The sequence below is a fragment of the Oreochromis aureus genome, linkage group 3, assembly GCF_013358895.1.
Source record: "Oreochromis aureus strain Israel breed Guangdong linkage group 3, ZZ_aureus, whole genome shotgun sequence".
In the NCBI taxonomy this organism is placed as follows: Eukaryota; Metazoa; Chordata; class Actinopteri; order Cichliformes; family Cichlidae; genus Oreochromis; species Oreochromis aureus.
In genome coordinates, this window is record NC_052944.1 from 71,485,047 (window position 1) to 71,554,597 (window position 69,551).

A 69,551-nucleotide genomic window follows, 5' to 3' on the forward strand; every position below is an offset into this window, starting at 1 on the left:
TCATTTTGTGAATTAGTAAGAGAATCTTTTATATTGAATTATCCTGGGAAAAAACGAAAATGTTTGTATTTTTTTTTCTCATGCACTTTCTTTCATTTCCTTATCACGTTTAGATTCTTCAAGATCACAAGCACCATCTTTGACATGTAAGTAACTTTCATATTATTTGTATTACTTTTTGAAAAGTGATGGTCTTTGGGGCATCCTTGAAAGGAGTGCATTACTTCATTTTTATCAATTTTAAAATTTAACATTTATTTAAATTTCCATCTTTTATGCTAACAATAATGCCAACAGTGTTCTCTTCACTTGTCCCACAACTCTGACAGTTTTGGTCCTCTGCTCTCCCCACAATTGGCTGATTTCCATCTGAGCTGCTACTGTCAACTGCATTAAACTGATTTTACATTGCCTTGTTATTCTAATCTTTATCTGCGTTTTGGACTCCAAACATTCACACCTGCTTTTAGTAACTAGAGCTCACAAGAGCCAGAACAAAAGCCAGAACATCTTACTATTCGTCACTGATTGAAGAAAATAAGAACAACCCCAGGTTTCTCTTCAGCACTGTAGCCAGGCTGACAAAAAGTCAGAGCTCTACTGAGCCAACAATCCCTTTAACGTTAACTAGTAATGACTTCATGAACTTCTTCACAAATAAAATTTTTATCATTAGAGAAAAAATTACCAATAATCATCCCACAGATGTAATATTATCTACAGCTACTTTTAGTACCATCGATGTTAAGTTAAACTCTTTTCTCCAATTGATCTTTCTGAGTTAACTTCAATAATTAATTCCTCCAAACCATCAACGTGTCTTTTAGACCCCATTCCTACAAAACTGCTCAAAGAAGTCCTGCCATTAATTAATTCTTCGATCTTAAATATGATCAACCTATCTCTAATAATCGGCTATGTACCACAGGCCTTCAAGGTGGCTGTAGTTAAACCTTTACTTAAAAAGCCATCTCTAGACCCAGCTGTCTTAGCTAATTATAGGCCAATCTCCAACCTTCCTTTCATATCAAAAATCCTTGAAAGAGTAGTTGTCAAACAGCTAACAGATCATCTGCAGAGGAACGGCTTATTTGAAGAGTTTCAGTCAGGTTTCAGAGCTCATCACAGCACAGAAACAGCTTTAGTGAAGGTTACAAATGATCTTCTTATGGCCTCTGACAGTGGACTCATCTCTGTGCTTGTCCTGCTAGACCTCAGTGCTGCGTTCGATACTGTTGACCATAATATCCTATTAGAGCGATTAGAACATGCTGTAGGTATTACAGGTACTGCACTGCAGTGGTTTGTATCATATCTATCTAATAGACTCCAATTTGTTCAAGTAAATGGAGAGTCCTCTTCAGACACTAAGGTCAATTATGGTGTTCCACAGGGTTCAGTGCTAGGACCAATTCTGTTTACATTATACATGCTTCCCTTAGGCAGCATCATTAGAAGACATAGCATACATTTTCACTGCTATGCAGATGACACACAGCTCTATCTATCCATGAAGCCAGGTAACACACACCAATTAGTTAAACTGCAGGAATGTCTTAAAGACATAAAGACCTGGATGGCCGCTAACTTTCTGCTTCTTAATTCAGATAAAACTGAGGTTATTGTACTCGGCCCTGAAAATCTTAGAACTATGGTATCTAAGCAGATTCTTACTCTGGATGGCATTACCTTGGCCTCCAGTAATGCTGTGAGGAACCTTGGAGTCATTTTTGACCAGGACATGTCCTTCAACGCACATATTAAACAAATATGTAAGACTGCTTTCTTCCATTTGCGCAACATCTCTAAAATTAGAAATATCCTGTCTCAGAGTGACGCTGAAAAACTAGTTCATGCATTTATTACTTCCAGGCTGGACTACTGTAATTCATTATTATCAGGATGTCCTAAAAACTCACTGAAAAGCCTTCAGCTGATCCAAAATGCTGCAGCAAGGGTACTGACAGGGACTAGAAAGAGAGAGCATATTTCTCCTGTTTTGGCTTCCCTTCATTGGCTTCCTGTTAAATCCAGAATTGAATTCAAAATCCTGCTCCTCACATACAAGGTCTTAAATAATCAGGCCCCATCTTATCTTAATGACCTTGTAGTACCATATCACCCCATTAGAGCACTTCGCTCTCGCTCTGCAGGCTTACTTGTTGTTCCTAGAGTATTTAAAAGTAGAATGGGAGGCAGAGCCTTCAGTTTTCAGGCCCCTCTTCTGTGGAACCAGCTTCCAGTTTGGATTCGGGAGACAGACACTATCTCTACTTTTAAGATTAGGCTTAAAACTTTCCTTCTTGCTAAAGCATATAGTTAGGGCTGGACCAGGTGACCCTGAATCCTCCCTTAGTTATGCTGCAATAGACGAGGCTGCCGGGATTCCCATGATGCATTGAGTTTTTCCTTCCAGTCACCTTTCTCACTCACTATGTGTTAATAGACCCTCTGCATCGAATCATATCTGTTATTAATCTCTGTCTCTCTTCCACAGCATGTCTTTATCCTGTCTTCCTTCTCTCACCCCAACCAATCACAGCAGATGGCCCCGCCCCTCCCTGAGCCTGGTTCTGCCGGAGGTTTCTTCCTGTTAAAAGGGAGTTTTTCCTTCCCACTGTCGCCAAAGTGCTTGCTCATAGGGGGTCATATGATTGTTGGGTTTTTCTCTGTATTTATTATTGTGCTATCTACTGTACAATATAAAGCGCCTTGAGGCGACTTTTGTTGTGATTTGGCGCTATATAAATAAAATTGAATTGAATTGAATTGAAGAGTGTATGGCGTGTAGTTTAATAAAGTGATCGATGTGTTCACTAGCTGATTTCAATAAACCGGTAACTTATCAAATCTATATTTTATAGGAAGTACATTACTGATAGAAGTGGTAAAAAACACAGTAACCAATAAAAATTTAAATTTCCTGTTATTAAAAAAAAATACTGCTGTGAGCTCGGTTTTCTAACACCAGGTGTGAACATCTACAGTCTTTAAGCTCTGGTAAAGATTTAAAAATAAAAGCATTAAATAACATAACATTAAACACTAAACTAGTTTGATGGTGTTGACTGCAGCAGCTCAATGTTAATCAGCGGATGGTGATGGAAGCAGATGAGCGTTTTTCATCATGGTTGTTGGTGATGTGTTGGTCGAAACGAAACGGCTCTTAGAGCCGACTCTTTGAAGTGAACGACGCGAGCGTCTTTTTTTTTTTCTTTCTCTCACCCTCTCTCTCGCACTTTTTTTCCGCTTCACTCCGCACACAAGCCTTGTGCTTTGCACTGGGAAGAGGGGGGAGGGGTGGTAGTTAGACTCGCAGTAACACAGTAACAGAGCAGGAGGGAGAGAGAGAGAAAGAGAGCCAGGGACAACAACGTCACATTAGAAAGGTATAGTGATCATCCACAACTATTTTCAGTTAAAGGATTCAGAAAGTTTATTCATGCAGGCCCATATGACAGAGAATGTGCATCTTTTCTTTCTGTTTTCATATTTTAATTTATATTTGTGTTGTGGTTTGCAGCAAATTACGATAATCATCAAAGTAACATATTTTATTCTTAAAAAGCAATACAGTGGTTGTGAAGAGTACATTCTTTCTCAAGATGCCACCAAAAAAGACAAACCCGAAGCAAGTGGCGACTGAAACGACCGATCTTGGTGAGGCCTCGGCTGAAAATGACGGCACTAAAGCTAGCACTCCGGCTAGTTCTGTACACGAAGAGTATACACAAGGCAATAAACTAGTGCTGTCTGCGATTGCGTCTTTGGACGCCAAGATAACTCAAATGAAAGTGGACATTTGTGATACTCTGCGCGGGGAAATTGCAACGCTGAGGGCTGAAAATGATGAGGCCATTTCAGCTTTGAGAACTGTGATGGAAAACCACAACGTCCAGCTAAAGGATATATCAGAAGCGGCTACAAGCACGTCAAACTCCGTGGTGAAATTAGAAGAAAAAGTTAAACAACTTTCTAGTAAAGTGGAACAACTGACTGAAAAATGTATTGATCTGGAAGGGCATTCAAAGAGGAATAATATAAGGATAGCCGGGGTACCTGAAGGCAGAGAGAATGGTCAGCATGTCAGTGATTTTGTGGCAAAGCTGCTACGAGATCTATTGGACCTGGATGAAATTCCGCTGCTGGACCGAGCACACAGAGCCCTGCGAGTGACTCCAGAAGATGACGCCCCGCCACGACACTTGATTGCGAGGATACATTACTACCACACCATGGAAGAAATACTACGAAAGGTTTCTATCAGAAAGAATATGAAGCTTGGTGACATTCGCGTTCAGATTTTCCGCGATCTACCTCAGGCAGTGGTAAAACGACGTGCAGCGTTTACTCCAGTAAGGAATCTGCTTCGAGACCAACCTGGAGTTAAATATGGACTTCTATACCCTGCCAAACTCAGGGTGACATACAACAGTACAGAGTTGGTGTTTACGGATCCCAATGAAGCCTGCCGCTACGCACAAGAAAAATTTGTATCTTAAAAGGGACGACATAAGTAGACAAACTAAAGCTCAGCCTCTGGCCCAGTGACACTTATTTACTTTGATGGAAAGAGACTAAAACTTGTTATGGAGCTACGATGGATAGAGGAAGTTTTGAGATAAAGTATTTTGGTAAGCTTAGTTTTTGTTACCGCATCCCGTCAGATTTTTTGTTTTTATTTTTATTTTCAGTTGGGACTGTATGGGCGGGGATGCATTGCTTCCGAGTTTGTTTTGTTTTGTTATGGGTACACATGGGAGGGTGGTGGGCGGTGAGGGTTGGGGCCCACATCTTGACTGCATAAGTATGGAGAGTACCAGAATTAAGCCACCTTAATTTATTCAAATGCAAGACAATGGAAATGGAAATGAAAAGAATGTGGATCTGACCTTTTGTACATGGAATGTTAAAGGTGTAAATGAATCTGTTAAGAGAGGCAAAGTGTTATCACACTTGAAATCTCTTAAAGCGGATATTATCTTTTTACAAGAAACTCATCTGAAAAATGCTGCTCACAATAAACTTAGGTGTAGATGGATTAATCAGGTGTATTACTCAACATTTTCTGCTAAAACTAGAGGGGTAGCTATATTAATTAAGAAAGGTACTCCATTCAGGCATATCTCCACTATAGCTGATAAGAATGGTAGATATGTATTAGTGACCGGGGAGCTGCACGCTATTCCGATTATTCTACTGAACATTTATGGACCTAACCTTTTATAGAAAGGTTTTCAGTTTAATTCTGGATATACCGAATGGTAATTTAATAATTGGTGGCAATTTTAACTTAGTGTTAGACCCATACTTAGATAAATCCCTCTCTAAAAAAACCACAGTGTGTAAAGGTAGCAACTTTATTAAAACATATATGAACAATATGAATATTTGTGATGTGTGGAGAACTTTAAATCCATCAGGTAGAGAGTATTCTTTCCACTCTTCTGCACACAACGTTTATTCAAGGATTGACTATTTTTTAGGTAGATGGAAAAATGCTCTCCCTTTTTCGCAGCGTAACCTATCACAATATTATTATCTCTGATCATTGCCCTGTCACCTGCTCCTTCGCACTTAACAACTTCACTAAAGCATATAGGAATTGGAGATTTAACCCACAACTACTGAGCGATTTAAAATTTCAACAGTATATAAGTTCTCAGATCTCTTTATTTTTCGATAGAAACGATAATGCCGAAACCTCACCTGATATATTATGGGAAACGTTTAAAGCCTATATTAGGGGGTGCATAATATCATATCAGGCCTCACGGTATAAAAATAATAAATTAGAACAGTTAAAATTAGAAAAAATGATCCACGAGAGATGCAGGGAGACGACACAGACAAACCAGCGACAAACAGAACACACACTATTAGTGATGGCCCGCTTGAAGCTGACGCTCCGGAGCGTGTGTCGAAAAAACACAACACACTGGTTCAGAAGCACTGCGTCATCAATTATCTCCTTTAAGATGGAGAAAGCTACCGGCTCAAACTGCTGAAAAACAGTCAAACTTTAGAAGCAGGAACTTGGCCAGCCAATGTCAGCAAATATGGTCCCCTTAGGGCTGAGATTTTATCAGTGAAATAATTTAGGGAGTTAGTGACATCTGGGTTAATCACAGAGTTAAAGATTTTTAAAAAAGACTCAAGGCTTGTGACTGTTATTTGTAATTATACCAGAAAGGAAGGCAGACTTGGCAACTTTACCAGTATTTTGATATTTTGATATTCCATTTTCTCTCAGCGTGACAGCATTCACACCTGAAAGCGCAGGTAGTTTCGTTCAACCAGGGTTGACGTAAGAGTTTGGTGCTCTTATGCGAGAATAGAGGAGCATGTTGAGTTAAACAGATTAGTGAGCTCATCAACTAAAAGATCCTCATTACCGTTAGCATCATAAAGGATAGAGCTGGTAAAAGCAGTGGAGAAATGAGTCGTCTGGGAATTAATCGTGCGCAGTTGGGGCAGCGGACCCTCACTGCTCAGCTCCATATTACACACTGAAACATTGAACATGACCAGAAAATGATCTGAAATTCAAGAATCCTTGATATCCGTAATGGAAATATCCAACCCAAGAGACAGTACCAGAACAAGCATGTCCTTTTACGTGGGTTGGTTCTCTAACCCATTGAGTGAGATTGAAAGTGTCAATAAAGGTAAGGAAGTCCTTGACTAGTGGTCCAGTCTCACAGCAAACATGGATGTTGAAATCACCAACAATTAAAATACAGTCACCTCGTAAGAAAAGGCTCCCTAGTAAGTCAACAAATTTCACGTTAAAATCCTTATTGAATTTCGGAGGCCGGTACACCACAGCACAAAGAATTGAGGGGACAGAGTTCAGCTTCAATAGCTGCACCAGAGTAGAGACAGAAACAGGAGCGAGGCTACAGCTCTCTAACAACATCACAAACAAACTCTAGTACTTTAGCTCAGCTGGAGGATAAAAAAAACATGGATACAGCTAAACTTCTGACAGCAGGTGTGAATGTGCCCCCCTGTCCTATCCTGCGAAATTGCAACAAAAAATAGTTCTCTGAAATAAACTTCTTTGGTTTATATTTGGAGCATTGCAGCCTCAGAAATAAGTAAAATACTGTGACTATATTAGGAACAACATATGCTGTGATAATAATAATTACAGCAATAATAATAATTTTATTTATAACAAACTTTTGAGGCATCAGTGATGATCTGATGTATCCATGTTATTACTTAAAATCAAACATCTCCCTCTAGTGGCCATATATAAACATGCGTGAGGATGGTGTTAATGTAAAATGTGAATCATGGTGTTCCAGTCAGTCATCAGTGTGTCTCTGCACAGCTGTAATTAAAATGTGTTCAGAGGGCCTCAGTGTCTGAATGGTTCCAGTTCAGCTCCATAACAGCAGCGTCCCTGGTTTGATTCCTGTGTTTCAGCTCATATCTGCCTCTCTCACTGAGGGGGACGTCCACTACATGGACATGGATTTGTTCATCAACCAAACTACGGATCACTGAGAGCAGAGGACATTTGAGTTTGTTATGTGTGTGAATATATGACTGTCTAAAAGCATGTTGGATACATATTCTGTTATTACAGCTGTCTGTGTAAAACACTGATAGTTTATTTAAAGCACAGGTTTTTATGTATGGTGGTTTGTACATCTATCAGGTCTCAGTTATATGTATGTTTTTGGTTAAAAAAAAAACAACTGACAGGCAGACTTCCCTTTACATGAAAAGAAAGGTGAGTGTTCTACCACTGTGGGGGACTCAACATGTCTTGTACCAATATGAAACGCTGGTGCTCAGAGGAAGAGGGCGGGCTTTACTTGGTGTCAGTGAGAGAAATGAAAAGAAGCTGAAATGAGTGAGAAGGACGATGAAGGAAACATCTGTGCTGTGTCTGCTCTGTAAGTAGAATCTCTGTGTTTGTTTGAATTCTTGTACTTTGACTGTCTGCTCTCCTGATAACTGATGATGGAGGAGAAGACATGAAAAACAAATCAGGCTGAATTCAAGTTCAAAACACCACGAGGACCAACTGCAGGTCTGAACTGACTCTTTATCTTTGCTCAGGAGTCGAGGAAACACAGCAGGCAGTGAAAAGCTCAAATCATTCATTCATTATATCAACACAGCTGGTCATTTTACATATCCATAATAAGAATGATTGTTCTAAATGGTGAATTAAAATAATTTAACTGATCTTCAGTGAGTGGCATTTCTGCTAATGCTAACAAAAAATGTCAGAGGAGAATTACCAGCCTGCTTGGAACTGAATGGAAGGCAACAGTAACTCAAATAATCACCCATTACAACTGAAGTATGTAAGTAAGATCATCAATGACTGCACAGCATATCAAACCTTGAAGTAGTTATAGCTTTACAGCAGCAGAAGAGGACACCGGGCACCAATGCTGTCAGTTTAGAACAAGAAACTGAGACCACCAATTCACATTCTCACCCAAACTAGACAAATTAGGAAAACACTGTCTGGTCTGATGAGTCTCAGTTTTTGCAGATGTTGGTCAACATTAAAGCATGGATCCATCCTTCCTTGTATCAGTGATTCAGGCTGCTTATGTATATCGGGAATCAGTTCTTGGCTTATTTTACTTACATTAGTAGGAACTCAACCTTGTTTAAATTGAAAGTATAGCTCCTCACCATTTCTATCCCTTTGATTGCTTTTAGCAGGATCATGCTAAAATAAAAACTAAAAAAAAATCTCAATGTTGCTTCTTGAACATGACTATGAGCTCATTGTATTGTCTGTGAAAGTTCTCAGTCATCCAGGTCATCGTAGACTAAGGAGCTTGGAAAGAAAAGCGTCTGGACTTCTTGAGTTGCTTGAAGACGTTTCACCTCTCATCCGAGAGGTGAAACTCCAAAGTGTGGAGGCCTATCTCCCCTCACCACACTCCCTGCTGGTAACTGATGCCCTCAGGGGTTGGTGCATTGGTGGTTCTTGGTGTCCGGGGCTGGGCGCTCAGGTATGCACCAGCTCACTCCCGGTGGCTACTTGGCGGGGCCTGGTGCCTGTCGCTCGGTCAGGCCTCTTCCGGGGCAAAGGGGGCCCTCAGGCCTCCGGCCTCGGGGCCTGCAGCTCGGTTCACTCTGGCACAGCTGGCTGCCGGCAGAGCCGGCGGGCACGCGCGGTGCAGCCCCTCTGGCTTCTGCTCTGTGGCTACTGGGTGACCCCTCGTCTGGGGATCTCCTCAGCCCTTCCCAGGAGGGTGGCACGGATGCCCCTCCGGTGGTACTCCTTGGGCTCTCGCACTCTGGGGCCTCTGGATGTCTGGAGCCTGGATCTCTTCCATGCCTGCTTCATGCCCTGGGGGACGGGGCTATGGGCCTCCACACCCTCTAGCAGACCGTTACATGGGGAAACCTTTTGTATACAAGCGCGCTGATCCACACAGGTGTACACACGGGTGTTCACTGTTTGTAGACATAAACTACACCTTTCTTAGCTGCTACTTCAAAGCACATTGTGCGCTGTCTGTCCTGCGTGCTGCACAACAACTTTCAATATTTAGTATTTACTGCTGTTCACACTTAGCTAGATTAACGTGATGGTGTTGTGTTTAGTATGTTGCTTTGTTTTTTGGGGTTTTTTTTGCTTGTTTTCTCTTCTTTTTCTCTCAACAGGTGATTTTTTTCTCTTTGTCTTTGTAAGTGCCCTTTCTCACTGTCCCTTTTTCCTTCTGTTTTTCTTTTCCTTCCTCTCTTTCTTTCTCCCTTTCCTATCCCCCAGTCATGTCTGTCCCATCTGTAACAACTGAAAATAAAGTAAATAATAACAACAAAGTTTGATCAAATGGACCAATACGGCAATGCCATGATGATCCATTTGGCAGAATAAATCCATTTGGTATCCTTTTTGGTCTTCAGACAACAATTCTGACGGCTAAAGAACCAAATGGGACAGACAAAAAAAAAAAAAAGAAAAGAAAAAAAAAAGAAAGAAGGAAAAGCTTCTGGACTTCTTGAGTTGCTTGAAGACGTTTCACCTCTCATCCGAGAGGTGAAACTGAAGAAGCTTCTCGGATGAGAGGTGAAACATCTTCAAGCAACTCAAGAAGTCCAGACGCTTTTCTTTCCAAGCTCTTTAGCTCATTGTATTCAAATAATATCCCTTGAAAGGGATACATACATTTTTATGTTTGTCAGCTGTTTGTGTGGAGTTGTTCTTTATGTTCACCTCAAATCAACCTGAGTGTCATTTCTCTTTAGTTCTGATCTCACTGCTGAGCTGCACAACAAACCAAGGTCAGTAACCTTCTTCTGTCACAGTTTAAACCTGATAAATGCTCACTGATATGACCTGATTGGGTTCATGTAGTCATGATGTGTCAGGACCTGAGATGTGATGCAGAGGCAGTTTTTACAGAAGGCTATCACTTTACTGAGCTGAGAAAAACCACATGAGGCAAAACAAAAATCTATACCTAAGAACAAATGAAAAGAAATGAAACAGAGGGACTGGGGGACAAAGACCAAGAAACAAAATTAAAAAAATTCACTCTGATGAAGGATCAAACAAACGGAGACAATATACACACAGAAGGGTGATTAGTGGAAGTGGAAACACAGCAAAAGGAAATCATGAATACGAGACAAGAAAAGTTAGACTCAACACAAGACGAGACAAAAGACTAAAAAAGTAAATCAAAAAAACTTAACTAATACTGAGACTGAGACTTGACACAGGGATAGTAAAAAAACATGGAGATAAAACAGAGAGTACAAAAGCCCAAAATTTAGAAATTATAAATGCAAAACATGGGGTTCTCAGAATGGATTCAGATATAAAACTCATCATAAAATAATTCTGCAAAGTAACATTTTAACATTTGTAAAAGTTTAGACAAAATCAAACATATCATCATTTGGTCATTGTAACCCTCACAGCTCGTCTGACTGTGAGTCCCAGCAGCTCTCAGTTCTTTAAAGGAGACTTTGTGTCTCTGAGCTGTGAGGAGGACGACAGCTCTGCTGGATGGACTCTGAGGAGAAACACAAGCAAACAACAACAACTCAGTGTGGAGATGTGTGGGGAGAAACAGCTGGTTTTTCATGTAATATCACATTCATGATGCTTCATGACAGTGGAGTTTACTGGTGTGAGTCCAGAGAGGGTCCCATCAGTAACATGGTTAACCTGACAGTCACTGGTAAGCTGAGTGTGTGGAGTTAGTGTTGATGAAGCTGTGTGTAAATGGATGAAATGCTGTAGTTTGTCTCTGTGTTGAGGTGGATCAGTGATCCTGCAGAGTCCTGTCCTCCCTGTGATGGAGGGAGATGACGTCACTCTGCTCTGTAAAACAAAGACCACTCCCTCCAACCTCCCAGCTGCTTTCTATAAAGATGGCTCCCTCATCAGGAAGCAGCCTACAGGTCACATGACCATCCAGCATGTTTCCAGGTCTGATGAAGGCCTCTACAAGTGTGACATCAGCGGTCATGGAGAGTCTCCATCCAGCTGGATCACTGTCACAGGTGACACACTCACCTGTCTGTGTTTCTGCAGCTTTCAACATTCACAATGTGACGACAACTTAATGACTGTGTTTGCTTTATTTTAGACAAACACACCACCACACCTCCACCTACATCCACACCTCCACCTGCATCCTCCTCTCCCAGTTCCACCTCCATCATTCTTCCTCCATCACTCTCTCCTCTTGTTCTCTCTTTGTTGTCATGCGTTGGATCAGTCTTTGTTGTGGTTCTACTGGTGTTACTGGTTTTGCTGGTGAGACGATGTGTCCACAGGAAACCTGAAGGTGAGACTCAGACTTTCTGATCTTTCTATATCATATAGTTTGTTTGATGATTTTCCACATGTGATTTCATTTTGCTGAATAATCTATGCATTTATTATGGCTAAATATATTAATGTGCTTTAATGTCTAACAATAGGTAAATATTACAAATACAAAAACTTTTCAAAAGAGTTTTCTTCACCTACCATTCAATTTTGACTCTTTATCGTCAATTATAACAATTGCTCTGATTTTTTCAGTAGAGCAAGAGAAAAATTAGGAAAGGCAATGTCACAGAGGATATCACGTACAGCAACATATCAAATGGTGAAAAACAGCCATGTTTTTATGTTTTATGTGTTTTTATGAAACATGGGGTGGAGTTTGTACACGGTCTGATTTGTGTCCACTTTAATAAGAAAATTCATGTCATCTAAAATCAGAAAAACACCCAGAACCTTGAGAAACATAGACACTCCTCTCAGAGATCATAGCAACCCAACTAAGTAGCCACATAATTCTCTAGTAATTTTCAGTAACTCAATGAGACTGTGCAAAACAACACTGGAGGCTAACACTAAGGCAGAATGTACCAAGGCAGTGCACTGCCCTTGCTGCTGTTCTGCGTAGGGTTCAATACCTTAAGTCAGCTCATCACTGAGGCTGGACATGGATAAAAATGCAAGAGTAGAGAAACAATCTTAGAAGGTATGTTATTGGACATACACAATAGCTACACATAACTAGGTAACCCACAGCCCAATGGGAACCCCTGATAATGATGCAAGAAGGTCAGGCACAGTCAAATACCTCCAGAAAGGATGCAAAAATGTAACGCAATGCATGTGGAGGTCTCCACATGGAAGTCCACTACAGCATTTAGGACGCAAGTTGTAAACTTGTGTCCTTGAGACTATGCAGCACATAATCACAGAATACAACATGCAACCTGGGACCGCATTTACTGAACGGCACAATCAAGTGGCTGGGATAGTGTACAAGAACATCTGTGGTCCTGTACACTAAGGTCCTGAGGGACTTATGTAAACAAGTTGTTAGTAGGAATAATTTATTATCACTATGAAATGGAGAAAGACATAAACTGATCAGACTTAACCTAGTGAACCTAAGTCAATAAATTATTTTGACTTCTTTCTGCATATAAAAACCACAGAAGCAACTTCCTGTTGTTGACACCAGTTAACTGCAGTCCGAGGGTGATGAGACCTCTCACCTGTTTTGGCTAAGTAGTGTTTATATCGTGAGAAGACGTTTGCTTTGTGCTCTGTGGTGAAGTGTCTCAGTCTGGGTTTTCACAAAAACACCCACCAGTTCTATTTGCTCAAATGTTTTTCAGCAGAGGTGGAAAAAAGTGGAGAAAAGAACAGTGAAAATCTGCTGCTCTTCATAAAGTTCATAAAAGTTTTCATTTAATCTCTGCATAAACCAAAATAAAAATGTGCCGTCACAGCTGTAGTGTAATAAAACAATACTGTTACCACTGTGCATGCAATTATTTCTGTTTTTCATTGTGCAGAAAGTGATTCAACTGCAGTTTACTCAGCAGTGAGAACAGAAGTCATCACATCAAAGAGGACCAGAGGTACAGCTGCTCTTTTCATTAACCGGACACAGCCAACTGAGCTGCTCACCCTGTTTTAGTCTTAATCCTAAAGTAAACTAATCATGAATTGAGATCAGGATGTCACACTTCTAATCTTTATCAGAAAGAAACTTTCTCTGAAACATTAAACTATTCCTTTAAAGTTTATGAGCAAAAGGATGTAAGACAGATTATGTTGTGGAAACAGAACTGCAAGCTGTCAGTTCTCTATTCAAATGTAGGTAAATATAAAATAAAATAAAATACTGCTTGTGTGTGGAACCATTTTGCTTTTGCTTACTTCCTCTTCTAATGGTGGATGTTAAACTTTACTGTGTACCACAGAAAGCAGAAGACATCAACTTTATATGTAGAGATTGTGCATTTGTTATGTCCAGTGGTGTGGTCATTACTCAAAGAACGTAATATATTTACAATACTAATTACTTAAAATTCATGCAGTTGGTACTTGAAAACTTCACAGTGAGAGTAATTAGTTTCGGTATTCGTTACATTACTTTAGGGATTTTCCACAACATGACCATGAAATGTACTGTAATATAATAACCACTTAACTGAAAAAAAAAGAGTTACATCCAGGTTCTTATTCTGGGTTCTTGACCAGCTTTCTGTTAGCATGCTGTCTTTGCAGATGCTTGCAAAGAGACAATGTTGCAAACTTTAAACACCCACGTATCCTTTCACTGCTCACCCAGTGAACACAGCAGTGAGAGAGAGACTGACAGACAGCAAGTGGGAGAGAGAGAGGGAGAGAGAGTGAAGCTGGAAGCAGATATTTGGATTTTTAATGTAATTTAATGCAGTTGGTCATCAAACAGATCTGTGGTTTCAGGTTTGAGTTTTGATAATTTTATCTATGTTTTATGTGAGCAGTATGGAAGCTCTGTGATTTGTATCTGAACTGGTTCCCAGTAAAGTCTGAACTGGGGCTGTGTGTGATGCAGAGAGGTGAAGATTGGAGGTCTTGATTGAACTACAAAGCTTGTAATCATGTTTCCTGTTGTTTGAACTGTGTGTGTTTGTGTTCAGACTTTAAACCAGAGCCAGACGCCATCTACTCTTTACTGAAGTAGTCCACCAGTCCAACCACTGACGTCCAGCTGCTAGTCTCTAACTGGTCCCCCAGCACGAAAGACCAGAGGACATCCACATCCTGAAAGAATTTGTCCATGTTTTGTCTTTTTCAACCAAATTAGACAAACTATTAAAAAATCACATATTACTAGGTGAAGTTTTAAGAGTGTATTTTCCTGCCAGATCAACAAAGGTTGTATAAACATGTTAGAATATGTATGGTTGCAGTAACTTCAATGCCATTGATATTTTATTTGTGCTTATCAACTATTAACAACAACAACAGTATTAATAAACATCTGTTCGCAGTTTACTGTCATGTGGTTCTGTGGGTTTCACCAAGGTGTCAGTTTCCTTGTGGCTAACTGATACACATCTCTTTTCAGTGCAGGAAACAAACACTAAACTGAAATTGCAGATGTAACAACAGCAGATTTTATTTCTTTTTCTTTTATTTAAATTTTAGTTCATGTTAAGTGTGAGGTTTGGAGTCTTCCTACACCCCCGTTCTCTGCGGCCTGCTGGAGCGGGGGGGGCTGGGAGGAGGAGTTGGCCGTCCGACTGGGGTCTGGAATGTGGGGCCTCCCTGCTGCTGCGGAGTCGGGGCAGTCTGCTTCTCCCCACCGCAGGGAAAAGGGTAACATCACCTGGGTCTGGGCGCAGTTTCCCCCTCCAGGGGCAAGGGTACCTAGACCCGGGGCTTAGAGTACGCTTGGGGAGTGTGATTGTGTGTACAGCGTCTCTTTATGTCCGTCTCCACGTTGGGTGAGTGTTGAGTAATTGTATATGAGAGCATGAGGGTGGGAATAGATGTTTGTATCTGTGTGTGCCTGTTTGTCTGTGTCTTTATGTCAGGTTGGGTATCAGACGCCACCTCTCTGGGGACATCTCAGGCCCTCCAAGGTTTGAGGCCCATCTCCCCCACCACTTCCCCTGCCGGTGGCAGACGCCCTCAGACATCGGTGCGTTGGTGGTTCTTTGTGTCCGGGGGTGGGCGCCCAGGTACCCACCGGCTCACTCCTTGGCGGCTGCTTATCGGGGCCTGGAGCCTGGGGCTCGCTCGGGCCACTTCGGGGATGGGGTGCCCTCGGCCTCTCAGCCCGGGGCTCGGTCACTCAGGCACAGCTGGCTGCCGGCGGAGCTCACGGGCACGTCACTGCAACCCCCCCCGGCTTCTGCTCCGCGGCTGCTGAGTGACCCCTCATCTGGGACTCTCCTCAGCTCTTTCTGGGATAGTGGCACGGCTGCCCCTCTGTTGGTCTTCCTTGGTCTCTTGTGTTCTGGGGGCCTCTGGATGTCTGGAGTTTTGATCTCCTCCATACCTGCTTCATGCCCTGGAGGACGGGGCAGTGGCCCCCCACACCCTCTAGCAGATCATTACATGAAGGAACCTTTTAAAAACAAGCGTTCATGCTCACAGGTGCACACACGGGTGATCACACACACAAACTACACCCTTTTGGCTCCTACCTCAAAGCACACTGTGCGCTGTCGATCCCTCGTGCTGCACAATAATGTTTAATATTTAGTATTTACTGTCATATTCCCATATATCATTGTGATGTTGTTTATTACTCTCGTTTTCTTCTGCTTGCTTTCTTTTTTTTCTTTCTCAACAGGTGATCCAGGTGATCGATATATGTATTTTTGTCTGCTTATTCTGTTGGTTTTGGTTTTGCCCTTCTCCCCGTCCCTCTTCTCAGCTGTTTTTCTTTCCCTCTTTCTTTCTCCCCTTTCTTTCCACCAGTCAAGTCTGTCCCGTATTCAGCAAGTCAAAATAAAATAAACAATAAAAGGTGAATCAAATGGACCATTACGGCAAGGCTGGGATGGTCCATTTGGTAAAGTAAATCCGTTGGGCATCTTTCTTCGCCTTTAGACAATAATTCTGATGGCAAAAGAACCAAACGGGACAGGTTTAATAAAAAAAAAAAAAAAAAAAAAAAAAAAAAAGTTTCCTTGTGGCTAACTGATACACATCTCTTTTCAGTGCAGGAAACAAACACTAAACTGAAATTGCAGATGTAACAACAGCAGATTTTATTTCTTTTTCTTTTATTTAAATTTTAGTTCATGTTAAGTGTGAGATTTCTCAGGTAAGTTAAACATTTGCTTTATCAAAAAATTTTGAGCCGTAGAGGAAAGTAAACTTGGTGCTGTCAGCTGACCTTTTGAACTACTTGTACAGAGCATTTTAGTCATTGTTTTTCTTCTAGAAAGCAATCTAGAAAAACATTTACACACATCTTATGGACGCACACTCTCAAAGGAACCACACAAACTGTCCCTAAAGATAACTTCTGCTGATTCACACTGCTTCCATTAACACCATTTTACATCCCAACAGAACATTACTCATAAAATGACCGCAGCCTCTAGTGGCGATTATCATCTGATTATTACTTTGGAGTTGCTTTCTTTATCAGCTAAAGTATTGGCACCACTGAAGGACGCAGATGTAACTCCCAGTACATGACCTGGTATTGTGACTTGGTGACCCAGTGTTTTGAGTTTTGTATTATTATTGAACTTTGGTTTTGTCATTATTTATCATTTCTGGTCTTTTGGTTTCAATGTTAGAGTTCTCAGTCTTCTGGTTTCTGTTTCTGTGTTCCATGGTTGCTGTTTCCCCTGTCATCTGTATCTCCTAGTCAAGTCCACGTCTCTGTGTCATGTTTCCTGTTTCTAGTTTAGTTTCTAGCATTCCCCAGTTTATTTTCTCTATTGACTTATCCCAGCAATAAAGCTGAGTTTTTGAGTTAATTTTCTGCCTTCTAGAGTCTGCACTTGGGTCATTTTCTTGCCTCCCTGCACACAGTCCATGACAGGTACTGTGACGAGAGATGGAGATTTGATGTCTTGATATAACTGCAGAGCTTATAATCATGTTCCCTGTATTTATTAAACGTTTTTCAACATTTTAACAAGATTAAATTATAAACATTTTTTTTTGTTATGTATTGCTGTCAGTTACACTGAGGTCGAGATGGGAAATTTGGTTGTGGTTCACTGTCTAACCGTCTCTCTTCAGTCTAGGAAACAAACACTAAACTGCAGCTGCACTCTAACAACAGCAGTAAATGGTAAATGGTCTGTATTTGTATAGCGCTTTACTAGTCCCTAAGGACCCCAAAGCGCTTTACACATTCAGTCATCCACCCATTCACGCACACATTCACACACTGGTGATGGCAAGCTACGTTGTAGCCACAGCTGTGGCATTATTTAGTATTTATGAACTGCACAGAATGGTTTCAGTAAAGGATATGTGTGCTGTCGGAAACACTTTGTCCTTGGACACTCAGAAACCAAAACACAGCAGCTGACATTGTGAAAACCATTCCTTTGTTTACTCAGTGATTAATAAAGCTTAAATGTTAAAAATGTCCAGATGTTTAAACATGGATCTTTAGTTATTATAATGTCAGAATTTCTAAATGAATGTTTATCTTTTTTTTTCTTTTTTGTGTCTGTGTCTAAACTACAACCTCATGAACATTTGAGTCACTCTGATCAGATCTCATGAACCTTCACCTGAATGACTCACATTTCAAGTTCACCATCTAGTGGTAATTCTGGGTATTATGACAGAACAGTTTAACCGCTTGAAATCTATCAGTTGACCATTAAACCAATTTGGGTGAGCCATTTTGCATTTCAGCCACATGCTAACTAAGGCTATGTCCACACGTACACGGGTATTTTTGAAAACGGAGATTTTCCGTTTTCGTTTTAAAAAATAATCCCGTCCACACGTAAAGGCAGAAATGAAGGAAAACGCTGCTAGGAACATGCCAAAGCAGCAGGTGGCGCTATATTCCTAACCGTGTAGAAATGTTGGCCAATCAGAAGTCTAGAAGCCTCGGTGGGAAATAGTAAACAAAGCTGGGGCATAGAAGCAGAACCGAGTCGTATGTGTGGAGGGACAGTAACTGTGTGTATATGTAAGCATTTAAACACTGCAGAGGACAATTAACAGTAACAGTATTGTAGAAATTCATTTCATCGAAACAACAACGTGGCGCACACTGTGACGTCAAAAAAGGCGCACACCTTTGACGCTGCGTTTTCTCCGTTTTTCTCGTCCACACGTAAATGCAAAAACGGAGTTTTAGAAAATATCCACCCTGGCCGGAGTTTTTAGAAATCTCCGTTTTCACTGACCGAAAACGCCGTTTACGTGTGGACGAAAGGTGCAAACGCATAGAAAAATCTGCGTTTTCAAAAATACCCGGGTACGTGTGGACATAGCCTAAGACTATCCAAAACTGAGTAGAAACTCATGTCAATTCCTTTGCAAGTTTTTGCATTGAGGTATGATACATAATTGAAAATCGCATATAAAGTGATAAATGAGAACCAAAAACCAGTTTACTGATGATCTGAGGCCTGAAACAGGATTTTGTTTTATCCAGGTAACTTCAGGATTAATCCTGGATTCATGGTATGAGTAAGTCACTTTTTCTGGAAGATCCTTCAGACCTTTGTGTGCAGATATTAGCAAGGTCTAAAGGTCTGTGTGGCAGGGGCTGGGTCTGTGACCCAGTATTTTCAGTTTATGTTTTGAGTTCTTATGTTAATAATATGACAATATTATGATGATATTATTTGTTTGTCTTGAGTTTATTATAGTTTATGTTTCTCCTTGGTCTTCTCTGTTAGTCTCATGTATTTTTGGCCTGTGTGTTTCATGTTGTCAAGTCTGTGATATTATGTCTACTCCTCTCCATATTTATTGTTTTATTTTGAAGGCCTGGTGTTTCTCTGTGTGTAGTTTTATTCTTCCCTGTGGCATCATGATTATTTGTGTCAGCTGTTTCCCCTGTGTTTTCACTCCCATTGATCACCTCCTGTGCGTATTTAGTCTGTGTGTTTCATTCAGTCTTTGTCAGGTCCTCTGTTCTACCCCAAGAATAACTTCTGCTGACTCACACTGCTTCCATAAATGCCATTTTACATCACAAAAGAGCATGTAAATGTGTGGTTAGTTCTTCAAAAATATATATATAAAAAAAACAACAAAAAAACCAAACAAGCATTTTTAGGCCTGTTAATGAAATTAATTCATTTCTGCTCTTTAATATCTAAAAAATTCAACTGACATGGTGTCCAATGTGTGCCAAATTTGGACATTTTTTACAACGTCTGGATATTCATGTATTGACAGTGCTGTAATTTTTCACTGTTTTACTGTAGAAACATAAATCTTTGCACAGATGATGTTTAGATGTTGGTTACTGAATTTCTGGAATGAAATATGAACTAAAGCATATTTTTAAAAGGGTTATATGCTAAAAAACTAAATTAAAAAAAAATTAGGCGAGGATAAAATCTTACTTTTTCTGTGTTTCAGTCTCAGTAACTTTGACACAGTAATATCTGCTGCGATATTTACACTTTATTTTGATACTAAGATTGTATACACAGAGTTTGTAATTGCAGAGAAATACTCTGGGGCTCATCAGGTTAATAAAAAAGATTCACTTGAACTCTGGAATAAATGTATTTTTTCTCTGACTTTATGTCAGAAGTGTTACCATCATTGTGAACAAACATTTAAGTTAAATAAATCTTCATCCAGGGATAAACAGAATACAACCATTTTATTAGCAACAGCACATGCTTAGCAAGTTAATACAAACTGCAGAAACATTATTGATCAAATATCCGTTCTATATATTATTCAGATGATCAGTTTTCTTCATTGTGTGAGCTAACACTGAAATTAGTTAAAAAAAAATTAAAGGATGAATACCATAACCCAGGCATTTTTGTTTTCTTGTACAAATCAGTCCGAGTGTTGTTCTTGCAAATGTGTCACAATAAAACCTGCTTGAGAAATGAAGAATGTCTGCCCACAAAAAACAAACAAACAAATAAACAAAAAAAAACAGTGTTGGTTTAAAATATGAAGTTGTAATTCAAATGGATAAACAATCAAATAAATGTTGAAATATATAACATGACCCAAAATGGTTTGACTGTAGGGAAGTATTGTTGATGATCTTCTTGTACCCATGTTAATATTTAAAGTCCAACATCTCCCTCTAGTGGCCATATATAAACCATGTGTGTGGATGGGTTTAATGTAAAATGTGAATCACAGTGTTCCAGTCAGTCATCAGTGTGTCTCTGCACAGCTGAAATTAAAATGTGTTCAGAGGGCCTCAGTGTCTGAATGGTTCCAGTTCAGCTCCATAAAAGCAGCATCCCTGGTTTGATTCTTGTGTTTCAGCTGCTTTGATACAGTAGATCATGCCATTTTACTCTCGCATTTGGAACACTGCGTGGGCATTAGGGGAACAGGACTGGAGTGGTTCAGTTCTTAAATGGCAGGGTGAACTTTTTGTGTCAGTCACTGTGACCAAGTGTTGTCTTCTGCTTCTATCTTGTGTGGTGTCCCACAGGGCTCAGTTCTAGGCCCCCTCCCCTTTTCTTTGTATCTGCTCCCTATGCTGATGGCTTTCACCTGTCTGTCCCTCTAAAGAAAAAAAAATGCACATTGAAGTCAATTCAAAATTTATTTGGATAGCACATTTAAAGATAACAGAGTTAACCAAAGTGCTTCATAATCACTTAGGAACAAGAAAAAACAATATGGAAACAAATATAGATAAATTAGAAACAAATACAAATAAATAAGAAGACAACGAATTAACATTAAAAACATAAAACAGGCCTGACGGTATTCAAACTGAACTCGAATTAAAAGCCAAAGTAAAAAGAGTAAGTTCTAAGACTGAATAGACTCTGAAGTACAAAGTACGAATCTCCTCTGGCAGAATATTCCAGTCTGGGTGCTGCTACTGCGAAGGCCCGATGTCCTCTATGCTTTAATCGAGACCTCGGTTGTGCTAAGAGCATCTGGTTAGATGATCTCAGTGCTCTTTTGGGGTCATACATGCTGAGGAGTTCATTTAAATAACAGGGCGGCATATTATTTGAAACTTTAAAAGTAAGTAAAAGAATCTTAAAATCAATACGATACTTTGCAGAGAGTCAGTGTAAATTTGCTAAAACTGGAGTAATGTGTTCATACAATTTAACACCTGTTAAAAGACGTGCAGCAGCATTTTGGACTAACTGCAAGCGATGGAGACATGAGTGTTGAAGACCCAAATAGAGAGAATTGCAGTAGTCCAGTTGAGAGGCGATGAAGGCATGATTAAGTTTTTCTAGGTCTCTTGTAGGAAGATAAGGCTTAGCTTTGGTAATTTCACGTAACTGATAAAAACTTGTTTTCACAACTGTGGACACTTGCTTCTCTAATTTAAAAGAGGTTTTTAAAAACACTCCGAGATTCCTTACAGTGTGAGAAAGATGAGAAGCAAGAGGACCGAGGGTATCAGTTAACTTGTTCAAAGGGGCATGAGTTCCAAAACCTTAACTTCAGTCTTATTTTCATTTCAGTTAAGCAAAGGCTGCAGTGGGACAGAGGCATCCAGTTTCAAGGGGAAATAAATGTCATCATCATAACAATGAAAGGGGATGTTGTATTTCCTAAAAAAAGATCCCAAAGGCAGCATGTACAGGGAGAACAGAGTTGGACCCAAAACAGACCCCTGTGGTACACCACAATACATACAGGCAGAAGAAGAGGAGTATTGCCCAATTTTAACAGAAAAGACCTCTCTGATAAATATAATTTAAACCAAGATAAAACTGTACCTTTTAGACCAACAACATGTTCAAGTCTCGATGCCGTGATCAACTGTGTCAAAGGCTGAGCATTTAGAAGGTGTCTCTAGGTCTAACACTGCCTGTGAATGCAGAGATCTTAAGGTTGAGATTTTTTTCAATGAAGTAATTCAAAAAGTTTTCACAGAATGGAAAGGAAGCCTCACCAGGAACAGTGGCACAGGGGTTAATCACAGCATTAAAAATAATAGAAAGAACTCGGGGCTTGGGATTGTTGGTAGAAATTACACCGGATAGGAAAGCAGATTTTGCAGCTTTAATAGTTTTCGGATATTTTGTTTAGCAGTCATGCAGGATGCCCTTAGACACCTGGAGTTTGTCTGTGTTCCATTTTCTCCCTGCACGTCGACATTTGCATCTGAGAGCACGGGTGGTTTCATTTAGCCAAGGTTGACATGAAAACTTGGTGCGTTTAGGCTTTAGTGGAGTAAGAGAGTCAAGGATGCTGGGGCATGTTGAGTTAAAAAGTTTAGCTAGCTCATCAACTGGTAGTTCCGCACTGGGGTTGGCATCATGGAGGACCGAGTTAATAAAGGCAGAGGAAAAGTGAGCAGCAGTCACTGAATTCTATCATGCATTTTATCAATTTTATCTCACAGCATACATGGATGTTAAAATCACCAACAATTAAAACACACAGCGCAGAGAACTGATGGGGCACTGTTCAGTTCCAAAATCTGCACCTCAAAGCTGGGATATGAAACAAGTGGCAGTTGCCGACAGCGGAAATCTTTTTTAAATGCTCCACCTGTACCTTTGGTGCGGGGAGAACTCAAAAATGAACAACTGGGGGGAAGGAGTTCCGAGACAGAAGAAAACTCACCGAATTTATGTTTGATCATCCGAAGTGTGATCAAAGTGTTGCTAACAGGAGCACGTTGCAGCAGACGAAGGTTACTGAGATTCACGCCACCTCTGCAGGACCATGCTCATCACAAGACAGGTGGAGGTTTTGCTGGCAGGTCCTCGGGAGCAGGAGGTCCAACAGGCCAGATCCAGCAATGGCAGCTGAATCTGTAACTGGACTGGTCCCAGAGAGGACAAAAGATGGTCATAACAGATGGTTTTGAGACCCCACTAAAACCCCCAATGTTTATTAAGGTTCCTTGGTCCAGTATAATAAGCCAACTGTCACAATTCTGGGGGGTCAAAGGGGACTGTGAACTGAAGCTTGACAGTCAGATTAATGCAGTCATTGAAGCTGCACCGCTTGATGGATTGTCGAAGCATTACGGCTACCTTAGTCAGGAGTCTCCGTCTGTTTCAGGTCCCAAAGTCAAACAAACACTGCAGTTAAAAACTGTCTAATTTCTTTCATCTTTAATAAAATGATCCGCGTTGCTGCTTTACCAGGTGTAACAATTAAGTTTAACATCCAGATGTCCATGAAAACAGAATTTATTACATATAACCGAGTTAGAAGTTAGCAGGAAGTTAGCTCGCTAGTTTCCACCTAAACGTGATATGCCATGTTCTGGCTAAGAGATTTCTGAAAAAATTAAAACATACACCTCTGCTATCACTTCCAACACAAATAAAGACAGAAAACTAAACAGCAGTGACTTTTGTAGGGTTACTGAAGTTGGACTAGCTGGTATATAATGATGTGCTATGTGATTGCTAGCGACATAGCATAGCAACTTAGCATAACATAAACATAGTGACGCTGGAGGACGAATGTTAACTCTGTGAAAGCAAACGTGAGGGTTCCTGATGGTTAGGGACAAATGTAATTGCATGGCAGGATGCTGCAAACGGACCAAACTTCAGTCAGGAGAACAAATGAGATAATCCATCCAGATATTAGTCATTAATATACTGCAACAACAAGGGAATAGAGCTGCTGTGAGAGAATTAAACATTATTGAATCAATGATACGGAAGTGGAGGAAAAAAGAAGAATGAGTTGAGTAAAGTTTGACTTATCTCACTGTTTTGTTTCGCTTAATGCACCTTATAATACAGCGACCTTATGATCCAAAAAATACAGTACTTATCTACAGAGGGTGCAAAATGCTGCAGCTCGTCTTTAAAATGAAACTCAAAAGTTTGAACACATTTCCCAAGTTTTAGCTTCACTTCACTGGCTATCCATTTCTTTTAGGATTCATGTTAAGATTCTTTTATTTGCTTTTAAAACCCTCCACGGCCTAGCCCCATCTTCTCTCTGTCTGAGCTGCTACAGCCTTATAAACCAACCCACCAGGAGTCTCAGGTCAGCTGATCAGCTGTTCCTGAATGTACCCAGGACTGAGCGTAAACTTAGAGGAGATTGTGCTTTTGCTGTAGCAGCTCCAAAACTGTGGAACGATCTGCCTTTAGAAATTAGACATACCTCTCCTTTGCCTGTTTTTAAATGACTCCTGAAAACCCATCTCTACCCTGGCCTTTGACAAAGTGTGAGATGTTGGTTTTAGTTTATTTTTATTTTTGTAGTTTTAGCTGATTCTATGCTGTATAATCTTGTTTTTTTAATATATAGCTGTTTTAATTTTTATGTATTATTTGTTTTAATTCTTTAATGGTTTGCTTTATTCGATAGTTCTTAACATATTTACTGTACAGCACTTGGGCCTATGCTGGGTATTTTAAAGTGCTTTATGAATAAAGTTGGCTTGGATTAGAGCTCATATCTGCCTCTCTCACTGAGGGGGACGTACACACACACACACACGCACACACTGACCATTCACCATGTCTTGAACCAATAGAAAGCTGGTGCTCAGAGGAAGAGGGCGGGCTTTACTTGGTGTCAGTGACAGAAATGAAAAAAAGCTCAAATGAGTGAGAAGGACGATGAAGGAAACATCTGTGCTGTGTCTGCTCTGTAAGTAGAATCTCTGTGTCAGATTTTAAATTTGATGTAAAATGTTAAAACATTTTCACTTAACATTTCAGGTTAATCAGGGAATTTCTATATGTGATAACCCTGAATTGAACAAGTAACATGTTACATGTTACTTGTTCAATGTCATGGTAGTGAGTGACATGGAGTGACAGTTGTAGACCCAAAGATCAAAATTTAGTCAAGAAGACGGATGATCTCCTACCAAAGGAACCTTTGGTAGGAGATCATCCAATCGTGGCTCAAGAGTTGGGAGTTCGCCTTGTAATTGGAAGGTTGTTGGTTCGAGCTCCAGCTCGGACAGTCTTGGTTGTTGTGTCCTTGGGAAAGACACTTCACCCATTGTCTACTGATGGTGGTCAGAGGGCCGGGTAGCACCAGTGTCCGGCAGCCTCGCCTCTGTCAGTGTGCCCCAGGGCAGCTGTGGCTACAATGTAGTTTGCCATCACCAATGTGTGGATGACTGAATGTGTAAAGCGCTATACAAATACAGGGAATTTACCATTTTTTCTTTGTTCAACTTTTTTTTCAGTCCTTTCTCGTTGTAAACATGTTTATAGCGTTAATATATAAATGAGCAGATATATCAGAGAGACGAGTTTGTGTGTTTGTCTGATGTTTGTGTGGAGTTGTTCTTTATGTTGACCTCAAATCAACCTGAGTGTCATTTCTCTTTAGTTCTGATCTCACTGCTGAGCTGCACAACAAACCAAGGTCAGTAACCTTCTTCTGTCACAGTTTAAACCTGAGAAATGCTCACTGATATGACCTGATTGGGTTCATGTCTCAGAATGGAGCTCACATACAAAACTGATGAAATAGAAAAGAACAGAATGCCTTTATTGTCACTACGCAGATGTACAATCAGATACTGAGCATCTCCTATTCAGTGCAAACATGTAGGGGGATGCACAGTTCTGCAGCAATGTATATATGTGAACAGCATTAACTGAAGAAAATATATAAATTGTACAAATATCCAATCTGGTGTAAACAAAAAGTAAATATGCAAATAAAAAGTGATTTGTATAAAAAGTTTGGGTTATTGCACAGAGCAGTGAGGGAATAATTATGCCATTGTTCTGACAAAAATATAACAAATCATCAGTTTTTAATTTTAACCCTCACAGCTCGTCTGACTGTGAGTCCCAGCTACTCTCAGTTCTTTAAAGATCAATCTGTGTATCTGACCTGTGAGGAGGACGACAGCTCTGCTGGATGGACTCTGAGGAGAAACACAAGCAAACAACAGAGGACTCAGTGTGGAGATGGGTGGGGAACATCAGCTGCTCCTACCTGTAACATTGCTGTACTCCCATTGGACAGTGGAGTTTACTGGTGTGAGTCCAGAGAGGGTCCCATCAGTAACATGGTTAACCTGACAGTCACTGGTAAGCTGAGTGTGTGGAGTTCGTGTTGATCAGTGATGGGAATAACGGCGTTACAAGTAACGGCGTTACTTTTTTCAGTAACGAGTAATCTACCTAATTACTATTCCTATCGTTACAACGGCGTTACAGTTACTAACAAGGAAACGCGGTCCGTTACTATTTTTCAACAAACAGACGGTTGAAGCTGTGTTCATCTTACCGCATCTTATATCAGTTGCACAGAAGTAGCTGTAAGTAATCTGGACGCTACAGCTTTAAGCAGCTGCGCGCTCCCGCGGACGGCAATCACCATCACTGTCTAGCACAACACCTGGAGCTAAGGAGGCAAAACAGTCACATGAGTGCTGCTGTTTGACTGAGGAAGAATAAAGTAGTCGTGGTAAGCCAATCACATGACCACTTAAAGACAAAGCAACAAGGTCCCAGTTTTTAAATTGTGTTGATAGGCCACGTAAAACCAGAGTCATGATAAACAATATATATGTGGCGTTTTTTCCTCAATAGTTTCGCCACGTTAGCGCTAGCAAGCACTCTCTGCTTATGAGCAAAAAACAAAACAAACAAAAGTTTTAGGAGTGACGGCGAGAGAGAGAGAGAGAGAGAGAGGGCAGGAAAAGACAGAGAGCGAGTTTTGAAATGTGAGATTTGTGACGTTTAGCGTGTTTGGAGTGTGTAGTTAATGTGTTGTCTTGTGTAGTTAGTGTGTAGTGTTGTGGATAGTTTTGTGTTGTGTGTCAGAACAATGAGGCGACTGCTGTCTCCAGGTAGAAACAGCAGTGATACACCTGCTGCTGTCAGACCTGCAGGTATCAGGCTGTGATGTTCTCCTTTGTAGTGGACAGAAATTATTTTTTTGGAGTGGCACAAATAATTTGTGTGGCATCTTATTGAAGAACAGCTGATTGTTCTGTAAATCGTTTGAAATGGTTATTTAAAAAAAGGGTAAAAGGTAAATGAATGCAAATAACTTTGTTGTTTGCAAAACTTGTGCATAGGATTTTAAAATTGACAATTAATATTTGCATTTAAGGTTATGAAATATGATTCATTAAACATGTTTGTGGTTGTTACAGTAAAAATATAACTTTTTCTACTCTGGTTTTATGTTTTTTGTCTGATTTTAGACCAATTCTGGTTGTACAGTATGACAAAATGAGAACATAACTGTAAATTCAGGCACACGAGGTTGTGCTAAAAAGAATGATACCAAACAAGGCAAAGCAAATAGTTTTTAAAGGTAAAATGTGGAGAGAAAATCAAGAGTAATAAAAAGATGGCCAATTATACCCTGGACGCCAGAGGGTTAAACGTTCTTTGTTTTTTTGTTTTTTTAAGTAACACAATAGTTACTTTTCCAAGTAATTAATTACTTTTAGAATATTGTAACTCAGTTACTAACTCAGTTACTTTTTTGAAGAAGTAACTAGTAACTATAATTGAATTACTATTTCAAAGTAACTTGCCCAACACTGGTGTTGATGAAGCTGTGTGTAAATGGATGAAATGCTGTAGTTTGTCTCTGTGTTGAGGTGGATCAGTGATCCTGCAGAGTCCTGTCCTCCCTGTGATGGAGGGAGATGACGTCACTCTGCTCTGTAAAACAAAGACCACTCCCTCCAACCTCCCAGCTGCTTTCTATAAAGATGGCTCCCTCATCAGGAAGCAGCCTACAGGTCACATGACCATCCAGCATGTTTCCAGGTCTGATGAAGGCCTCTACAAGTGTGACATCAGCGGTCATGGAGAGTCTCCATCCAGCTGGATCACTGTCACAGGTGACACACTCACCTGTCTGTTTCTGCAGCTTTCAACATTCACAATGTGACGACAACTTAATGACTGTGTTTGCTTTATTTTAGACAAACACACCACCACACCTCCATCTACATCCACACCTCCTGCTGTTCTCTCTGTGTTGTCATGTGTTGGATCAGTCTGTGTTGTTGTTCTACTGGTGTTACTAGTGAGACGATATGTTCACAAAAATCCTGAAGGTGAGACTCGGATATCTAGATTTCAAATACATGCTTTTGGTTTGGTGAATAATCAAAACATTTATTAAGTGGACATGTCTTAAATACCTGCTGATTGTTAGAAATTACAAATACAGATTTTTTTTTGATATTTTTATCTAAACTTTGCTGTTAAATTTGAATCATTAGAGCAACACATCACATAGTGAAAAACAGCCAATTGAAACACTACCGGTAATACTGTGAGACACTCGCTGTTTTGCCATTAGTGTAGATTTTGGGTATCGAAGAGTCCACTTTTCCCACATGCTCTTCATGTTACACCTTCCACTGGGGTTACTTATGTCGTAACATTCAACAGTGGCCTCTTCTCATCCCTTGTTCTGTGCCTTCCTATTACAGTAGCCAACTTCTCATCAATGTGTCCTGGTTTCTCAACACCTGATGCAGCTCTTGTTAATGCGGGTGACGCCCAAGCTGGTATGGCTTCTGTTATCTGTCTCTTGTTCATACCTCAGGTAGGCTTGGTTAGCATGGGGGGAACTAACATAGAGAACCTTACTAGATACAGACACCCTGGTATGTGTGTGCATACGTGTGTATGTGTGTGTGTGTGTGTGTGTGTGTGTGTGTGTTTGTGTTCAGACTTTAATCCAGAGCCAGATGTCATCTACACTTCACTGAAGTAGTCCACCAGTCCACCCAACTGGTCAGACCAGCTCTGGAGCCCAGACGACATCCACAATTTCAAAAGATTACTCTATGTATTTTATGTCTTTTCCCCATTTATTTAGACTCATATGCTTTAAGAAATCACATAAGCATAACCGGAATTATGTAAGTACTTAAAATGAACAATGGTAATAAATTCAGTCTATCAGTTTGGCACTTTGTTCTTTTTCTCATGCTAGTGATTTTGTTTCACGGTAGGATTAATAAATGTGTGGTTACACTGTAAATTTGGTTCTCTGAGTGAGAGATTATGTCTCCACTCCATTACATATTCCATATGTACATTATAAGACCCCAGCCTGCACTTCTTGGATTCAGACAGAGCCCCAGAGCCTAAACATGGAAGACCAGGAGGGTAACATGGCTGTGGCACTGTTCTGCTGACGAGGCGCAGGCCAGCCAGTCGTCCAGGTAATTCGGAACTCTGAGGCCCTGCAGCCTCATAGGGCCCAGAAATTATGCTTCTAAAGCAATGCAGTGCAAATTATGCCTGGGTCCCTAGAGTCCATCTCCTTAGCTGTGTCCCAATTCAGAGTCTGCATCCTTCAGAGGACCAGGCCTTCGCGGTCTACATGGGCCGGGTCCTCCGAAGACCGAGATGGCCAGAAGTGCGAGGCTTCTGAAATGGGACGATCTAGCTTCAATTGCGCTACTCAGGTTGCCTTGATATTAACCGCTGGAAATGTTTCATACAGCATTGTTTGACAGAAATGAAGAAGAAAATGTTTTTGTTCATCTGTTTCTTTTTAAATGAGTTTTGTTTGATTTGATAAGTATCTGAGGCTGAGACCACAGGACTGTAAAACATGATTGTTGGGCTTCATATCTGTACTGAACAGTCATTTTAAGATTAGTTAGTAAATAATAATTAGCTAATGTTGTTTATGAGACTAAAATCATCTCACTTTGTAATTGTAAATATAATATGGCCAATATTAAAATTATTATATTACAGCGGGGGGATGGGGATAGGTTAATTGGATAATCCAAATTGCCACTAGGTGTGAATGTGCGATTGAATGTGAGTGCGAATGGTTGTCTGTCCCTGTGTGTTGGCCCTGCGACAGACTGGCGACCTGTCCAGGGTGTAACCCGCCTCTCGCCCTGTGACAGCTGGGATAGGCTCCAGCACCCCCCGTGACCCTGAAAAGGATAAGCGGAAGCGAATGGATGGATGGATAGTTATTACAGCAGTGAGTTTGAACTCCGTGCAAAATATTGAGCTCCAGTAAAGATTCAAGTTTCATTTATTTATATTTCCTATCACCTTAAATCTTCCCTCAAAGACAAGTATCTTTGACAGTGTACATATAGATGTATTATATATAAGAGACAAATATTGTTCTTTCAGTATGTTGGCATTATTACACTTGATTCAATGCTTACATATATGTGGAAAAAGCAAATGTACGAGCTGTGATAACTGTTTCTGATAGAATGAAGATCAGACTGATATATGAAATATTCCTTTATTGGGTGAGAAAATCAGACCATGTCATAACTGCTTTAAGTCATACAGAATAGATATCAGAGCCTTAAACAGGCTGACTTCTGCTAAATGGGTCAAACTGGGCAGAAAGTATACAAACACATAACATCCTTATAGAATATAATGTAACACTATAGATCAACTTACCTCAGAATATATAAAGCATATAAACAATTACAGCAATATGATGCAACAAACACAGCAGTACTACTAATCCAAAATACTCAAAGCTTCATAGAACTGAAACAAACATTTATTTTTAGCTCCATTCTGCTGCTGATACATACTTTAGGTTTCTGAATATTAAACTTGTTGCTGCCTTTCATAGTGTGTAACTTGAAGGCCCTGAGTACTTTCTCCCACACTGAAAACACTGGAATGATAACATTATTTGAACATTACCTAATAAGACTGATTCAGGACAGACAATTAGTGATGTTAAACTTTCCTAGCAGTCCTTCACAAACAGGGAACAGTCTGTCTATTCTCTCCATCTGTCAGCTGCTGCTGGCTCTTCCTCCTCCTCTTCCTCACACACTGCTGAGTTTGTCCTGGTGGATCATCAGGGGTGCAAAGCCTCACAGATGATGTGCAGCAGTGGGTCCCTCAGTCTGTCCTCACTCTGGACACTTGCAGTTGTCACACATGGAAATCAAATGTGTGATAAGCTGCAGGATTCAAACACAAGTGTAACTTATAAATACATGTTCATACTTTTATTCCACAATCAGAGAGAAAGAAACAGAGAGAGAGTGCAGGACAGACAGACAGGTGACAGTCTCAGGTGTACACACTGCTACAAAACAGCACAAGAGAAGGAGGACTTAGTGTTTGTGTTATTACGAGTGCTAAACAAGAAGAGTTCCAGATGGTACAGTGGACACATGTGTGACTCCTGTGATTAAAGCATCTTTCTTTCAGCTTAACGAGTGAACCGTCAGCTCGTTCAAACACACGTTAAAGTCCGTTTGGCTCGACACCACCGAACAGAGGCAGCAATATAACATAGCTAACATTAACAGTGCAGTGAATCCTGCTTGTGCCGTCATATTCAGGACTGCAAACCGAGCAGCATCACTGACTTTCAGCTTGTGTCATGGTCCCTGTGCCTTCCCGGCCAGCCCAGTGTGGCCACAAGTGTTTGTTGTCGCTCTCTCTCTCTCTCTCTCCCCTACCTGTCTGCCTTGGCGGAGCTCTGACTGGGCTCCTGCCCTTGGCCCACGCACCTGCAGCTGATCTTGAGTAATTTGCAGTTGATCTCTGGCTCTTCTTAAGGCTGAGGCTCTGAGCTATTCGTCGCTGGAATATTGAGTAACCCTCGTCAGTATTACCTGGCTTCATTGTGAATCAGTTGTTCCCGTGCTTGCCGCCGACTTACCCTCGTCTATGTTTACAGGTTTATCCGGACCCCGTGAGTGTGAGTGGGTTGTTCGTGTGAGGAGTGTTTGGACAAGGAGCGGAGCAAGTGTGAAGAAGTGTGTTTCCCCGGGACCCTGGTGTTTCTCCCCCCCCCTTCACGTGTACATAGCGCACCGGAGTGATAAATAAAGTATTGTAGAACCGTGCTACCTCAGTCTGCGCCTGAGTCCGTCCACCACCGTGACAGAATATTCCAGCCACCATGGACTCAGCAGATTCAGCTTCCTCCCCATCTTTCTCCGCCCCGGTCACACTGGAAGCAATCTTACAAAGCCACGAGCACATGCTTGTTCGCCTCAGTGAGAACGTCGCTGCCTTAACACTGGCAGTCGCTCAGCACACTCCATTGCCGGAACCATCGCCTACCAGCGAACCCGCCCAGGCATCCTCAAGCTCCGCAGTAAGTGTTGTCTCACCGGCTCAAGTCCCGGCTGTGTGTGAGTTTAACCTCCCCACACCTGAACTGTTTTCTGGGGATGTAGGGAAGTGTGCAGGCTTTCTTATGCAGTGCTCACTTCAGTTTCGCCAGCGGCCTCATGCCTTCTCTAATGACGGGAGTAAGATCGCATATTTTGTTCAGTTGCTACGGGATCGTGCGCTGACCTGGGCACAGGCTGTGCTGGGCGCCAGTCCCGAAATTGCTTATGATGATTTTTTGTCTCTGTTTCGGAGTGTTTTTGATAAGGGCTCCACTGCGGCGGCGGCTGGGCTCCGCCTCATGAATCTGAAGCAAGGTAAGCGGAGCATGGCGGATTTTTCAGTTGACTTTTGGACACTAGCGACGCAAACGGGGTGGGGGCAGGAAGCATTAAAGACGGCACTGCTAAATAATGTGAGTGAGGAGATTAAAGATGAACTGATGGTACGTGAATTACCCCCCTCTTTAGATGAAATCATGTCCCTGTGTATCCGAATAGACGATCGCCTGCGTGCACGGCGAAGCACGCAACGCCGCTTCGCTCAGCCTTGGCCACCGCGGGACGCCTCACCGGAGCCTGGAGCGGCGCGCGAGCACGGCGAAGTTGAGGAGGGGGAGCAGCCCATGCAACTTGGCTGTTCGCAGCTCTTGTAGCCGCTAAACTGGTGACCTAAATCTTCGCCACCACGTATATATATATACAAGTGTCAGGGGAGAGAGTGGATCAGCGCTCGGAGTACGGAGGCTTTACACACACCTTTTATTTTTTGAAGAACAGCCAGAATCACAAGTATGAGTTAAAATCCCCACTATACAATAAAAAGAGTTCCCAACCCGCTAAAAGCCCTGCCGGCAGAGATAAATATACAGTAAAAAAATCAAAGCTAAATGAATGTCCTTTTTATATGGTAAAAACCAGAGTCCTCTATTCTCAGTGTCCAACCACACACATGCGGGCAAGTGTTCCTTAGCTGAGAAAGACGACAGGGAACCTCCTCTTCCACCTGGCGACGCGTTACCATGCAGTCCAGCCACTCTCCACACCCGCACACGGCTTCCCTCGTAGCCCGGCCCTGAAACAACAAACACGGGCCAGCAACGTTGTCGGCACAGCCACTGTTACCCTTCCCCGGCAAAGCCACGCCTAGCGCCCAACAGTGGGAAAGCGATACTCACAGGTGCAGGCAGAGGCGTCCCCTCTGCCTTACTGTGGATTTCACACGTCGCCTCCCACTGTGGCTATTCTGTCCGTCGGAGCTGGATCGCCGGGTTATGCTGGCCGATCGCCGGACGTCTCGTGATGCCTCACAGGCAGGCCGGTCCTTCTATACAGGTGCTCATCTGCACACGTTCGGTTTCCTGCTCTTCGCTTTCCGTGTCTCTTCCCTCTCTTTGTGCTCACTATCTACCTTAAGTCCATTTGGCAGCCAATAGGCCACCTCGGGGGCACGCCTCCACCTCACAGGTGCACGCAATTATCTGTCCAATCCACAGTGGAAAAAGAATACTATACAGCGACACAAAACACAGTATAAATATGGGGATAAAATCATGCAATAAGAATATCAATAAACAATCATGCAATAGCACTATAACAATAAAACATGCAAATAAAATCACTATGTAGCAATACACAGTCTGATTCAAAACAAAATATGAAAACACAATTTTCCACTGTGTGACACTCTCGCCTGCAGAACGACGACGGCGTATGGCCGCCGGTGAGTGTTTATATTGCGGCTGTAAGGGCCATTTTGCCTCTTCATGCCGGGCACCGGCAAAAGGGCGCGCTCGCCAGTAACTGAGAGAATACTGGTGGGCGATATAACGACTACAAGTTCTCTTCCCCGGCTTATGTTACCTGCAAAACTCACTGTTAAGAACGTCACCCACTCTCTTCAAGCACTAGTGGATTCAGGTGCTGAGCAAAGTTTCATTGACGTAGCTCTGGCGAAAAAGCTAAACATCACACTCCATGCCTTACCCGATCCACTTGCTGTCACAGCCTTATCTGGGCAACGCTTGCCGGACATAACCCAAATCACCGAACCCCTGTCTCTTACTCTCTCGGGTAACCACTCAGAGCGCATCGAGCTTTTCGTGTTTCAAGCGCCGCGCACCCCCCTTGTACTGGGTTATCCATGGCTGTTCCAACACAATCCGCGCATTGATTGGAAGAAAGAGAGAGTAACTGGGTGGAGCATTGACTGCCACATGAACTGTCTCCAAGCTGCACCTGCTCCACCCACGTCTCAAGGGTCTGACCGGCCGGTCGAGCCTCCAGATTTGACCTCGGTCCCGCGTGTTTATCATGATTTGGCTGAAATGTTTAGTAAAGACAGTGCACGTTCACTTCCCCCTCACAGACCGTATGACTGCGCGATTGATCTCCTCCCTGGGGCTCCGCTTCCATCTGGTCGTTTGTACAGCATTTCTCAGCCAGAGAGGGAGTCTATGGAGAAATACATTACAGACTCCCTCGCTGCGGGCATCATTCGGCCGTCGTCCTCCCCAGTGGGAGCAGGGTTTTTCTTTGTTGCTAAGAAGGACAGGACCCTTCGCCCCTGCATCGACTATCGTGGGCTTAACAAAATCACTGTTCGTAACAAGTATCCTCTGCCCCTTCTTTCTTCTGCTTTTGAGTTACTTCAGGGCGCCACGATCTTCAGTAAGTTGGACTTGCACAATGCCTACCATCTGGTGAGAATCCGTGAAGGGGATGAGTGGAAAACGGCCTTCAATACTCACCTGGGCCATTTCGAGTATCTTGTGATGCCATTCGGCCTGACCAATGCCCCGGCCGTGTTCCAGGCTCTTGTTAATGATGTTCTCAGAGACTTTATTAACCGATGTGCTTTTGTCCACTTAGATGACATTCTCATCTTCTCCAAATCTAGAGCGGAACATGAGATCCATGTCCGGCAAATCCTGCAGCGCCTGCTGGAAAACAGGCTTTTTGTTAAGGGGGGGAAATGTGAATTCCACATGGATTCGGTGGCGTTTCTGGGCTACATCATCGCCAGGGGAGATTTGAAACCTGACCCGGCAAAAGTTCAAGCAGTGTTGGACTGGCCCAAACCACCCGATCGCCGGCAGCTTCAGCACTTTCTGGGGTTTGCTAACTTCTACAGACGTTTCATTAGAGACTTCAGTAAGACTGCTCTGCCTCTCACTAGGTTGACATCACCTAAGGTGTCGTTCCAATGGGACCAACCAGCTCAGGAAGCCTTCACCCATCTCAAGCAACAGTTCGCCACCGCTCCAATCCTTCGCCAGCCAGACCTCGCCCGGCAGTTCGTCGTGGAGGTGGATGCATCAGAGTCTGGAGTAGGGGCCGTGCTCTCTCAACGATTCGAGGGTAAGCTCCACCCCTGTGCCTTTTTTTCTCGTCGTCTTTCCCCAGCTGAGACGAATTATGACATCGGAGATCGCGAACTGCTGGCCATAAAGCTCGCTCTGGAGGAGTGGAGACACTGGCTGGAGGGGGCCGCACAGCAGTTTATCGTATGGACTGATCATAAAAACCTAGAATACATCCGCTCGGCAAAACGGCTCAACTCACGGCAGGCCAGGTGGGCTTTGTTTTTTTACCCGGTTTGATTTCACCATCACCTATAGGCCAGGCTCCTGAAACGTTAAACCAGACGCTCTTTCCCGGCAATTCGCCCCAGTCGGAGAAGAGTCCGACCCTGGATCTGTTCTGCCTACTTCCTGTATTATCGGAGCTGTTACGTGGGAGATCGAAGAGCTCGTCCGGGAGGCACAAGAAACAGATCCTGATCCTGGCACGGGCCCCCCCGACCGACTCTTCGTTCCGGCGGCTGTCCGGTCCCGAGTGCTCCAGTGGGCTCACACGGCCCGTTTTTCCTGCCATCCAGGAGTTAACCGCACCACTGCATTCCTGCGCAGGTATTTCTGGTGGCCCACCCTCATTAAAGACTCACGGGAGTATGTAACCGCTTGCACCACTTGTGCTCAAAATAAGCACTCCAACGAACACCCGTCTGGACGTCTGCAGCCACTCTCCACACCCAGCCGACCCTGGTCCCACATCTCTCTGGATTTCGTCACTGGTCTGCCGCCATCTGCAGGTAACACTACAATATTGACCATTGTTGACCGTTTCTCCAAAGCTGCCCATTTCGTTGCGCTTCCTAAGCTTCCTACAGCCTTGGAGACTGCCCAACTCCTCACCACACATGTTTTTCAGCTCCATGGCTTCCCTGAGGACATTGTCTCGGACCGGGGCCCTCAGTTCGCGTCGCGGGTATGGAAGGAGTTCTGCTCTGCCATAGGTGCCAAAGTCAGCCTCTCCTCTGGCTTCCACCCACAAAGCAACGGCCAAACGGAGCGCATCAACCAAGAGTTGGAGGCCGCCCTCCGCTGTGTTGCCTCTCATGACCAGGCCGTCTGGAGCGAACACCTGCCATGGATAGAGTATGCTCACAACCGTCACACGTCCTCTGCTACTGGTGTGTCACCCTTCGAAGCGTCTCTGGGATACCAACCACCTGTGTTTCCCATGGTTGAAGGTGAGCATGCTGTTCCGTCTGTCCAACATCACCTCCGCAGGTGTCGCAGGGCCTGGCGTGCCACTCGGGCGGCCTTACTCCGGACGAAGGCACGTAATAAAGTGCTCGCGGATCGCCACCGGACGGCCGCCCCTGAATATGTGGTGGGGCAGAAGGTGTGGCTCTCCACTCGATTCGTGCCCTTACGTGCCGAATCTAAGAAACTCTCCCCCAACTTCATTGGCCCGTTTGAAATCAGTGCTATAATCAACCCTGCATCCGTCCGATTGACACCGCCACGCAATATGCGTATTCATGATGTATTCCACGTCTCTCAGGTCAAGCCAGTGGTCTCCAGCCCGTTGTGCCCTTCTTCCAGGCCCCCGCCGCCTCCCCGGCTCGTGGATGGCCAGCTGGTTTACACAGTCTCGCGCATCATGGACTCCCGACGCCGGGGTCGGGGATTTCAGTACCTGGTTGACTGGGAGGGCTACGGGCTAGAGGAACGGTCCTGGGTGCCCCGGTCGGCTGTCGTGGATAAGGGTATGCTCCGGGATTTCCACCGCCTGCACCCAGGTAAGCCTGGTGGGTCGCCGGGAGGCTCCCGTTGAGGGGTACTGTCATGGTCCCTGTGCCTTCCCGGCCAGCCCAGTGTGGCCACAAGTGTTTGTTGTCGCTCTCTCTCTCTCCCCTACCTGTCTGCCTGGGCGGAGCTCTGACTGGGCTCCTGCCCTTGGCCCACGCACCTGCAGCTGATCTTGAGTAATTTGCAGTTGATCTCTGGCTCTTCTTAAGGCTGAGGCTCTGAGCTATTCGTCGCTGGAATATTGAGTAACCCTCGTCAGTATTGCCTGGCTTCATTGTGAATCAGTTGTTCCCGTGCTTGCCGCCGACTTACCCTCGTCTATGTTTACAGGTTTATCCGGACCCCGTGAGTGTGAGTGGGTTGTTCATGTGAGGAGTGTTTGGACAAGGAGCGGAGCAAGTGTGAAGAAGTGTGTTTCCCCGGGACCCTGGTGTTTCTCCCCCCCCTTCACGTGTAAATAGCGCACCGGAGTGATAAATAAAGTATTGTTAACTCCATGGCCGTTTACAATCAATCTGAAGTCACACGTGCAGGCCTATTAGAGAGTCCTGTTTTAATGTCCTCTGCTTTTTTAAATATAAAGAATTTGTTCTTTTACCGCATCAACAAACCCTTTACATCCATTTATTGTAGCCATTAAATCAGTGGTTATATCTCAAAACAAGGAGCTTCTGAAATTTCTCATCAGAGAGTCTGTTCCTCTTTGGGGAGAAGACAAGTTTCCAGAGGCTAAACAGTCTCTCTACTGGGGCACTGGATGGTGTGGCTGCATTGGTAAATGGCCTGTATTTGCATTACGCTTTACTTAGTCCCTAAGGACCTCAAACCGCTTTACACACCCAGTCATCCACCCATTCACACACTGGTGATGGCAAGCTACATTGTAGCCACAGCTGCCCTGGGGCGCACTGACAGAGGCGAGGCTGCCGGACACTGGCACCACCGGGCCCTCTGACCACCACCAGTTGGCAACGGGTGAAGTGTCTTGCCCAGGGACACAATGACCGAGACTGTCCGAGCCGGGGCTCGAACCGGCAACCTTCCGATTACAAGACGAACTGCCAACTCTTGAGCCACGATCGCCCCGTCATTGTATCTGAGTGAAATATTTTTTAACAGTACATATCTATTCAGAGTCCATTCCATGTTATCCTGATTTGGAATAATCTATGACTTGACTTTCTGCAGTAGCAGAGGTCCTGGTCCTCATCTTCAAAGGAAAAAAAAAAGTCATCATCTGTAGCTGAGTCTGTGCTAAGTCGGCATGTTGGTCTGCTGGTACCTGCTTGCTGGTCTTTGTCAAGGACAATTTTGCCACACTCTGCCAAGCAGACTTTCCTTGGCCTTGTCTTTCCTTTTCCAGAATCACAGCAGTCAAGAGAGCATTTTCACTTTCCAACAACTTTGCAAATCTTTTTTGATTGCCTGAAATTATCCAGATGTGTGCAAAGACTATATTATGTTTGACAGCCTGTGGGCAGAAGCTTCTATTGAGTCTGTTTGTCTTTGACCAGATGGACCTGTAGCGTTTGCCAGAGGGAAGGAAACAAGTGAGTGTCCAGGGTTTGAGGGGTCCTTGATGATTATACTGGCTTTCCGCTTTCCGCTAAAGTCTGCCAGTATAGACATGTCTGAGGGGGGTTAGTGCCAATTGCCCACTATGCTGCCCTCACCACCTGCTGCAGTTACCTCTTATCCACTACAGTGCAGCAGTTGAAGCAGAGGGCTCTCAATGGTGGAGCAGCAGACGTTTACTAGCAGTCTGTGAGATAATTGTGCCTGATGCAGCTTTCTAAAAAAAAGTAGAGCCTTTGCTGTGCTTTCCCTACCTGGTGGGAAATGTTTGTGGACCAGGCAGAGGCGGAGCCAGACATCTGAAACACACGGGGCTAGCCCTAAAGAGTGGTATGCATGTGGGATTTTTTTGTGTGTGTGTGTGTGTGTGTGTGTGTGTGGGGGGTGACTGAAAGAGTAATAGTTTTGAGTTTTGTTCAAAAAAGAATGACTTCGTATAGGGAAAAATATATATCACATCTGCAGGACACCTTAAACTAGTTTTTAATTAAGCAGGAAGGCAGAACAAAATCAGGGCTGGATCAAGACATACAGTCTAAACCCCAATTCAACCAGACCCAGAACTGATCCAAAATTAAAACATGACTACAACAGTTCAAAATCAGGACTACTTAGGACAAGACAGAACAAGAATCAGAACTAGATGATAGTAGCACTGAAAATCATCATAGACCTGCACTACACTTATTTTTTAATTCTACCAAAGTCCACTATTTAGATTCAGAAAGTTTATATAATTATTTAGCCTTGTTGTGCAAACAAGCCTGCATAACTTAGCAAATATATAACTTGAAAAATAACAAATCTAAAAAGAAACACTAGCTACGAGATACATGAGTACCTGTGTTACGGTGATACTTTTGGTAAACTTTGACTATCATGTGTGTCTCACCTGCTCTTGCTGCATCTCTGTTCTGTCCTCATTCTCCATCTCCCTCTCTGTTCCTCTCTCTCCCTCTTTGTGCTGACAATCATCAAATATACAGTGGAAACCAGATATTTACAAACTCTTCAGATAAAAACACAAACACTTTTTTAATTGTAACATCAAATCAGTCTAAATGTTTCTTTTTTTAGATTGATAAATATAAAAAACATATTCGTTAACTTTAAGAGTAAAGAGAGAAACTATCTGTATTTCTTAATTGCAAATGGCACAAAATTGTATTCAAAATTGAGCCACACTTATGGAGCTCCACAATTCTTTTCCTGGTGTTTTGGTTGACATCTCTTGATTTTCCCAGTCTATTTTTATCAACGTGATAAAAATAGACTCTCTTTATTCTGACATTTAACTAATTCAAAAGATATTTCAATATTTATTTATCCAAAACAAAACAAGTTTACTCTAAATTGATGTTGTACAGTAAAAAAATGTTCTTGTGTTTTCCATAAAGTGAATGTAAATATCTGGTTTCAGCTGTGAATATACTGCTGTGTATTGAGGTTTATATAAACCCCTCAGACTTCATTCAAAATGTGGGTGTTTGATGGAGAGTTGCGGTTAGTGAGAGTTTGGAGAGAGTTTGGAGGTTTAGCAGAGTGAGGAGAGAAAGTCAGGAGAGAATGGAGCCAGCTAAGAAGAGGAGGATGTCCTCCCCTGTGTGGGAACATTTTGATCTTATTCCTCCCAACAAGGTGTGTAAATTTCTACAGAAGATGTATTTTCATAATACTGATGGTGCATTACAATGTATGTTAAGCTGTCTTTGCTTTTGTACAAGGTGAAGTGTTTGCTATGTGCCAGGGAGCTGGGATATAACAACACCTCATCCATGCTCAGGCACTACAGAGCTTTGCATGAGAATAAGGGGAACACCGATTGTGGAGCAAGACCAGGTGAGCCATCAAATGCCATGATAATATAGCATGCAGTAATGTTACTAAATGATATAACAATATTATACAACTGTAATAAGTTACGTGTGTGATATTTATATTTGTGCTTTGTTTTTATTGTCTTTCCTCAGGAGAACAATCTCAAATAGATGAAGACCTGGTTAGCATGGTGATTGAGGACTCCCAGCCATTTAACATTGTGGAGGACAAAGTATTTAAAAGATTTGTTAAATCATTAAATCCTAGCTATGTTCTCCCCACTAAAAAGGTCATAAAAGCAGTGAAAATTTAGTTTTTACAGAATGAAACGTGAACAGGCAGGACTGCATAGCTGTACATACCCCAACCAAACCACACCTCACAGTAAATGATCATTTCCATTTTTAGCATTTCCAAATAATGATTTGCATACTGCCAGTATAAATATACACAGTATACTGCCATAACTATAATATACATGTTTTACACACTCCTTTTGTTGTTGACATTTACGTGCTGTGTGCAAAATGCCACACTCTTGAAATTCTTGCCAACTAATATTTTTACGTCCAGTAGATGTCCTACTAGAGCAAATAAAGCTTCAAGACGCTTTGCACTGGGGTGAACTAATTGGATGAAAAGCTTCAGTGCTTCATGAAGCTTCATCTGCCCATCACTAGCATTGTTGTTGTTCAGCTTTTCATTTCGCCATTTGTTGATTCACTTGAAGAGCAAGTAACGTAAAATGGGTCAAGTGGTCAGTTTGACATCAATCTTTCGTGATGCACCGTCATATTTACATTATTTGTACAGTACGAATGATTTGCTTTGGTACCTGGTCGAACTTCAGCTCTCCTCTATCTGCCTGGCTCCGTTTCTCCACCAGCTCACTCGCGGGCAGCAGCTGCCCCGCCCCCTCACTCTGTCGCTTAGTGCCTGAGCTCGTATCATACCAATATTAGGGGGGATTTACGCACAGTCGAAAAATTCCCACAGTGTGCAGTATGTGCTCCGAATATTGTGTGTAGTTTTTGTTTATGCCAGGGGTGGGCAAACTTTTTTATTCGTGGGCCACATTGAGTTCTAACATTTGACAAAGGGGCTGAAACAGGAGCAGATAGATGGCATGCTTTGAAAACATCACCTCATTGGGGGAAAAAATCCACATTGTGGGATATGGAGAAAGCATGTGCTTTAGATTCCAATGAAAATGAAGAAAAGCATTACAATAAAATCTCTGACTTTGAAATGAGTCTTTAAACACTGAACATCAAATAAATGAACATTTTATTTTAAAGCACTGAAAGTTCTATTATCCTTCAGGATATCACCATCACTCTCCTCCTGACTTTTTTTTTTTTTTTTCAAAAACGGTAGGAGATGCATATACTTCTCCTGTTCCTTTTATTCAATTTGTTTCCCCGGTGCCAAAAGTCAACAACGACCAGTGCAAGAACGAAACAGTCAGTGTGTGAAGCGTCACATAATATCACATATCACATAACCTTTCTTCTAGAACAGAAGATAAAAAGGGAGACCTGGAATTATTTTCTCTCTCTCTCTCTCTATACACACACACACACACACACACACACACACACACACACATATACCAGGGCTCTAGAGTGCGACCAAATTTTTCAGTGGTGCGACTAAAAAAAATATTTGGTTGCACCGTGCGACCAAATATTTTCGGGTAACAAAAACAAAACAAAAAAACAAATCTCTGCAACTCTCCCTGTGGTCAACAACAGACACACATTATGCCCCTATCGTGGACTAAACCAATCAGAGATAGTCAGGGGCGGGACCTCTCTGATTGGCCGTGGTCCAGTTGAAAGTGCAGGTGGAAGAGAGAGGTGAGTAGCTTGAATAAAGCGATATGAATTCATTAACGGATTCCACACAAAGACGTAAACACAGAGCAACCAAACGCATCAGAATCAGCTTTGTCTTTCTCGACTTTCTCACCCCACGGCCCGAACACGGACACGCTGTCGGAGCTCAGCGATTCTGATGCGTCGGGTCCGCGCTGTGTTTACGTCTTTTTTGCGCTGATTCTGAGCTGCAGGTTTTGTCTCTCCAACCAAAATTCGCCGAGCCAGCAGCAAAAGAAGCAGCAAACTACGCTTCACATTTGATCTCGTCATGAATTCACTCTGAGTTTTGCTGTTTTGCTTCCACCACGATAAAAATCACACTTCATGCACAGCTCCCTCTCTCTCTCTCTCTCTCTCTCTCTGTACTTCAAGAACAGTTTCCCGTCTCAAATCTCTGTTTTCTGCATTATTCATTCGCTTATTACCCACCAGTCTACCGTTGTTTACAGCGCTGTCGGCCGCTGTCTTTTTCTTTTCTTTTTCTTTTTTCACTTAAATGACCTCGGACAAGAAAGCCTAATTTCTGCTGTTCAATACTGAAGAAATTTAAACTTATTAAAATTATGCAAAATTGCAGAATATTGTAATATATAAAACGCCAGACCAGGAAAATCTCCTTCATGTTTTTCTGTGTTTTATTCTCAGTTACTTTGACACAAAGGCATCTACTGTAATGTTCACAATTCTGATGAAGTCTCACATGTATCAGTACTGATAAATGATCAGAATTATAATATTTCTGACTGTCTGAGGCTAAATTGAATCGAATCAGGACTTTGAGAACCGGAATCAAATGGATTATAGAAATCAGTGATGATACCCAGCCCTAGTGAGCAGCCTAGGCCCGACAGAAGTGGATGTAGCTGTGGGTAATAAGAAAAGATGAAAAGAACTATTGATAACTTTTGTGTTAAGTTAAGGCCTGATCCGTCTGAAATTCATAGCCAGCTCTGACACGGTGCCATCAATCTTTGAATGCTGAAAAAACAGCAGTGTATCCAGAAAACACATTATATGCTGCAATAAATGCACTGCCCAAGTGTCCCCTCTCCCCACTGCCTTTCAGCAGCAGGCAGCAGCAAACAGGTCGTCAGAGGAGCCAAGATGATGATTAAGTTTAACATTTTCTACAATATTGACAAAGCAATTTAAGCACAAGATTGTTAGTTAATAATTTAGAAATGAATATTGTCTGTATGGACTTCCCCCCCCTAAAGAAAGTGCACATGTAAAACTGCGGTGTTAAGCAATGCGGTTGAAAAATTTGAGTGCGCCTAACTTTTGTGCCGGTACGCCTAAATTTTTAAAGTTAGGCGTACCGGTGCGCCCATGTCAAAAAGTTAGTCTAGAGCCATATATATACACAGTTTGCATCTTTTGCTGCGAAGTACAGCCAGACTTTTGACCGCTTAGCCTTGGGTATTTTTAATCTGTAGCTCTGCTCTAAAAGAACATACGTACCTGGGCCCACCTTCTATCCTCGGAAACGTACAATGATTGGCTAGAATCGAGAGTGTATCACAGCTCAGGAAAAAAAAGCACCGAAATGTGCGCTGCTTTTCGGTCTGGTTACTACCGTTTATGTAAGAACCAGTGCCATCATGGCACCGGACACCGGTACCATCCTAATATATATATATATATATATATATATATATATATATATATATATATATATATATATATATCAAATTTTAACTTTAAAATAATTACATTACACTACACAACTTGATGTCCTGAGTAACCATCTTAATATCCCAGAGTCCACAATTGTTCATAACATACACAATTATTGTGTATCACGAATGAGATCCTCTCTTAAGTTCACTAGAGCAGCACATATTCTCAGTATCTTGTCTACTTTAGGAGCCATGCTTATAGGAACAATTTGTGAAAGTATTTTGTAGACTTTCAAGCGTCTGATTGCTCTTTCAACATGGATTCATACATTTGCAATCCGACGTGTGTATGTTACCTGTTCCTCAGTTAGCTGTCTACGTTTTTTTGTGAAAGCAGGTATTACTAATCTAACTTTTCTCTCAAAGAGTAAGTCTTTAATTGTAAAACCTCTATCTGCCATGACTTCATCACCAGGTTTTAGGTATGTTAATATTCCAGAGATAAATTTGTCACTACATCGGCCGCCATATGCCGCAGGCACAAACATGATTACTCCACATGGCGCAACAGCAACCAAATATTTGACTGTGTTGTGTGAATAATAATGGCTGTATGATTCCCCTCTTGAGCCCAGATTTCTGGGTTTCTGTAAAAGGGTCTCACTGCAGTCTATGATGCATGTAGCATTTGGAAAGTTCTTCTTGAAGGCTTCAGGCATAGTTGCTTGAATAGTTTCTTTTGGCAGCCACGGAATTAATGGTCGGAGAACTTCCTCCAGCTTGTCTAACCAGTGTGAGATGATCTTGCTGGCCATGCTTTGTGATATATGAAACTGGCGGCTTAGGTCACCTATTACACGGTTACTCTTATATTTCATTAGTGTTATGAGGACTTGATCTCGGACAGGCATTGGAAATTCATTGTTGTCATATCCTTCCAATGTCGACACAAGTGTGTTAAATGTTTCTAAGGCTATCACAGTGTACAGCAAAGCGTCTGCATCATTTTGAAGAATGAAATATGCAACTTCATCACACTGAGTCATCTTATCCTGCACATCTTTTCTGCGAGACCTGTTGCAGTATTGATGGTCTTGTTGCGAAGGATCCTCCCACTGTGTGTGGACTGAGTGCAGATGTGGCTCAGGGGGTTGTGTGGAGATGCTGGCCTGGTCTAATTCCACTGAACGTAACACTGTGGAGTCTGAATAAGACAAAAATATGATCAGATGTACACTCAAACTGTTAGCATAAGAGAAACTGTAAAGTGTCACTTAGCTTATTATATTTTTGAGTGACATTTCTTGTTCTACATTTTTTACACATATGCAAAATCATAAATGTCAACATAAAATGTCCCTAAGTCCTCTAAAAAATCGTCACAATTTTATTCAATTATTGTGATTAGATTTTATTTTTCATACTAAAAAAAAGTCACAAATGTTGGTATTTTTGCAAAGGTTGCCTTTAACGTTTTCACTTGAGTTTTCTCAACTTGAAAAAACATGTTCTTCATAAACACAAACCTAAGACTTTTACAGTCCTTGGGGCTATTGTTTTGGCAGCATGCGGCTGGTGTTAATTACTAACCACGGGTGTAAACTTTCGTTAGAATTGAGACTCTGCTGCTAATAACCAGCTAGTGCTGATACTAACGCCATTCACCATAGGCTATTATTTAGTAAAAGTAAAGAATTGCGTGATTAAAATGTGAAACGGTGGCAAACCACATTTACACTTTCACTTACCGGGTACAGATTCTGTGTTGGTTGAATCACTGGAAGCTGTCACACTCAAAGTAGTCCGAGTGAGCTTTCTTCTTTTCTTCGGTGGAGGTCGGTCATAGCCCAGTTAAAGCTCCGGGTCGGGGTGTAGCTCTGTGGGCTTTTTATCGATATAATGAAAGGAGCAAACATAAACTCTCTTTGGAGGGTGTTTGAGTCTTAAAGCTGCCAGCCACGCTAGTTTCCGATCCTCCTTCTGTGGCATAGAGTGCAGTGCGTAGGACGGTGGGCACGAACAGGCCTTTCTAAGTTGTTGATGCTCAAAGCAAAATGTTTCTAATGCGTTTTTCAGTTTTCTTGAATTATTGTGGCAGCCGACAACAGCACACGTTGAACCCGAGCTCATCTTCGAACAGGTAAAGCCACTTATTGCAGCACAAAGTAACTGATTTTGTTGTTAGCAACACCTGAATGCTGGGTCTCGCTTTGAGTAACCGGAAATATAAAACCGGACAACGGAAGTAGTGGTCTGTCATGGCAGCCTACGTACGCTCTTACAGAAACCTGTGGATAGCTAGAGTGTGCCATCTAGTGAGGAAACATCAGAATTGCAGGGGAAATAAAACATTAACAAGGTTAATTTATAAATTTTTTTTCAAGTTTGGCAGGCCGGATCAAAGCATTTAACATGTCCGACATGTTAAACATGTCCATGTTTAACATGTCATGTTTAACATGTCATGGCCGAGATGTGGACTCTGAGAAGCTTTCTATCCTTTCTATCCCCTCCCCATCAATGTAGAGGGTAGAGGGCTCAGATCGCCATGTTCTCCAAAAATCTATAACCATCACCATGGTCTTGGCTGTGTTCAGATGTAGGTTGTTGATGTCACACCATTGTTTCAGATGCTGAACCTCCTCTCTGTAGGTTGAATCATTGTTATTCTGTCCTATGACGGTGGTGTCATCAGCAAATTTTATAAATGTGTTACTGGTGTGGATTGGTGAACAGTCATTGGTGAAAAGTGAGTATAAAAGGGGACTGAGGACACACCCCTGTGGGACACCCACATTCAGAATAAATAAAAGCACCATAAAAAAGCATTTGGGCACACTTTGAGGAGGTGGATTTGCCCCCAGATAAAAGGGTGTGTGTTATTTTATCATCGTCAGTGTTAATTTAAGTATGTTTTTTTTTAAGAAAAATATATTCTTCCATTGTTTATATTAGAAGTATGACACCGTTTCCACAGTCTGTTTCATCACATCAGGCTTTATCAGGAACTGCACATGTACAAATATCTCCCTCTAGTGGCCATATATAAACCATGTGTGAGGATGGTGTTGTTGTGTTCCAGTCAGTCATCACCAATTTTCCCTCTAAGATGTCCGCGTGAGCAATCGCGCACTGCGGACACGGACTCCCCACACACAGAATCTGCGCTGCGCACAAAAACAAAATCCAGCCTGAATTAAAAACTAAAGTAAATGCATGTATTTATTTTATTTCGCTGATTTTCTGTGCGCGGAGACTGTGTCAGCAGCTGCTCACACGCTCAGCTTAGAGGGAACAGAGGTCATCAGTGTTTCTCTGCACAGCTGTAATTAAAATGTGTTCAGAGGGCCTCAGTGTCTGAATGGTTCCAGTTCAGCTCCATAACAGCAGCGTCCCTGGTTTGATTCCTGTGTTTCAGCTCATATCTGCCTCTCTGACTGAGGGGGACGTAACTACATGGACATGGATTTGTTCATCAAACAAACTACAGATGATTTAAATGATCTTTTTCTTTTCATTGATGACACTGTGTTAAAATGATATGTTTACCTGGTTTTTTCATCATTTATGTATTTTTTTTTATTTGTATATTGAGTTTTGTCCCTCACCTCTGTATGTGAACCAATAGAAAGCTGGTGCTCAGAGGAAGAGGGCGGGCTTTACTTGGTGTCAGTGACAGAAATGAAAAACAGCTCAAATGAGTGAGAAGGACGATGAAGGAAACATCTGTGCTGTGTCTGCTCTGTAAGTAGAATCTCTGTGTTTGTTTGAATTCTTGTACTTTGACTGTCTGCTCTCCTGATAACTGATGATGGAGGAGAAGACATGAAAAACAAATCAGGCTGAATTCAAGTTCAAAACACCACGAGGACCAACTGCAGGTCTGAACTGACTCTTTATCTTTGCTCAGGAGTCGAGGAAACACAGCAGGCAGTGAAAAGATCAAATCATTCACTCAGTATATCAACACAGCTGCACAGTGGAAACATGACTTTACTGTGTTGTTTGAATGCAATGGGCATTTTTCTTATACTCATGTGATGTGGCAAAGTAACAATAATTGTATTAAGAGATGTCTCTTTGGATAAATTCTGAAGTAGATGAGCTTGAAGAGTCCAAACAGTGAGAATACTTCGAAGATATTTCATCTGTTGCATTTTTTTTGCATTTTATTTTTTACACAATTTCCTTTTCCTTTTTTTTAACGTCTAAACCTTATTCTCTTCCTGGGGGGAGGAAGTATGTAATCAGTTCGGTTAATTTCTGTTGTCTGTCTGTCTGTTTCTTAGCAAATTAGCATTCACAATTTTTCAACAAGTTTTCAATATAATATTTACAAAAAACATGTAATGATAGATGGACGTTGTGGGGCTGTCTTGGTTGACACGCCTGTACAATGTTGCGTGGAGATCAGGGGCAGTACCCCTGGACTGGCAGACCGGGGTGGTGGTCCCCATCTTTAAGAAAGGGGACTGGAGGGTGTGTTCCAACTACAGGGGGATCACACTCCTCAGCCTCCCTGGGAAAGTCTATGCCAGTGTGCTGGAAAGGAGAGTTCGTCCGCTAGTCGAACCTCGGATACAGGAGGAACAATGCGGTTTTCGTCCTGGTCATGGAACACTGGACCAGCTCTTTATCCTCTCAAGGATACTTGAGGGTGCATGGGAGTTTGCCCAACCAGTCTACATGTGTTTTGTGGACTTGGAGAAGGCATTTGACCGTGTCCCTCGGGGTGTCCTGTGGGAGGTGTTGCGGGAGTATGGGGTGTCTGGCCCATTGCTAAGGGCCATTCGATCCCTTTACAACCATAGCAAGAGCTTGGTTCGCAATAAGTTGGACTCGTTCCCGGTGGGTGATGTGCTCCGCCAGGGATGCCCTTTGTCTGTTCATAATTTTTATGGACAGGATTTCTGGGCGCAGCCAATGGGCGGAGGGCTTTCACTTTGGTGGCCTCAGAATCTCATCTCTGCTTTTTGCAGATGATGTGGTTCTGTTGGCTTCATCGGGCGATGGCCTCCAGCTCGCACTGGAACGGTTCGCAGTCGAGTGTGAAGCAGCGGGAATGAGGCTCAGCACCTCCAAATCTGAGGACATGGTTCTCAGCCGGAAAAAGGTGGAGTGCCCACTCCGGGTCGGGGATGAGTTCCTGCCCCAAGTGGAGGAGTTCAAGTATCTCAGGGTCTTGTTCGTGAGTGATGGGAGAAGGGAGCCGGAGATCGACAGACGGATTGGGGCTGCAGCTGCAGTAATGCGGACGCTGCACCAGTCCATCGAGGTGAAGAGGGAGCTGAGTGTAAAAGCGAAGCTCTCAATTTACCGGTCGATCTAAGTCCCTACCCTCACCTATGGCCACGAGCTGTGGGTAGTGACCGAAAGAATGAGATCGCGGATACAAGTGGCAGAAATGAGCTTCCTCCGAAGGGTGGCTGGCCTCTCCCTTAGATATAGGGTGAGAAGCCCGGGAGGGGCTCAGAGTAGAGCCGCTGCTCCTCCACATCGAAAGGAGCCAGTTGAGGTGGTTCGGGCATCTGACAAGGATGCCTCCTGGGCGCCTCCTGGGTGAGGTGTTCCGGGCATGTCCCACCGGGAGGAGGCCCCGGGGCAGACCCAGGACACGCTGGAGAGATTATATCTCTCGGCTGGCCTGGGAACGCCAAGGTGCCAAGGCTCGCCAAACATTTGACCTTAATGGTTAGCGCCCAGTGTCAAAGTCATCCTTGCTGATTATTTTTAAAATATGAAAGACCATGGATGGAGATTTGCAACACAATTAACATTTTTTGTGTACAATACCTTACGATGTAACAAAGACAACAACAAATTTCAGAAACGCCTGCTCTGAATAAATACATCTTAAAACTCAATTTTTTGCAGGTTGTTTTACAGAAAATATCATAAAACATCAATATTTTAGTTTAGCCCAATATCTCACAGGTGAGTTATTTACATTTTGCAGGCATCAAAATAGAAAATGAGCAGATATATCAGAGACAAGCTTCTGTGTTTGTCAGCTGTTTGTGTGGATTTCTTCTTTATGTTCACCTCAAATCAACCTGAGTGTCATTTCTCTTTAGTTCTGATCTCACTGCTGAGCTGCACAACAAACCAAGGTCAGTAACCTTCTTCTGTCACAGTTTAAACCTGAGAAATGCTCACTGATATGACCTGATTGGGTTCATGTTTCACAATGGAAAGTGTAACAGATCATCAGTTTTTCATTTTAACCCTCACAGCTCGTCTGACTGTGAGTCCCAGCAGCTCTCAGTTCTTTGAAGGAGACTTTATGTCTCTGAGCTGTGAGAAGGACGACAGCTCTGCTGGATGGACTCTGAGGAGAAACACAAGCAAAGGAAACACCAGTCAGTGTGGAGATGGGTGGGGAACATATGCTAATTTTTCCTGTGATATCAGTTACCTCGTTGAACGAGACAGTGGAGTTTACTGGTGTGAGTCCAGAGAGGGTCCCATCAGTAACATGGTTAACCTGACAGTCACTGGTAAGCTGAGTGTGTGGAGTTAGTGTTGATGAAGCTGTGTGTAAATGGATGAAATGCTGTAGTTTGTCTCTGTGTTGAGGTGGATCAGTGATCCTGCAGAGTCCTGTCCTCCCTGTGATGGAGGGAGATGACGTCACTCTGCTCTGTAAAACAAAGACCACTCCCTCCAACCTCCCAGCTGCTTTCTATAAAGATGGCTCCCTCATCAGGAAGCAGCCTACAGGTCACATGACCATCCAGCATGTTTCCAGGTCTGATGAAGGCCTCTACAAGTGTGACATCAGCGGTCATGGAGAGTCTCCATCCAGCTGGATCACTGTCACAGGTGACACACTCACCTGTCTGTGTTTCTGCAGCTTTCAACATTCACAATGTGACGACAACTTAATGACTGTGTTTGCTTTATCTCAGACAAACACACCACCTCTTCTCCTGTTCTCTCTGTGTTGTCATCTGTTCGATCAGTCTGTGTTGTGTTTCTACTGGTGTTACTGGTTCTGCTGGTGAGATATGTTCACAGGAAACCCGAAGGTGAGATATTAAATATTATTTAATACCAATTGTGTATTTAAGACATTTATTATGTCTTAAATACACAATTGTTAAATACACAATTGTTAGAATATATAAATATGGAAAACGTTTTTCACATTACATTTTTATCTAAGGTTTGCTGTTAAACTTGAATCATTATAGAAGATCAAAACACAGATTCAGAGGATAATGTCACAAATAACATCATGTACAGGAACAACAACACATCAAATAGTCAAAAACAGCCAATTAAAAACAGTACCCGCAACACTGTCAGACACTATCTGTTTTGCCATTAGTGTAGATGTTGGGTATGGAAGGGTCCACATTTCCCACATGCTCTTCATGTAACACCTTCCACTGGGGTTACTTATGTTGTAACATTCAACAGTGGCCTCTTCTCATCCCTTGTTCTGTGCCTTCCTATTCCAGTAGCCAACTTCTCATCAATGTGTCCTGGTTTCTCAACACCTGATGCAGTTCTTGGTAATGCAGGTGACGCCCAAGCTGGTATGGCTTCTGTTATCTCTCTCTTGTTCATATATATATATATATATATACATATATACACATATATACACATATATACACATATATACACATATATATATATATACACATATATACACATATATATATATATATATATATACACATATATACACATATATATATATACACATATATACACATATATATATATATATACATACACAAATGTGTTTTAGGGAGAATAAAATATCTCAGACCTGTTTAGTTCAACTGTTGCAGATCTACAGGTTTTGTGACTTTTGGCAGAGCCAAAGTTTAGCATTAAATCTCTCAGCAGAGTTGACTATTATTTGCATAGTTTGTATCAGGTAGACTTCACTGTCACCACTATGTCTAAAGAAACAGACTCTTCACACTTAATCATTCATTGATACAATGAAGTATTTTTACTTCTTTCTGTATGTGAAACCACAGAAATGACTTCCTTTTTTTTGACACCAGTTAACTGTAGACTGAGAGTGATGAGACCTCTCACCACAGTGTGTCCTGGTTTGGCTAACAGACGTGTTCATGTTGTTAGAACAAGTTTGCTTTGTGCTCTGTGGTGAAGCGTCTCAGTCTGTATTAAAAGAAAATGGCAGCTGTGTGGTCGTCTGCCTTCTATTCTCACTACTTTCTGGCAACATATTTTTCAGAAGAGGTGGTAAGAAAGGGGGAAAAACAACAGTGAAAACCCACATCTGTGTATAAGAGCTATCATTTCATTTCTGCCTAACCCAAAATAAAACCGTACTGTCACAGCTATAGTGTAATAATAACACAATACGGTCATCATTGTACATGCAATCATTTCTGTTTGTTTCATTGTGCAGAGAGTGATTCAGCTGTAATCTACTCAACAGTGAGAACACAACCCACCAATTATGAACAAATAACCATCACACCAAAGAGGACCAGAGGTACAGCTCCTCCTTATTTTTAACTTTGGACGCAGCCAAGTGAGCTACTTGTGTCTGATTTCAGTCTTTATGTTAACGTAAGCTAATCTTGACCCAAGTTCTATGTAAATTCTATGCAAAAAAAAGAAAAAACAAAACCCTGAAAACCGCCAGTTTTTTAAAAAAACTAAAGTAGTATTTGTTTAGGCAATAAATAAAATAGTGTGGTTTTCTTGCTAAACTTGACATGTTTTCACTTACTGCCTGTTCCACTGGTGAATGCTCAAATTAAAAATTAATATTAATTTGAACTAAGGTGTTTTGATTTCACATTAAATAATCACTCCCAAAGAAAGTAATTTATTATACCAGCTATTATATTACTGTAGCATTTCTTTGCAACATGGGAATGAGATGTACTGTCACATAGTTACCACTAATTAGCAATAACGGTCCTCTATATGTCCTCGTCTTGGCCATTTTCTTGATTTTTGACTCAGTAGACAACCCAGTATTTTAGACATTTAGTGAAATTGTGAATTAAAACAATTGAGTTGGTTGGTTTACAAGCCTGAAGTTACACCACTCAATCAGAGAGTGAACAGAGGGACAGAAAAGGTGGAAACAGTGATTATATGGCTTTTGTCATTTAATGTCATTTAATGCTGTTTATAAACCAAGTGCTACAGATCTGTGGGATTCAGGTTTGACCTTTGTGAATTGCTTCAACCTATTATAAAGCAGTCGTAAATGAGCTGGTTCCCAGTAATGTCTGAAGGGGGATTGTGTGTGATGCAGAGAGGTGGAGATTGGAGTCCTTGATTTAACTACAAAGCTTGTAATCATGTTTCCTGTTTGTACTGTTTGTGTTTGTGTTCGGACTTTAAACCAGAGCCAGACGTCATCTACTCTTTACTACCAGTCCAGCAGAAGTAGTCCACCAGTCCAACCACTGATGTCCAACTGCTGGTCTCTAACTGGTCCCTGCAGTACCAGAGGACATACACGTGTTACAAAGAAGTATATGTATTATATATTTTATATCGTCTTTTTCCAATTATTTCGCCATTTCAAATTGGATGTATTCTGAGCAGAGTTTTAAACGTGGACTTAAAATCAACAATAATAATATAATGATTTCTGTTGCTCTCATAGTCGTGATCTGTTTTCTATGTTAGATTAATAAAACTTTTTTCAAATTTGTTTTCTTCGTGTGGTTCTGTGGGTTTTACTGAGACCTCATATGGACAATTGGACTTCTCCCAGTTTAGTTGTGGCTAACAAATACACAGCTCATTTTACTGGATAAAATTAAGAATAAGCATTAAACTGGAACAGCAGCAAGATTCAGTGAATGTAACCTGTAAAGAAGGGCTTAGTACTAGTGGTGCTACGGATCAAAAATCTCACGGTTCGGATCGGATCACGGTTTTAAAGTCACGGATCGGATCAATTTTCAGATCAGCAAAAATAGAAAAAAAAGGACAAAAATTCCACTACTTATACTTGTACTTTTTAATTATTTAAGTATTTTTTGCCTATTAAAAACATTCAACATTCGACTGATTCCACGCACTTATATAAAAACAATGCTGGGCAGCCTCTGCATCCTCTGCACACGGCCATAAACAACCAGAGGAGTCTGTTCAGTGACAGGTTGCTTCTCCCAAAGTCAAGGACCAGCAGACTTAAAAAGTCCTTTGTCCCACACGCCATCAAACTGTTTAACTCCTCGCTGGAGGGGAAACGGGGACAGAGGAGGGGGGAACAAGTAGCTGTAGTGCCTTTTCACTGTGCAATAGTTTCTGTTACTATCCAACGGTGTAATAGACTCACAGTACTCAAAATGTGTTGTTCCATTGTATCCTTATTCCTATTTATTCTATTTATCCCTTTTGTATACTCTGTATTTATATATGTGTAAACATTGTATATTTCTGCTCACATTCTGCAACTTCTGTGGGTGCTGTGCTACTGGAAACTGAATTTCCAGTAGCACAGGAAATAAATAAAGTTTCATCTAATCTAATGTAATCTATAGGGCAGTGCAGGGCTTTGTATCTACCACTCCGCTGTGATATGACGAGCGGTCACGGTCACGTGGCTTTCCGTTGCCCTGGAGCTCCACCCATTTGTAGTTTGAGCAACAGAAGATGCCTGGGACAGTTCAGCCATAACTTTAAACTTCTCCTGCTCATACATGCTTGGAACGATCTTGTCACTGAAGTGGACGCGGAACGAGATATCATAGTGTGGCTCAAGCACGTTCATCACAGTTTAAACCCCTTGTTTTGCACAACAGACGACGGTCTCCCGTCTGCAGCGAAACACCCCATTAGCTTTAGTAATAGCTTTAGCCCGGTCGGACTGAGCAGCAAAGGGCTGCTTAAATGCCGCAAACTCCTCTGCTCCGCTACTTGGACCGCTAGCGCTGACCATAACTACCGCTTGACAGACTGACCACGCGCACCATACGCATACTTTTTTTTTTCCTTTTTCGAATCTTCGGATCACGTGCGTACCGAACCGTGGAGTGGGATCGGTTCGGATTTCGGATCAACCGTGATCCGTTGCACCACTAGTTAGTACTGAGAGTGTGTGAATAAGTTTGATGTCTCTATTTCTTCAGTCACACAGAAATTAGCTGACAAGGCAAAAATTCTCATTGTATATCATTAATTGTATTTTTTCTTTTAATTTTAGGCAGATGAGAGACACAAAACCGTAGCATCTTCATAGATATGAATCCTTGCATCTTCTAATTTTATTTATATATTGATTGCAATTAATATAAACTAAAGTAATTTTTACATGTTATGTTGGACTTCAGAAAATTACAAAGGTTTTTCAGCTGTACTTGAGCAAGAAAAACAAAAAATCATGTAGACCCAGACAGCTGAGTGTTTACTGATAAGTAACAACCTATGAACATGTGACCCAGAGTGGATTTCCTGAACCAGCACACAGTCAGCAGCTCAGACAAGTTTGAAACAGACATGATTCCCATTTTGAAGTCGGCTGCAACCTTTTGGTGAAACAGGTTACAGCAGAGCTGCTTTATAACAGCAGTTAAATATTTTAAGATCCACTATTTAGTCCATAAAGCCAATGTGTAGGTTTAGGTTACGTTTTACCTAAATGCTGAAGAAAAATCAAATGGAATGAATAGAAGGGTATCATGAAATAAAAGCAAGATATGTGCTATTTTATCATCATTAGTGTTATTTTAATCAAGTTTTTTTTTTTTTAGAAAAATAATTCTTCCATTTTTTATATTAGAAGTATTACACCGTTTCCGCAGTCTGTTTCACCAAGTCAGTCTTTATGCACAGTTAAACAAAAAACTGTCACTGTATCAGGAACTGCACATGTACAAATATTTCCCTCTAGTGGCCATATATAAACCATTTGGGAGGATGTGTCACAGTCTGGCTTAGGCAATATGAAGTGCGATAGAGGACCCAAATGCAGCCACGCAAAACAAAACTTTACTATTAACCCTTTAAAACCGGTCGGAGCGGGCACACTCCATTTTGCGTAACTATTTTTAAATCTCCGTAGAACTGGAACCACGTAAGGCAGCACAATAATTGTTTTTGCATATGAAACCGAAGGAGTTGTACTTACATCTTATGCCATCAGCTTGTCCTAGGTCACGGTTTCCTTCCACATAAAGCTTTGCAAAAACTGCATAAAAAAACACTTGCAGAAACAAAAACATAATATTCCAGAAACACACTTTGTTGATCCGATCAGCTGTTCGCAACACTTCCTAGGTTTGAATAGGCGTCAGCGCAAACTATCGTATGTCGGCCATTACCTGCCGAAAACCGGAAGTGATGTAATTTCCTTGGAAATGAAGTTTTTTACCTTCAGGGCCTTATAAGCCTTCACTGGTGTTTTGAAAAGTCATATTTGACGTTGTGCTTTTCTGTATAGTTTCTGGGATGCTTAGAACTCAAATTGTACTGCTGGAAATAGTTTATTTTGATGCACATGCTGTTTGTCTTTGCAAATTTGCATTGATATATTTATTTTTGTTTTTCCCGCAAAATATTTAAAAAAATCAGTGTATCTCAAAAATGAAACTATGAAGACACTCACAATAAAATTTTTTTATGCAAAACTTTGTATTTACAGTTTTGAGGAATAAACCTCTTAAATTTCTCTAATTAGAAACATATAAAAAACAAAAACAATTTTCAATTTTTTGTAGTTTATTGCACTTTTTGCAATTTATGAGGTTTCTATGGACTTCATGCATACATATTATTAAAATTTGGGATATATTGGTTGTATTGATGTATAGCAACTTTAAATGCTCCCAAAAATGGCACTACAGCATGTAAAAATATAAAGATGAGCTCTGGCTGACTTGCTTCTGTGGTAGGCCTTAAAGGGTTAACAGACAGCTAAATCTTTATTGTGGATGATGAATAAGTACAAAACAAAAGGCAAAAACAATCACGATGCTAAACAAAAACCTAAACTGGGAGGAAACTAGAAAATAACATGAAAAAACCCTGAACATGGAAACCTGAATACCTGGAAACACGGTGTTAGAGTCAAATTGTTAAATGTTGTCATTGTTTTACTTACATTTGTAAGTCTTTGATAGGTCTGTATGGCACAGACCCACCGCTGGAACGAGACAATTCTACTAGACAGCACAGTCACCAAAGTGCTTTATGTTACTTATGCACGAGGGAGACCCGACTGGAGCCGAGTGTCATTCTGCCCACTTGACCTCCATCGGACTCTCAGCTAGGTTCCCTGTAGTGCTTCTTTTATTGTAGTTAGATGAATATGCATAGGTTCATTAACATACGACATCATACACAGTCATACATGTAAACAGAGAGTACCTTGTCTGTGTGTACGTATAGGCGTGTGTGTGTGTGTCAAGATGTGACCCTGTGAGGACTCCCAAAATTTGGCGCCAGGAGTCCAGAGGTCCATCTAAACAAAGGGCTCTTATACTTAACCAGATACAGAATAGGTGTCCTCCTTTACCATAAATCAGTAAGAGAAGGTATGACCTCTGTCATGACCCCAAGTTGTGTGTGCATGCCAGAGTGCTCTGGGAGGCACACAGAATCTTTGCAGACTGCTATCACACATCCTATCACTACACAATCGATTATACACTTCTAAGAACATAGGTTATATATTTCTAAGCATAAATGACAATCCACAATATAAACCTAAGTCTTGGTTCAAACTATATGATCAAAGACATTCCTTTGTTTCTGACCACCTCCCCAGCCTGTTGAATGGTGGGGGAGGCTGTAGTGTTTTATTATAGGGACACATCCTATGTAAACTTCCTGCCTTTATGACGTCAAAAGACTGAATGCAACTGTGCATTCAGTCTTTTGACGATCAGAAAAAGACTGAATGAAAAACACAGACTAAATACACACAGGAGGATAATGGAGAAAGTGGAAGCACATGGGGAGACAGCTGACACACATGAACATACTGTAACAATGTCACAGGGGAAAATTAAGGCTACGTCCACATGTACCCGGGTATTTTTGAAAATGTAGATTTTTCTATGCGGTTGCACCGTTCATCCACACGTAAATGGCGTTTTTGGTCACTAGAAACTGAGATTTTTAAAAACTCCTGCCAGGGTGGATATTTTTGAAAAGTTTTGTGTGCTTACATATACACACGCAGTTACTGTCCCTCCACACACAGGACTCAGTTCTGCTTCTTATTGACTTCTGATTGGCCAACATTTCTACACGGATAGGAATATAGCGCCACCTGCTGCTTTGGCATGCTCCTAGCAGCGTTTTCCTTTGTTTTCGGCTTTTACGTGTGGACGGGATTTTTTTTTTATAAACGAAAGCGCGAAATCTCCGTTTTCAAAAATACCCGTGTACGTGTGGACGTAGCCTAAAACTAAACACAATGAACACAGGAACACAGGATCTCATCAAAATAAAAGGTCAAAAGCATCAGAGACCAGAATTTAACACACCAGAGATCAGCAGCAAAAACATCCATGAATCAAAGGTTCAGAAGGAAGACCCGGAGGCCGACCGCACAGAACTGCAAAATCAAGATGTTCAGGGGGCTGGCCACGTGAAAGGCAGTGAAAGGCAGTGGCGGCGACACAGCAGTTCGGAAGGCCGGCTGAGCGGAAGTCACCGACAGTGAGGAAACAGTTCCTGAGGTCAACTGTGCCGAGGGCCGTGGTGACGTAGCAGATCAGAAGGACGACCACGTGGAAAGTGGCAGTGGCAATGGAATGGAATGGTTTCTGTGGATGGGTTGTCTTGACAGGCCCCAGACGCAGTCATGCCAGATGTGGACGTAGCTTGGCTGCAGGACCGGATGGCGGCATGGCAGCTGCAGATGATATCATGCAAGCTGCTGGTGGTGGCTGAACGGACTCCCCAGAGCCATCAGCGGACATGGGGAGGTGCTGGACAAGCTCTCCAGAACCCCCCAGCTGACGAGGCATGAAGTTGTGTTTCTTTCTTTACTTTATTTCCTTAAAACATCTTACAGCCTTTAAAGTCTGTGTGGTCTCCCACTTCCGTGCCACATCCTTAGAGCTGGGTAGTGACATTCTGTACATATAACAGGTCTCAAATTAAAAACTTTTGTTCAAAGGAAAAATAGACAGGCATTTTGAAAGTTTTTTTTTAACAGAAGCAAAATTAAATAATCTTCCTTTGCGTGTGTTTCTTTACATTACATAAAATGTGGGTCCCTCACCCCCTGTGGTGTATTCAATATGTCTTCTACCAATAACAAGTAACCACAGACTCAGAGGAAGAGGGCGGGCTTTACTTGGTGTCAGTGGCAGAAATGAAAAAAGCTCAAATGAGTGAGAAGGACGATGAAGGAAACATCTGTGCTGTGTCTGCTCTGTAAGTAGAATCTCTGTGTTTGTTTGAATTCTTGTACTTTGACTGTCTGCTCTCCTGATAACTGATGATGGAGGAGAAGACATGAAAAACAAATCAGGCTGAATTCAAGTTCAAAACACCACGAGGACCAACTGCAGGTCTGAACTGACTCTTTATCTTTGCTCAGGAGTCGAGGAAACACAGCAGGCAGTGAAAAGATCAAATCATTCACTCATTATATCAACACAGCTGCACAGTGGACACATGACTTTACTGTGTTATTATGAGTAGTGTATATTTTCTATAAAATCTGTGTATTCAGTTCACATGATTGTAATCATTATGATCACTGTAAGAACTCTATTTTAGATCAAACTTGTTTAGAAAGCCGTGAAGACTCCAAACTATGCAAATACTTTAATATCCATGCAGGTTTTCCAGAATTGTTTGGATTTGTTGAGAAATGTTAATAAAGCTAAAAGTGAATTATCTATAAATTATATTTACCAGTAACAGTGTCACAGAGGTGCGGTGGTAGTCAGTGCAAACATCAGCTACTGATTGTTTTCTACTGACCACTCAAATACTTTTATTCTCCCTCATGGTTAAGTGTTTAAGAGGATGGATGGACCTTCCACCATTTAAACACTTTCTTCATTTGTTTCTTCAAACTTGGGATCAAATAGAAAATGAGCAGATATATCAGAGAGATGAGTTTGTGTGTTTGTCAGCTGTTTGTGTGGAGTTGTTCTTTATGTTCACCTCAAATCAACCTGAGTGTCATTTCTCTTTAGTTCTGATCTCACTGCTGAGCTGCACAACAAACCAAGGTCAGTAACCTTCTTCTGTCACAGTTTAAACCTGATAAATGCTCACTGATATGACCTGATTGGGGTCATGTTTCACAATGGATCGTATATATAGAAGTGGGAAATGAAAAATTAAGCAATGCACCATGTTAACAGCTCTGTCAGATCTGACAAAAGTAAAGAGATCATCAGTTTTTCATTTTAACCCTCACAGCTCGTCTGACTGTGAGTCCCAGCAGCTCTCAGTTCTTTAAAGGAGACTTTGTGTCTCTGAGCTGTGAGGAGGACGACAGCTCTGCTGGATGGACTCTGAGGAGAAACACAAGCAATTTACAGAGGGCTCAGTGTGGAGCTGAATGGGGAAAACCAGCTAACTCTTCCTGTAACATCAGTATAGCAGCACCTCATGACAGTGGAGTTTACTGGTGTGAGTCCAGAGAGGGTCCCATCAGTAACATGGTTAACCTGACAGTCACTGGTAAGCTGAGTGTGTGGAGTTAGTGTTGATGAAGCTGTGTGTAAATGGATGAAATGCTGTAGTTTGTCTCTGTGTTGAGGTGGATCAGTGATCCTGCAGAGTCCTGTCCTCCCTGTGATGGAGGGAGATGACGTCACTCTGCTCTGTAAAACAAAGACCACTCCCTCCAACCTCCCAGCTGCTTTCTATAAAGATGGCTCCCTCATCAGGAAGCAGTCTACAGGTCACATGACCATCCAGCATGTTTCCAGGTCTGATGAAGGCCTCTACAAGTGTGACATCAGCGGTCATGGAGAGTCTCCATCCAGCTGGATCACTGTCACAGGTGACACACTCACCTGTCTGTGTTTCTGCAGCTTTCAACATTCACAATGTGACGACAACTTAATGACTGTGTTTGCTTTATTTTAGGGGAAGACACCACCACACCTCCACCTGGTTCCACCTCCATCAGTCTTCCTCCATCACTCTCTCCTCCTGTTCTCTCCGTGTTGTCCTGTCTTGGATCAGTCTGTGTTGTGGTTCTACTGGTGTTACTGGTTCTGCTGCTGAGACGATGTGTTCACAGGAAACTTGAAGGTGAGACTCAGACTTCCTGATCTTTCATGTCTGAGTTTGTTTAGTAGAATAACGTACACATTTATTATGATCATAATAACAACTTGATTAAATATAATCTCTGTTTATATATTTAATTTCAATTATTTTTCATTTCAGCAGATCAACAAGCTGGAGAAGATGACATCATCACTCGTGTCATGTACCATGCTGTCAAAATACAAAGTAGAGGTATCGCTGTGTTTCCTTCACTGGGTTTTTAGATTTTTTGTGTCTGTGTGTGTTTTGGGAGTAGAGGTGTGGTATGTTTTATAATGTGAGGACATTCATAAATCGGTAAGGCATATTTTACTTGTAAGTTGTGGTAACAAACATGATGGCTGCCACACTGCCAAAGAGCCAATCAGCAGCTGAAACACAAAGTATATGAACATCAGAAAGTTTCAGCTTCTTTTTTATCATAGTAAGGATGGAGTTCAGTTTACTTATGGTAACTTCCTGGATTACTGTGTGGGGAGTAAATTACTTTAGGAAAGTGATTATTAGAGGAACAGCAGCTTTTTGCACTTATTCTTTTCACCTCTGCAAGTTTCTGCTCAGTCTGTTTATTGTTCTAATGAAGACTTATATCAGAAAATCCTTATTAGAAGACCAGCTCAGACATAAAGAGTATAAGTATAACTTGTGGGGTTTATTTATTTATTTTCTATAACAAAGTCACCAAACCATCGATTCAGGTTTCATCAGATGATGTCTGTTGATTCTACGTCTGCACTTGTTGTGTCCCTTTCATTTAGGCAGAGGTTATAAAACAACTGCATATTTCTGCTCAGACCCAATATAAAACTGCTGCTGAGTGTTCGAAGGTAGAATTAGATTTAGTCCATGAAGACTGTTTATGACTTTGGTGATATGATGAATTTTGAGGATATTATGAAGCAGTGAGGGATGATCAGAAGTGTAGAAATGCAGATTATTGTAACAGTAAAACTATTTACAGTAAAACTATTTAAAGCCTGAAATCTTAACAATTAAGTTCATACCTTTATTATACATCTGTTTCTTTTGATTAAACATTGGCTAACTTAGTCGGATGTAACCATGTGTGTTTCACACTGTCCTTACTGAGTGTTGTTCACTGTGAGCTGGACTGTGTGTTTGTGGTCTGTGGTTAACTGAAGCTAACAGCTCTGCAGTCGTCCAGCATCCTGTTTCTGATAGAAAGAAAACACTTCAGCTGCAGGTGGTTCAACACAGAGCTGCTTATTTTAAAATAGGAAGGAACATGGAGACATAATCTGGAAAAGCATTTCTCTAAACTCTGCACACAGACCATCAACTCATTATGGATGATAACAATTCAGTTCAATTCAATTTTATTTATATTGCACCAAATCACAACAACATGTTTACTTTGAGCTCTGTGGTGAAGAGAGTCATTGTGCATTGAAGGAGATGGCAGCTTTGTGGTCGTCCACCTTGTTATTCTCAGAAACTCTCAGCAGTTCTCTGTGGTCAGTCTGTGTTTCTCAGCAGAGCTGTTAAAAAGAAAAAGAAACTGTACAAATGTGCTGATCTCTATAAAGAGATGTCAGTTAAAGTTTTCATGATGCAACATTACAAACATTGCAATTATAATACAAATAATAACAAAACACTTGCTGTAGTAGTTGTACCTGCAGTAATTATAATGTGTTTTATTATATATTCAGCTGCAGTCTATTCAGCAGTGAGAACTGAAGACGTCACTTACCAGCCAGAAACCATCAGAACAAAGAAGGCCCAGGTAAAACTGCTCTTTACTTTAACTTTGGATCAAGGTCACTTTGCTTCCAGACATCCTCCCAACCAAAGCTAACTAAATCACATCATGATTCAAGTTCAGATCTTGGATTTGTGAAGGATATCACTCTCACACTTCTCATCTCAAAAAAAGCAAACAAATTAAAAAAAACAAAAAAATAAAAAACTGTTCCTATTAAAAGACATGGACAGAAAAATGTTAGATCAGTGATAGAGGTGCCTTCCTCCTTCTCTTGAAACAACAGTCAAGAGTTTGATGTTACATAATGTGTGTGATTTAACGACATTTTGTAAATCTAATTGGATTGACTGACTGACTACAAACAAAAAAAAGCCTCCTGATAGACACACCTGTGGCACCCCTTTCAAAATCCTGTCACCTTGTTCTCCAGTTGTTGCATTTACAAGCAACAGCTGAAGAAAACTTGACCTCTGATCTTGACATTGAGGTTAATGATACTGAGATCTGAACTGATCCAAGAGTGTTAGTAGATGTGTCTATGGTATCAATTTGAAGCTCATATGTCACCCTGCTCAAATTATCACATCCACAAAATTAGGTGACCACACTGTCCGCCCGCCAGGGTGACAACAATACCCCGTCAGCCTGTTACATCTGGGAGGTAAAAACTATTTTGCACAGCAGGAAAAGCAGATTCTGACAGGAGCCTGGTCCTAAGCTAATAATGATTATCCCCCAGGGTTGCAGTTTTGTGATGGTTAGCAGTATTTTCTAAAAGCACCAAGGTAACAAGTTAAAATCCATCTGCTTTTATGTGTGGATGTGCATGTTCTCTTGCATCCAAAGACATGCATGGGTTTATTTTAATTTGTGATTTTAAACCGACCGTAAGTGTGAATGCAAGAGTTTCTTTCAGGTCTTTGGGTTCCAGTTTGACTTTTGGGAACTTCAAAAAGCTCTGTGATCTGAGCTGGTTCCCAGTAAAGTGTGAACTGGGACTGTGTGTGATGCAGAGAGGTGGAGATTGGAGTTCTTGACTGAAATACAAAGTTTGTAATCATGTTTCCTGTTGTTTGAACTGTGTGTGTTTGTGTTCAGACTTTAAACCAGAGCCAGCCTTCATCTACTCTTCACTGAAGTAGTCCACCAGTCCAACCACTGACGTCCAGCTGCTGGTCTCTAACTGGTCTCCCAGCACCTCAGACCAGAGGACATCCACATTATATTACTTTTTTTCCTCTTCATGGTCACTTAACTGTGATTAAGAAACTTTTGCTGTCACTCTATTTTTTTGGTGTGGGTCTGTGTGTTTCACCAGTGTATCAAATGGAAAATCACACATCACTGATTATCAGTGCAGATAACAAAGAATATGCATTAAACCAGAACCACACTCAGTCATCATTCAGTGGCTGCACAGAAATGATTGAGTAGAGGATGTATGTGTTTGAGAATGATTTTGTTTCCTTTGTCACGCAGAAACCAGAAGCAGCCACTGACATGACAATGATTCCTATTGTTAAATTGTAAAAGCAAAAATTAAATAAAACTCTCTGGTATCAGGTTTCTAATTGCAGTGTTGGGGAGTAACGGAATACATGTACCGCCGTTACGTATTTAAAATACAAAATATGAGTAACTGTATTCCGTTACAGTTACCGTTTAAAAAGGTGGTATTCACAATACAGTTACTTTGTTGAAATAAATGGATTACATGGCGGTACTTCCCTGTTTCATATTGTGGCGGGTCAGGACTGTTTGGGTTTGTTTGACAGCTACGTTCTGTTGCTCCAGGCGGCAGCGTTAAGGTTGCCATAGTTACAGGATGATGCTCTCTCTCTCTCTGCGTGTTTCCTGGGTGAGAGAGCGCTTTTTTGTTGTTGTTGTGCTAAGCTAAAGGGCAGAATGCTACAGGCATGGCTCTAAAGAATGTAGCATCATGGGCAGTGTAGTCCGTGCTGCAGGGAGAATGGACTGCCATACCCGTTATGTGTCTGTGAGCGAGGGAGGGAGAGAAAGGAAGTCCGAGCTGTCACGGAGCAAAAACGGGAGCTGGAAGCATGTAAATATAATAATAACCACAGCAGCCAAGAAGAGTGCCTGACGAGCCCATTTGTAAGTAAGCTATTAAGACTCAACTGTACACTGTGTTCGTGTTTTCCTCCGGAAAAAATGAGCTCAGTTGGAGAAGCCTTTTAATGCCTCTCTCTGTCTCCCGCAAGCAAAGTTGACCCAGACAACAAAGTAAAGCTAGTTTTCGGCTACGAGCCCGACACGAACCCGACGTATTAGCCAGAGGTCCCTTTACTAATAAATCACAGCAATAGTACATTCACATAGTTGTAAACAGCATGATAATATATTAAGTAATCCAAAGTATTCAGAATACGCTACTCTCATTGAGTAATGTAACGAAATACGTTACAGAATACATTTTGGGGCATGTATTCAGTATTCTGTAGTGGAATACATTTTAAAAGTAACCTTCCCAACACTGTTTAATTGTGAGTTCTTGATTATTTATGATTGCACATTCAAAATTCAGAGGAATATTGACTGTTAGTCAAATCAAATTAGGCAATTTGAACAGATGAAATTGGACTACATGGATGTTTTTTCTGTTGTGATTCATCACAAACTTATAAGAATGGAAGGGAGTCAGTCTGACCAATGATCAGTGTTTATCTGCCTATTATTTATTTCTAACATCCCTGTGAAGCATTCAGTGTCACACTCAGTAGTTCAGATTAAAAGCAGATCTGAAGTGTTAATGGCTGATAAACAACAAACTCACAAACATGTGACTCAGACAGGATGTCAAAATCTGAACCAGCCCAGAGCTCCTCCTACTAATCTTGTCAGTCAAGCTTGAAATGGCCATAAGTCATTTAAAGTCTGCTGCCATCTACTGGTAACACTTTAAGTTACTGTCATGATCCTGAGTCCATCACTCAGTGATTTTGTGTTTGGTATTTATCATCATTTTCATTATTATTTGTGGGCTGTTTTGGGATGGTTTGTGTTTTGGGATTTTAGATACTGTTGGTCCCTGGTGTTAGTGTTCCCCTGTCTCGTCAGGTTAATCAGGTCCAGCTGTGTCTCCCATCTGTGTGTGATTTCCCAGTGTCCCTCTGTGCATTTATAGGCTGTATCCCAATTCAGGGTCTGCAGCCTTAAAGTACGCAGCCTCAACGATCCTGAAGGGCCGCGTACTCAAAGACCACTAAGGCCGGAAGTGCGAGGCTTGTGAAATGGGACGGTCTAGCCTCCATCGCGCTGCCCAGGTTGCCTAGCAACCATAACACCAATCGCTGGAAACGTTTCATACAGCTTTATTTGACAGAAATGAAGGAGAACATATTTTGTTCGTGTGTTTGTTTCTACACCAGCTTTGTGTGATTTAATACGTATCTGAGGCTGAGACCACAGGACTGTAAAACATGATTGTTGGGCTTCATATCTGTACTGAACAGTCATTTAAGATTAGCTAGTAAATAACAATTAGCTAATGTTGTTCATGAGACTAAAGTCAGTGTAAATATGATATGGCCAATATTATAGTTATTATATTAATCATAAGCCATTACAGCAGTGAGTTTGAACTCTCAAATCAAATCACTTCTGTTGTCACATCACATGTGCAGGTACACTGGTACAGCACATGTGAATGAACTCTGTGTCTAATACTGAGCTTCAGTAAAGATTCAAGTTGCAGTTATTTATATTTCCTATCACCTTAAATCTTCACTCAAAGACAAGTTTCTCTGACAGTGTATATATAGATGTATTATATATAAGAGACAAACATTGTCCGTTTAATATGTTGGCATTACTAAATTTGGCTCAATGCTTACATATATGTGTAAAAAGGAAAATGAACGAGCTGTGATAACTGTTTCTGATAGAATGAAGATCAGACTGATATATGAAATATTCCTTTATTGGGTGAGAAAATCAGACCATGTCATAACTGCTTTAAGTCATACAGAATAGATATCAGAGCCTTAAACAGGCTGACTTCTGCTAAATGGGTCAAACTGGGCAGAAAGTATACAAACACATAACATCCTTATAGAATATGATGTAACACTATAGATCAACTTACCTCAGAATATATAAAGCATATAAACAATTACAGCAATATGATGCAACAAACACAGCAGTGCTACTAATCCAAAATACTCAAAGCTTCGTAGAACTGAAACAAACATTTATTTTTAGCTCCATTCTGCTGCTGATACATACTTTAGGTTTCTGAATATTAAACTTGTTGCTGCCTTTCATAGTGTGTAACTTGAAGGCCCTGAGTACTTTCTCCCACACTGAAAACACTGGGATGATAACATTATTTGAACATTACCTAATAAGACTGATTCAGGACAGACAATTAGTTATGTTAAACTTTCCTAGCAGTCCTTCACAAACAGGGAACAGTCTGTCTATTCTCTCCATCTGTCAGCTGCTGCTGGCTCTTCCTCCTCCTCTTCCTCACACACTGCTGAGTTTGTCCTGGTGGATCATCAGGGTGCAAAGCCTCACAGATGATGTGCAGCAGTGGGTCCCTCAGTCTGTCCTCACTCTGGACACTTGCAGTTGTCACACATGGAAATCAAATGTGTGATAAGCTGCAGGATTCAAACACAAGTGTAACTTATAAATACATGTTCATACTTTTATTCCACAATCAGAGAGAAAGAAACAGAGAGAGTGCAGGACAGACAGACAGGTGACAGTCTCAGGTGTATACACTGCTACAAAACAGCACAAGAGAAGGAGGATTTAGTGTTTGTGTTATTACAAGTGCTAAACAAGAAGAGTTCCCAGATGGTCCAGTGGACACATGTGTGACTCCTGTGATTAAAGCATCTTTCTTTCAGCTTAACGAGTGAACCGTCAGCTCGTTCAAACACACGTTAAAGTCCGTTTGGCTCGACACCACCGAACAGAGGCAGCAATATAACATAGCTAACATTAACAGTGCAGTGAATCCCGCTTGTGCCGTCATATTCAGGACTGCAAACCGAGCAGCATCACTGACTTTCAGCTTGTTGTGTTTGTGGATATTTTACTGACTTTAATTACGCATAAAATCATCACATTCTCTGTAAGATTAAGGTCGACTATTGAATTATTATATTTTAAAGGCTTTAAAACAAAGTAAACGCTGAAAGTACAAACATCGCTAATGTCACATAACTTTGCCGACATGTGGCCAACAGTAGTGTTTTAATGTTCCTCATTATTAAACATTTGCACATAAATAAGTGACATCATATTCAGTACTTACTTTTAACAGTTTACTCTTCGGCCGCTCCGCTTCTGCCGTCTGCGGCAAAATTATCCACAGTGACTGCCGCGCTATGAATTGTGGGATATGTTGGGCCACGAAGTCTACATCACCACAGCCTTAAAATTCAGGGAAATGAAGGACGCATTTCAGGGCCGCATTTCGAGCAGCCTTTGAATTGGGACAGCCTTCGGCGCGCCGCTGTGATGTAATCGGCCTTAAAATGCAGCCTTTAAGGCTGCAGACCCTGAATTGGGATACAGCCATAGTGTGTGTTTGCCTCTGTTCTTCGTCGTGTTGTCTGTATTCATCCTCCGTGTTCATTCCCTCTGTTTCTCTGCATGACTCTGTCATCTCCGTGAATCCATTGCGTGCTCTCCCTGCTGTCCTCCCTTCATGTTCAGGTTTGCTGCTCTATGGTTTAGTTTCTCCCAGTTTAGTTCATCCTTGATTCTGTTTTGTTATCCCCACTTTGTGTTCAGTATTCTTAATAAACCACCCTCACATCTTTATAAGTGCTGCAATTGAGTCCTCCTTTCCACACTTCACACGGCTGCTGCTGCAGTCGTGACAGTTACAGAAAAATAGCTGCTTTGAATGTGATAATCATATTTGCCTCTCTCACCAAGGGGGACGTCCACTACAATGACACAGATTTGTTCAACAACCAAACTACAGATCAATGAAATCAAACTGATTAAAGAACAAGGAACTGCTGTGTATTTATAGTTATACTGTTTGTCATGGCCAATGTATCTGAGGAGTGGACCCAAAAGCAGATACACGAGAGAAAGGACGAAACTTTAAGAAAAAGTGAGATATTTATTTTAGCTGATAACTACCACAATAACAAAAGCACAGGCAAAGAAAGGTGAAAAACTAAATGATAACCTAAACTAAGAAAAAA

At 41.6% G+C, this 69,551-nt stretch overlaps 2 long non-coding RNA genes and 1 pseudogene across 2 annotated transcripts; 2 read left to right on the forward strand and 1 right to left on the reverse strand.

Moving 5' to 3' along the window:
• Nucleotides 1-28,257: 28,257 nt before the first annotated feature.
• LOC120437510 lies at nt 28,258-29,222 on the forward strand. The gene is made up of 3 exons (XR_005611191.1): nt 28,258-28,394; nt 28,776-28,891; nt 29,019-29,222. It is a non-coding gene; the product is annotated as an uncharacterized LOC120437510 (long non-coding RNA).
• A 15,305-nt stretch (nt 29,223-44,527) lies between these two features.
• On the reverse strand, nt 44,528-45,331 carry LOC120434248 (annotated as a pseudogene).
• A 5,994-nt stretch (nt 45,332-51,325) lies between these two features.
• LOC120437511 lies at nt 51,326-53,969 on the forward strand. The gene is made up of 4 exons (XR_005611192.1): nt 51,326-51,448; nt 51,884-51,961; nt 52,816-52,902; nt 53,774-53,969. It is a non-coding gene; the product is annotated as an uncharacterized LOC120437511 (long non-coding RNA).
• The last annotated feature ends 15,582 nt before the right edge of the window (nt 53,970-69,551 follow it).